The sequence below is a fragment of the Dipteris shenzhenensis genome, chromosome 22 (assembly GCF_047967505.1).
Source record: "Dipteris shenzhenensis isolate YYH24624 ecotype China chromosome 22, Dip_SZ_1.0, whole genome shotgun sequence".
Lineage (NCBI taxonomy): Eukaryota > Viridiplantae > Streptophyta > Polypodiopsida > Gleicheniales > Dipteridaceae > Dipteris > Dipteris shenzhenensis.
The window spans coordinates 45,070,878-45,131,825 of NC_141617.1; the positions used below are offsets into that span (position 1 = coordinate 45,070,878).

General features: G+C 41.4%; 1 protein-coding gene across 10 annotated transcripts; it reads left to right on the forward strand.

The window, feature by feature from the left end:
• The first annotated feature begins 32,288 nt into the window (after positions 1 to 32,288).
• On the forward strand, positions 32,289 to 60,674 carry SDG37 (SET domain group 37). Of its 10 annotated transcripts, XM_087393848.1 has the most exons (16): positions 32,385 to 32,508; positions 32,650 to 32,841; positions 34,701 to 34,853; positions 35,863 to 36,017; positions 51,408 to 51,542; positions 51,848 to 51,902; positions 52,899 to 53,017; positions 55,833 to 55,921; positions 56,056 to 56,137; positions 56,483 to 56,587; positions 56,678 to 56,747; positions 56,829 to 56,990; positions 57,176 to 57,282; positions 57,391 to 57,460; positions 60,183 to 60,246; positions 60,397 to 60,674. In XM_087393848.1, the coding sequence occupies exons 4-16, from the start codon at positions 35,913 to 35,915 to the stop codon at positions 60,563 to 60,565; spliced, it is 1,332 nt and encodes a 443-aa protein (XP_087249974.1). In that variant the 5' UTR covers positions 32,385 to 32,508; positions 32,650 to 32,841; positions 34,701 to 34,853; positions 35,863 to 35,912; the 3' UTR covers positions 60,566 to 60,674. The 10 variants fall into 10 exon arrangements, with proteins under 10 accessions (XP_087249975.1, XP_087249970.1, XP_087249972.1 ...); XM_087393849.1 differs by lacking the exon at positions 32,650 to 32,841 and having other exon boundaries at positions 32,289 to 32,508; XM_087393847.1 differs by lacking the exon at positions 34,701 to 34,853.
• Positions 60,675 to 60,948: the final 274 nt, after the last annotated feature.

Genomic DNA, 60,948 nt, shown 5'->3' on the forward strand with positions numbered 1-60,948 from the left:
GTAGGATTCAGTCTCACTAGAAATTTATTTGGCATATTGATTGCCACATTGGCATAATGATGAGACACAATCTATCAAAACTTGTTGTTTTGAACACCACAGAGCTCGACACACATTGCTACATGCATTTAGTCCATGAGGTATGCAAAGCTATTTACTTTAACACACATCACTACACGCATACTATATGCAAGCTTAAAGCTTAAAAAGTGCATGAACACCGTGCTGACCCACGTTGGCTTGCCACCACCGCATTGGTTGTAGTAAATCCTTAGAAATGAAGAAACACTTGTCTTGCAACCGACACGCTAGTTGCAGTAAAATCCTAAATCACTTATGTACAATGCAATCGCAATAGATTATACAAATACAAATCCTTAGAAACGAAGACAACTATATGCCACTTCTCTTGTAATCTCCACACTGGTTTTAGTTAATACTAAACCACTTATCATATACATATTACTCAAATATCCTCATATCGATCAATGTACAAAATGATTACAAGTTCATATTTCCATAAGGTTTTCCACCATTAGTTATTCCTAAACCACCTTGTGCCAATCCCTCAAAATGAATTTACTCCATGAGCATGCAAGATTGCCTTTACTAGTGTCATACAACTATTTTAGTTCTCATGACCACTCTTAAAGCTTAGAGTTATTCCTAATCCACCACGTTGGGGTGGTTGCACTTAATCCACCGTGCTAGTTGTAGTAAATCCTTAGAAACGAAGGAACACTCATGTATAGTTTGTATAGTTAATCTAAATAGATTATATGTTTTCCTTGTGTAATCGTCGTCCTACCACGGTGGTTGCAATAATTAATAAAAATGAAGAAAACTATATGCCACTTATCTTGTAACCACCACGCTAGTTGTTGTAGTTAATCCTAACCAGATTATACAAATAATATACTCAAATATGATATTTTGTATTCATATGATCAATGTGCAAAATGATCACAAGTTTGTATTTTGATAAAGCTTATAAAGATTTCCATAATTTTATCTGAAACAAACTATACAAATAGCATACTTATAGATCAATGTATAAAATGATTACAAGCTTTTCCTCATTCAAACGATCAGCGATGCACATGGAAGAGAGTCAAGGAAGGTCAAGACCATGGCCTCAGATAGTCTGCGAAAGTAATGGATGGTGCGGAAGGGGATGTTGCAGGATCATTCACACTTTGCCAAATAAATCTAGAGCTCATCCTCCTCATCTTCACGGAGTCCATACATAATAAAACAATACCACCCTATCACTTAATCTAGCTCCACAATTTTGAGGCAGTGTGAGAAACTGTGATATGCCAACAAATGGTGCATGATCACCCATAAATGATGGTCCCTGTAGTGCAAAGCAATGGCCTTATAGTGGTCCTCATTGGCTATAGTGGAAATCCAATATCATAATTAAGTCATGCAAGACAAATTACTAGCCCGCTAGTATTAATGATCAACCATCTAGACATTCAATCAACTAGATTGCTAGATCAAGAATGAAAATTTGAGTGGATTCAAAGAATGATTTTGCTACCAATGAAGTGATGTGTCCCAAATTACTATCCCATTAGTATCATTGATGACTATTTTTTATTCCTATGTGTGTCTGATTAATCAAAATTCAAGCTACTGATTAATCACCCATGCCAGCCCATTGACATCAATACTGTGGCTATAAATAAATTAAGCTACCAAATAAATTAAATGACTCTTAGTCAACGGTCTTGTGCTTACATGTAAACTATTTTTTATTCTTATATTTCAGATGCCAATATGGTAATTAAGTCACACATGCCAAATTACCAGCCTGGTGGTATCAATGATTAGCCATCATCAACGACATTCATATTAGATGGCCAAATGTGCACTACGTGCAATGATCTTCAAAATTTGTGCATGATTAATCAAAATTTAATCCACCAATTAATCCCAACCTGGTGGCATCATTCCCATGGATGGAGATAAGTTAAACTGCCAAATTAAGTCACTATGTGCAATGAGTAGAAGAATCAATGCATTCCAAGAAAGAATTAGCTACCAAATTAAGTCACATGTGCCAAATTACTAGCTTAGTGATTGATAAGTATTTTTAAATCTATATGGTTGAACATTGTAGACCCCTCTAGCCTATCAAAGATGTCATCAATCCTGGGTATAGGGAATCTCTTTTTTATTATTATTATTCAGAATCCTGTAATCTATGCACATCCTGTAGGATCCATCTTTCTTTTGCACAAGCAACACGAATGAACAATAGGGGGAAGAGCTTGGCTGAATCAGTCCCTTTTCCAAGAGATCTTTTACCTGGTTCATGATATCCTCCTACTGGGCTGCATTAACTTTGTAAGGAGGCTCTTTTGGCAGGATGCTTCGTGGGATTACATCGATGCATGATCCTCATATCTTTCTAGAGGTAATTCCTGTGGTGGAGAGTCAGAAAAGAAATTATGTCCACTCTTTTTCCAGCTTAGAAAAATTAGAGCTTTCTTCAGATGCTGGTTGTTTTTCTTGTGCAAAAACTAAGTACACTGAAAGATGCTTTTTCATTACATTAGAAATAGTATATGCGCATGCAAGACTATTCATATTTGCAAACTTCAAGCTGTTGTAACTTTTGACTCAAAGATAAAACCAAGGTCGTTTAGCCACCAAAATTGAATGAAATAATCTATTCTATGTGAGTAATGGTTGTGTGATGCCATGCAATGGCTGGTCATCGACCAAAATTTGTGTAATGGTTTCTAAGTATGTAGTGTTTTTGCATACAAAAGTTTAGTGACACCTACAAACTTCTTGTAATGGTTTCTCCACCTTGCCTTTGTACCAATGGAGCATCATCACTTTAGACTAAGACGGACCACTTTCCAACTGAAGGAAAGGATCAAATTAAAGACATACCTCTTGATGACCCCAGGTGGTACCACATTTTGCATAAGTGCAGGCCCTTTAAGGACCTCACAAATCTCATTTTGTGGAAAGGTAAACTCTAGAGCTTCGACTTAAAGGCAATGGACATCATGGAAGTTTGGGCCCTGACCACTTTTATTGAGAAAACCCTTCAGAAGTGGCAAGTCATTCAACAAACCAAAAACCAGAGGTGGATACATGGATCCTGATCCCCAAGCTGCTATGCTTGTCAATGACCCAGATGTTAGAGTACAACCAATTTGGATGATTTCCTTTTTGAAGCAGCCAAAATAATGGATGTATTGTATTTCTAGTAGGTCGTGCCATATCCACCCAACATGTATGCCTTTCCAACACCAATGAAAATTGCTCCCATTCTACAAGCTCCACAAAAGTGATCCCAATGTCATCTACAATTTTCCTTGCTTCAACTTTTCAAAGGTGGCTATAGCCTACACCCTCACACATCATATGCAAAATTTTATTGACATGTATGTGGAAGTTTGTGATCCTTTAGTAGTTGCCTCCATCCATTTTTTTTAAATTGCTGATTATTTTTCTCCATCATCTCCTCAAGCACACTTTGACAGTGAGAGAACGCCACTTATGGCTCCACCATGAATTAGTCTTTGATCCATACAAGGGCCCCTCCTATTTATATATGATCCACATGTACCTTTGAGTTCAAAATCTTCACGCGCATCATGTAAAAACTTTTGAGAACATCCACGACATGTATTTTGGGAGCCCCATTTTTCATTTTTCCAGATCTTAGAATGCCTTTTCAACTGGCATACCATCATCCAAGAGGCCTTCCAACATCCTCTGCAACTCTTAATCCAAGGATGGATCAACTACAAGAAGGAGGACATGTTAATCACTTGGGTTAACATTGTCACATTTTGCAACTTCCCATAAACATTTATAAAAGGTTGCAATGTGCTAATGAATTTTGTTTAAAGATGCCTTGTAGCCTCAACAGACCAACAAAAATGTAATACTAGGAAAAAGATAGTAAAAAAGGTAGAAAGGGAGTGAGAATAGGGTTGGCCCTCCATTCAAGAGGCCAAATTTTGACTTCGGTCTTCAGTTGTTGTATGCAAGTTTGAGAAATAAAAGCTCCCTTCCTTTCAAGAGTGGTGTCCTGTGTTTCTCTTGCCTTTGTGAATGCCTCTCATTCCCCTTCCCCTCTCTTGCCTCTTTCTTCCCATCCCCTCTCCCTCTCCCTCTCCCTCTCCTTCTCCCTTCTCCCCCTTCTTGTTATGAGGATTCACATTGCAACAACTCTGAAAGCCATTTGCATGGCACTTACGGATTGTATGTGCTTGCGAGCTCCCATAAGGAGTAGGAGATACCATCAACATTCCTTCAAGATCCCCATAAGGAGTAGCATGGAGTAAGAGATACCAGTGACAACATTCCTTCAAAATCCCTGAGTCACATTGGAGACTCCACAATCACTACACAATATTGGGTAGTTTGCACATAAATTCTAATGAAATTTAAAATTTTTGCTTTTTTCTAAGTGTGGAAGTGTTAGTATAACTGATGGTGTGAAAGCGTTGGATAGCAATGCAAATACTGATTTTGTATAATCCTTTTTCTGAAGGTGGGAGCAAAATGGGGCTTTGCTACCCCCATTCTACCCCTCAATCAATCAACATAAAGTAGTGATCAGATGTTCATTAAAAAACCGCCCAAAGGAGCATGAATATATTGCAAGATGTATTACAAAATTTTCTTGAAGAGGCTAGGAAGACCACTTTCAATATGGAGTTGGTGTGATCAGACATAGAACTACCCAATTGATATCCTTAAGGAGTGGGGGAGGTAGATCCTATTAGATATTAATGCTCCACTCTCGTGTAACTACGCGGGAACTAGCTAACTCTACTTGTAAGCCCCCCATATGAGGAGAAGGCATTTGAGTAGCTTGGTTATTCGGTAGGTCCTGGTTTGGACACCAGATGGGGGCCATGTGTGGCCTGATGGCTGGACGGCTTCAGATAGAGTTGGCACACCGCCAACTAGGCTACATGCATGTGTGGGAAGGCATCCCTTGACTGACCGCACTGAGGGTAGATGGAGCATTTCTCGAGGCAGCCCACTCTCGGGTTACAGGGCCCGTTTAGAGCCTCGGATGATCCCGGAGGCTCTGGGCCAAATAGTAACCGTAGGTTTGTTGCTCTGTTTTGTGCACTAGTTCTATCGTATGGTCGGTGGCCTATTTCAGGACCAACCCCCAGTCGACTGTTTTGGGCGGACTAGGTCGGTCACCCAATTGAGCCTAACTGCCTACAACTGGTGGCTATATAAGAGCAAGCCCGTGAAGCCCATTTCATCACTGGCTATAGCAACCCTGATTCCTTAGCATCCAGCCTCCGTCTTCTACTGTTTCTAGCATGCCATTGAAGCTTCTTTCATAGGAGCGCATGGTTAGGAGGCAATGCCATCTATTGTATCAGTTCTACAGTAATCAAATTTTTGATTCTCCATACTATCTTGTTTTCTCTCTTGCGTACGAGATCCTATTATCTGTTGAGCACATACGTTGTATTATTTTCTTACAGATCCATGTATATCTTGATGGGTCAATGAAGCCCTCTGCTAAGATCCACAAGTAGTGGTCTCTATAGAAGCTAAGCTTCATTGGGAGCTCACAAGCTGCCAGCCAAGTCCTAAATGTCTGTAGCTTTATAAGAGATCCACTTGGATGACTTGGTTCACCTTGTGATATGTGAGTAAGATCAATGTTATACTAGAAGGGAGGTTGCTTATTTATGCGAAGCCCCAAGCTCTCAAAACATCTGCAGGTATGTACATACCAACACCTCTAGTCGCCCTTTTCCACCATTGCCATGGATGAGGAAAGGCTAACCAAGGAAACCTACACCACCCTATGGTAGCCATATTGGTTAATGTGATAAAGGTAGGTGATAACTTGGAACACTGCATCAAGGTATAGTGGGGATGCTATAGACTCATTCAGGACAACCTGATGTGGGATTAAAGGCTTATGATGAATCATATGTGAAAGCATGAGAACTTGAAGTCTCTCAACTCAAGCCCAATCTATCTTTGATAGATTTAGCTCCCAACAAGGAATGCCTTACACATCCTCATCAAGCCTTAGAATTCTCACCGTCTCCTCGTACAGATCAAGTGGTAGGCTCTTCAGTAGAATTGCCTTTTTGTCTTCATCCTCCACCTTAGCTCCAAGATTGTTAAGTTGTCTAAGCAAACTCTGCATCCTATTCAAGAACATGCCCAAATTCTCTCCCTCAAGCATCTTGAGATAAAAAAGATCCTGTTTTAAATTCCTTTGAGTGCTTCATGCAAACACCAAAAAGAGTTTCCAACATGTGCTAGTTATCTGCTGCTGACACCTTCACATCAAGGTGATGGAAAAATTCAGGCCCGAGAGCATGTCCCATGTAGCTGACTACCTTCTCATTTTTAATCTCCCATGAATTTTTATCTGCCTTTGAAGCATTTCCTTTTGGTTTCTTCTCTGTTCCAGCAACAACTCCCCATAGTTCTTTCTGCATAAACAAGAAGGAAGTGGCTAGATGCCTGACGGGAAATTTTTACCACTAAAGGTGATGAGGGCAATCCCACGGCTAGACTTCTCTCTATGTGTTTGTATCCATCTTAGTGATGCAGGGGATTCAATTGAACACTGAAACAAGCTTCAACTAATATCTCTAATGATGACTTTGGGACTTTCTTCAATCTAGGCTTCCTTATCTTTTTTGGAGGAGTGATTTTTTTTGAGCTAAAAAACTTCAACATATATAGGAGCTCCCAAGACCAGTGTTTTGCTTTGATACCACTGATGGAAATCTAGCTAAATTTGCATGGAAATAGAAGACAAGACGATTGCAAAAAATGATGAAAAATACTAGAGAAGACAACAGAGAACTTTGCTCAATGATCAACCTGTAAACTCCTCTATTGCAAGCAACCAATGCGCAATCTGAGAAACAACAATCTCACTGAATAATCACTTGGCCATGCACGTCTCCTCAAGTCGACCGACCTTGTTGGAGCTCACAATCATGGCAATCATCACTCTATAATCTACCCTATATCTATCTCTAGAATCGACTCTCATCAGACTATTAGCAGGTCGGTCCAATGGCCCTACAAATAACGATCCATGATTGCAGAAGCTAGAAACCTTGAGAATCTCCAAGAACCATGACCACTGAGAGTTGTCATGCTGCCACATACTATTGCATGCAGAGACAATCAATCAAACATGGTGATTGCATGGGCCAATCCATGGCTTTTTTCGCACCACCCAGCCAATCTCATGATGCTCCAAAAACCTTAGTACAATAGATGCCTCCCCATGAGGACGTGCTATCAAGATCCAAGCCTCTACATCACCTTCACTAGTGACCCACATCCAAGATTAAATGCTCTCTATGCATGGCTTCCTAGGATGTGTTGAAGATCATGATCTTGGTTTAACCAAGGTTGACCTTCAATTCATGTGTCTCACAGAAGGTATGAAGTGCATCAAGTGTTGCACGTCATTTTGTGGGTGTTGGGGAATAATTGTATTCCATTCAAGACTGGCATGTGCAGCCCATTAATCATGCATCTAACTGCTCTGTCTTGTGTGTTGATAATGTCATCCTCGGATGCTCTCTACCACATGGTGTCTACTTCTATGACTGATTCTTTATCCATTTCATCATGGGTGATGGGCTAAAACTGTAGTTGACCAATTCTTGCATTAAGGTGTGAAGAGAGTGGGAGAGAAGGAAGGAGTCTCACTTGCAGCTTTCTCACATACACAATGGGGGAATATACACAAAGGTGGAGGGTAAAAACAGTTTTCCTCTTCTTAGTTATGAAAGCCAAAAGAACTCTAAGTACAAAAGAATAGGTGAACCCTATATGTGGGTCTCAAACCAAACTCAGTTAACTAAGGTGGCATACTAACTAAGCCACTAACTAGAGTAGATAAAGATAGCTATCATCCAGCTATTATTCATGGGCGGTGTACCAACCGCATCTGCAGCTAACAAGTCGGTGACATAAATGCACAACGGTCACCCTGGCATATCACGAGTGGAGCTCGATATCTCAACACTCCCCCTTGAGCTCAATCCCAATTCCTACACACCAGGTAGGTCTCTGAACTTGCACAGCCTCTCTGCACCCAATGCCTTCATGAATATGTTAGCTACATGATCCTCTGTGCTGACATAAACTAGATCAATAAGACCTACTAGAACCTTCTCCCGCACATAGTGATAATGCACCTCAATGTGCTTTGTTCTAGCATGATAGACTAGGTTATTTGCCAAGTGTATACTGCTCATGTTGTCATAATAAATGGCAATTGGCCCATCTGTAGACTGATGCATATCATAAAGTAGCTTATGCAACCAAGCTACCTCACATGCAGCCATTGCTGCACCCCTGTACTCAACCTCTGTGCTTGACAAGGCAACTGTAGGCTATTTCTTGCTGCTCCAAGTGACTATAGCACTCCCAAAAGAGAACATATATCCACTTGTAGATCATCTATCAGAAATCCTATCAGCCCAATCAGCATCAGTGTATCCATGCAACTGTATTTGAACCCCAGTGGACTTCACATACCTCAGTATGTGTCTAGCTACATCCAAATGCAGTTTCCTTGGAGCTTGCATAAACTGACTTACCAACCCAACAGCATAGCTCAAATCTGGCCTGGTAATAGTCATATAAATCAAACTTCCTACTATGCATATGTACATAGTAGGGTGTTCCAGAAGCTCACATGCATCTGCACTCAACTTTACATTCTGCTCCAAAGGAACTGAAATAGGCTTATAGCCTGTCGTCCCATATTTGGATAGCATGTCCAATCAATACTGCCTCTGCAAGAGCCATATCCCACTTGTGGATCTAATCACCTCAATGTCCAAGAAGTAACGCAGCTCTCCCAAATCCTTCATCTCAAACTTATGCTTCAATAGCATTTTCACATGAAGGATATCTTCATCACTATCACCTGTGATGATCAAATCATCAACATAAATGACAAGCAGCATAATGCCTTTCTCTATTTTTCTCACATAAAGTGAGAAATCTGCCTTGAAAATCTGAAAGCCAATAGTGACAAGATACTATCCTATCTTGTCAGACCATGCTCTGGGTGCTTGCTTCAAGCCATACAAGGCTTTCTTCAACCTACAAACAAACTCAAGATGAATAGCATGAAGATAACCTGGTGGCTACTCCATATAGACCTCTTCTTGCAAATCACCATGCAAGAAAGCATTCTTTACATCCATCTGATGTAATGTGGTGCTCCAATTTTGTATATGAAATGTTTTGGAATATATATCACAGATAGTGTTCCAAAAGGATGGTTTTGATGTTTTGAAGGTTTTGGGAAAGTTTGTTGGTCGAAAAATTTTGGTTTTTGTCCATTATGGTGTCGGTTGGATTTTGCGGCTTGATTTTGAGTTGGTTAGAGAAATAATCTGAAGAAACTCTGTATGAGAGAATTTTAGAACTTGTTGAGTAGAAAAACTTTGTCCTAGTGAAAAATTTGTGGTTCATTCATTTGCATGCCTGTATGGAAGTCAGAAGTTGCTAACAAAATGGTTTTGAGCTAAAAGTGCATCTAGATTTCCATGTCAAAAGTTGCAGGCATTAGACAGAGGTCGAGATGGAAGAGTTAGCCATGAAGGGTCAAATGCAAAGGGAAAGAAGAGGGTCCGATCTTTGAGATGAGCTATTGAGCTTGTCCATTGGATCTACGAGGCACGCATGGTGATGCTCTGAACAAGGCTGTTTTCATGCCTTATAAAAAAAAAGGAAAAAAAAAGAAAAAAGAAACGTCAAGATTCCGTACGCAGTTGCTATCAAAAGCGCACGCTAAAAGAAGGTGAAAAGCACACGCACGCTTTTTGAGAAAAGCTATTTTTGGCCGAATTTGGGGGCTTTTGGCTGTCTTTTTTTGGAGTCGTGAAAGGCTACAAAAGAAGAGGAGATGGTAAGAAGGAGAACACACAATCCAACGCATGCATATTAAGGCTGTTCGAAAGAGAAGAGAAGGCACACATCTTGAGGTTGCGCAGGCGAAGAGAAGGCATGCATATTGAGGCGCTGTGAAAGTGACAATAGCACACACGAATCGAGGTAGCGCAAAGAAGAAGATAAGATCAAGATATTTTGAGAGTGAGAGTGAGAGTGAGAGTGAGAGTGTGATTGAGATTTGATCATTTGATCATCTGATTTGAACATCTTCATGCGAGTGAGAGTGAGAGTGAGAGTGAGAGTGAGATAGCTCGGGGGTGGACAAGTGGTATCGAGCTCCTTCACGGAGTGATTCTTCTCCAAAATTATTGTAAAGACTCATCAGTTTGATTCATACTGCAATCTCTCTTCTTGTTCATTCGTGATTATCATCTTGCTACAATTTTAATCGTGATTGTGAAAGAACGGTGCGTGACATGTAAAGACCATCCCTTTGATGCAGCCATAGCAATGACTGCTCTTATGGTTGCCATCCTTGCAACTGGACTGAATGTTTCTTCACAATCAATGCCATATGTTTGTGCATACCCCTTGACAACTAATCTTGCCTTGTATCTATTCACAGAACCATCTGCATTTGTGCTTCACCTTATAAACCCACTTTTAGCCAATTGCATTCTTGTCTTTAGGCAAAGGCACCAATTCCCATGTAGCATTTGCTTCCAAGGCACCCATTTCTTCATCCATGGCTTTCTCCCATTTTCTTTTCCCATGGCTTGCTCAAAAGAAGTGGGTTCTGGTTCATGTATCACTTTGACCATATAGGCATAGTGAATGGCTGTAAATCCATCACATTTCAGCCTATCCACAGGATACCTAGCTTTGGTAGACTTGCGCAAAATAGACTCACTACCAGGTGCTCTCAAAACATCCTTTGTCTTCCTTACTTTAGGTGTAACAATAGAAGGAATACCCAACTCATCATCAAGGCTCTGTTCTGAGCCACTGGATTCACCATCCACATAAGAGTGACCTGCATTCACATCAACCATGGGCTGATCTACTTTCTCTTTTCCTTTTTGTGATACTTGCATACCACTATCTCCATTGCTTTGAGGAGATCCTCCTGATCTCAATCTGCCTGTCCATGGTGAAGTATGTGAACCACTGCTAGAGGAAACTACAAGTCCACTAATATTTTGTGATTGCTGCTATGAATTCTGTGCAGCATTACCATTTTGTGCATCTACATCATCAATCACATTTACTGGTTTATACTAGCTGCTCATCTCATAAAAAACAACATCTCTGCTCACTGTAAACTTATGAGTAGAAGGGTTATAGCATCTATACTTTTTCTGCTGCAGACAATAACCAATAAAGATGCACTTCTCAGCTTTTGGATCCAACTTGGATCTCAACTCATCTAGCACATGAACATAGGCAATGCAACCAAAAAATTTCAAATGAGAAATATCTGGTTTCCTACCAGTATACCTCTCCTCTAACGTCATGCCATGTATTGCTATAGTGGGAGTCCTGTTCATTATGTAGACTACTGTAGCAACTGCTTTAGCCTAACAATAATGTGGCAGGTCTTTTTCATTGAGCATGGCACGAGATACCTCTCCAATATGCCTATTTTTCCTTTTTGCAAGTCCGTTTTGCTGTGGGGTATGACTGCATGAATATTGCTGCTTTATGCCATGCTCTTGCAGGAAACTTGCAAACTCATTTGAGAGGTACTCTCCCCCTCCATCTGACCTTATGCATTTTATTTGCAGGCCTATTTCTTTTTCAACCATAGCTTTAAAAGCTTTGAAATGCCCAAACACTTCACTTTTCTTTTTCATAAAATACACCCAAAATTTTCTATTGTAGTCATCAATAAAAGTGATAAAATAATGACAGCCTCCAATAGATGTAGCTTTAGTAGTCCACACATCAGAATGGATTAATTCCAATGGCCTCTTACTCTCTTGAACATGTCTAGGAAATGTTTCCTTGCCTGTTTTCCAAATTGACAGGCTTCACATACCTTATGCATTTCTGCAACCTTGAACTTAGGCAATCTTGCAATAATATTTTGGGCTTGCATTAATTTAAGTCACTGTACATTAACATGACCAATGTGTTTATGCCAGATATCAATATTTGCAACTACACCGGTCCCATGTGCAAACATTGCTGCACTCAATTCAAGCATGTCTGCATCCAACGTAAACATCTTGCCCTTCTTCTTCCCTTTTACTATCAAGCGACCTTTATTTTTCATATTCTCAACAAAGCATCCATGAGGATTAGATCTAACCTGTAAGCCCTGCTCAACCATTTGATCAACAGAAACTAGGTTCTTGGTGATATTCGGGACATGAAATACATCAGACACGTATTTCTTTTTCCATCCTGCATAGACAAAGGAATTTTACCAATTTGCACAACAGGATGTGCAGTATCATCACCAGTCTCCACAAATCTTGGTCTTTCCATTTTCCTTGCATCCTGCATCCATTCTGAACGACCTGTCATGTGGTTTGACACACTTGAGTCAACATATCACACATCATTGCTTTCTTCCGCACTTGTCACAGAATTGGTCATGTGCTACACCATAAACAGATGCTCATTTTTGTCATCACCCTGTCTACTAGAGGATGCATAATTGCCTTGCTGCAATTTTCCAAGCATGATGTCATTCTGCTTTTTATAGTAGTCTTTAACCATATGACCCATTTTACCATAGTAGTAGCATTCAACATTGTTGTTTGCATTTTGGCCTCTCTGCCATCCACCACGACCTCTTTGGCTCCCCTTGCCTCTAAAGTTACCACATCCTCCTCCATAGGACTGGTTTTCTTGAATTTGCTGCATATTTTGATTTCTGCCATGACCTCCAAATCAGCCTGCTCTACCTCTATCTCTACCTCTTCCAGCATTTGAGTAGAAGACAACTTCTTTTGAAGTTCCTTCTGAAGAAGATGCACCACCATTTCTCTGCTCTTTAGAAATTAGAAGTGCAATCAACTCCTCAAAATCAGGAAAATTTTCATGGACGGCAATGGATGTCCGGAATTGTGCATAATCGTTTCCTAGACCATTCAAGGTCACAGAAACTAAATCATCATCTTCCACTGGTGACCCAATAGAAGCAAGTGCATTTGCAATCTTCTTCACATTCATGTGGTAGTCATTGATGCTCATATTTTCTCTCTACACATTATGCAACTCTTGCTTGAGCTGTATTTTCCTAGCTTGTGTATTTATGCTATACATTTTTGTCAAAGTATCCCACTCCTTCAGTGTGCTTGCATCTTGAATTTGCACAATCATAGAATCTGAAATACTAATAGACAGCTAGTACATAACTTTTCTGGCTCTCTCATGCTAGCCTTTATATGCATGCAACTCCTGTTGATTGGGAACATTAGGAATAACTGGTTCTTGTTTAGCTCCAGTAATGAACTCCCAATAGCCTTTTCCCTAAAGGAAATTCGTCATTCTAAACTTCTACGCTTGGAAGTTATTCTTGTCAAGCTTTTCAGTGACAATCTATGAAAGAGCACTAGACGCCATTACAAAACATTGCAAAATATTCTGTCACTGCAAAAAAACACTTCTTCTACCTCACAAGGGCAAATCTGCAAAACTGACGAGAGTGGTAATTGACCACACAGTCACTTCCTAGTGACAATTATGCATCAACAGGCAATAAGAATGATTTTGTCACTCCCAATATCTCTATGCACAGGCGTACGATGTAATTTTTATGATAACTTTTCACCGAGCTACAGAATAGTGGTTGCACATCAAAAATAGGGCACTTTCCTGAGTGCTTGCGGAAAACTTCTGCCACCAAAACGGGCCCTGTAGCATATACTGCCCTCTCGCCACACCGCGAAGGGCATCCCAATCTAAGATAGTGCACTCTTGCACTTTTTAGCTGTGCTACCTGTAGAGATTTCTCCCAAACTCAACAAAAAAAGGAAAGCAACACTGATCCTCTTACTAGGATACCGCAAACTTGGTTTGCTTTCTTGAGCTCCTTACCACGAACCGAGCTCTAATACCATGTGAAGAGAGTGGGAGAGAAGGAAGGAGTCTCACTTGCAGCTTTCTCACATACACAATGGGGGAATATACACAAAGGTGGAGGCTGAAAATAGTTTTCCTCTTCTTAGTTGTGAAAGCCAAAAGAACTCTAAGTATAAAAGAATAGGTGAACCCTATATGTGGGTCTCAAACCAAACTCAAGCCACTAACTAGAGTACATAAAGATAGCTGTCATCCAGCTATTATTCATGGGCAGTGTACCAACCGCATCTGTAGCTAACAAATTGGTGACATAAATGCACAACAATCACCATGGCATATCACGAGTGGAGCTTGATATCTCAACATAAGGTCCCCCATCACTATGACTTGACCCTTTTATCTAAATTCAACCACATTGAAACATAGTGCTTCAAACGCATCACTAGGGTCCACTCCATGTCTGCGGTAGAAGAGTGACTCATTGTGTGGTATGTAGCAACCTACAAGAAAGAAAAGGCATTTGCCAAACTCTATTTTTAGCCACATGTATCTTTTGTATTTGTCCACACGTAAATGCTTACAAGTCATGTTTTGGAATTGCAAAGGTTTTCCTTGGCATAAAGGGATAAGCATAAATGCCTTCATTCACGATGCATACATTAGACATCATCTTTTTAGGAGAGACTTGGGAAAGTGAAACATGTAGGATCCCAGAGGTACTTGGGTATGTGGTACACTCAATATACCAAAGGCAAGTGGGGAAAAGAGGACACGGAGGTGTTGCATGCATGATATGGGAAGATATGGCAGAAAAAGTCAGTCTCCATAATGTGTGAGTCACCCCATCCATCCACCATTGGTGAACTCTTTCACTGCAATCTAATATAGTTGCACATCTGCATTATCTATGGAAGGCTTCCTTAGTATCTTAACCTACTTATCTTGTGCTTTCCAAATAGGTGCTCTCAAATTTCTCAAGTTAGGGTCAACTTCCAAATTAGTGGTACACTCACACAAGTCTTTCCAATAATTCCATTGCATGTTTAATTGATTCCTACCATGATTGGACAAAAATATTCATGCTACTTGGAAGAAATTCCCTAATTTTCTTGAGAGTTGTGCGTCTTTGCATAGCTTCAAGTTTCTTCCATGTAGTCCCATGCTCGATAGAAGAGCTTCGAGCTTTACAATACATGCTCTCTGTTTCGGTTTCATGTTCCATACACACACAATGTGCAAGTAAAGCACCCTAACTAGACCCCTTTCCTTTCCCCCTATTTACACCCTAACTAGTCTCTAACCAACCCCCAAAATTTCCCCCCTTTTTTTCCCCTAACCTCTCCCTAACTAACCCCCTTAGACCCAACCCAAAACACCCCCAAACCCCCTACCTTCTTTCCCCTCCACCCCGACTCCCTACCTCCTGACTGACTACCTTCCCCCCCTTTCTTTCCTATTTAATCTCTCCCTATCACACTCGCTTTTCTCCATAGCCTCCTCACGGCCGCTATTGCCCCCTTGCTCACACCGTCTCTGCACTCGCCACCTTCCTTAGAGCTTCAGTATCTGCCACTACTCTCACTGTTGACACCTTAATCATTGACACCCTACACGCTGCCAATTGCCTCGACTCTTGGACCTCTACTTATAACCCCCTCACTTGACAAAGCTCTTTAATCTCCCCCGTTACTCCTGAGTGCTGACTACCTTCTTTACTCCCCTCATTAGTTCCCTAGTCCCCAACATCTTTTGATTAGCATACCTACTATGTGCTCCCTGGCCCCTCTTTATTATAGTAGTGTGACGGCCTACGTTCTGCACTATTTTCCCAGTCTCTAGTGATAGCACCTTGCCTTGCTGTTCATGCCTCACTTTGCTGAGCTCCCTAGCATTCGAAACCTGCCACTCCCTGTCTCGTTGAATCACTGCTTCGGGTCTCAAGCTTGTTCTTTTCTTCCGTTGGATTTGCCCGCGATGTTCTCTCTCTCCCCCGTGCACATTTGGCTCACAACAGGTCCTTGCTTTTTGAGTTATTACCCCCCCCCCCTTTGTTTATCACTTTAACTATTTATCTTTTCATTTTATGCATTTTCTTTTATATATATACTTTAACTCTAATTTCTCTCTCCCCTTAAGGTCTCCTTCTTTACATTTAACTTCCCCCTTACTTTTAGACCTCTATCTAGTTCCTTTTTTTACCTCATTAGGTTTTTTCCCCTTCTTAATCTACTAAACTATTGTGACTCCAATAACAAGGGAGGGGTGTTTATGACACCTGTCTTTCCAACTAAGGTTTAACTGGTTCTCACCATGTTTTCTTGTTGGATGGTGGCAAGTATGCAGACTCCCCTCTTTAATAAAAGTGATGCTGCCAATGACTTATTTTGAAGCCTTCCTACTCACATTTTCTCTTTTGGAAAAAACTTGTTCATCCTTTAATAATGCTATTTCGTTTTTTGTGATGTTTATTGCAAAGTTTATTTATTAAAAATTTCTCTTCCCTACTCCAAATATGTCTACTCTTCACAATGGAAAGGGGTGTTGTAAATGTCTACTACACACACACACATGCACGCTCACATCCCCCTAAGGATCCTTGCAATCTTTGGGTTTGTCAACACTTTGGAGACCCTTGCAATCATTATTGGAATTTGACCCAAGGTTCCAAGGCATAAGTAATGAGGTTGAATTACATTCTCCTTTTAAATTAAGAGGCTTGTTATATACTTTGATTAGTTTTGCCTCTTTGACCCTTGGAAGGAATATCCCTTTGACCTTCCCAAGATACATTACATGCAATATTGCTACCACCATCGATTAATTGGGTTGTCCTATAGCCAATCAATTAATTATCATAGCTATGGATTATGGATAGTCCGCATGACCAAAGTAATTTTTATTCCCTATATATATATATATATATATATATCATGTATGGTATGCACCACCCTTTTATTTGTTATTTTTCCCAAAACATTTTGTTTTATTATTGAGCTAGAGATTATGTACATATAGCACTGGTGGCTTATTTGTAGCAATTAGCACATGGAGGAAGGGCCTAATGGATCTTTTATAAAATTACCCCCTTGTTTAATCCCCCTATATTAATAAGTAGCCTTACAACAAATACATACCCTTCCTGACCCCTTAAGGAGTCTCCCCTTTTTGAAACCTATAAGGAGCTTTCCACTAACCTTAACTACTCGCTGAAGGATAAAGGTTATTTTGTTCCAAAAAATAAACCATCAAAATGGGGTACTTTGTGTCCTTATAGTAGCTATTACATTAATTTGTTATTGGGGAGACACACTTGGAATTTCCAAGGCTCCCCTTATATACCACCATTCAATAATTGATAAGCACATTTCATAGGGTAATATAGTCTTGTTTCTCTTTCATAGAGTATTATAGTCTTGTTTTTTTTTTCAAAATAAAATTGATATAGAACATTTCATAGAGTATTATAGTCTTGTTATTTCTTTAACAAAAATTTATGAGTTATTATGACTAAGGATTCATTACTTTCATCATCTATGTACTAGCCCATACTTGGATGCACCTAAAATACGATGATGACTTATAATGGATACTTACCTCCAATTTATTAGGGTGTAGAATATACAAATATGAGAGGATTTGTGGGAATATAGCACCAATTAACTATGGTAAGTACCCCATCTAGTTATGCCTTACAGGAGTAACATGATTACATGAACTTTATAGGAGTACCTTACAATGGTAAGATAGAAGAAAGGTTAGTAATGGGGGAATGATACCACCTTGCTGGCACCCCATAGATTATTTTAGACCATTTGTGTAATGGACTATGCTAGTAGCATTCTCCAAATGGTGGATTGATGAAATATAAGTGTCCTAGATGGTGGTGCCAGAATTATGCCCAGAGGCAGGAAGAATCTTTGCCTAATGGACTCACCATTTCGTATTTCCTTTGCATTGGGAAGTTCACTTGTTGAGAAAAGACAAAGAGAGGTCACAGTAAAAGGCTGTGTTATCAAAGGAGGCATCTAACATAGTATTCATGGAGACTCAACACATGGCTCAAGAAAGCCAGGGGATTTTATTGCTATAACAAAGCGTCAAGTGTATCGATTATGGAATCTACTTAGGTTAGATTGCTACAATAGTTTTCCAAATATTCTGGATGAGAGACTTTGTATTAGGGCCCACCCCTTATTTTGTGATCCACTACCATGGTGCAGTAGTTGATACTATCTCTTGTATTTGGATAACTCCACATTTCTACCTTGGAAGGGAGCTACAACAAAGTTTAGCTTGTAGGAGGAAAGCTTGAGTCCCTAAGCTTAATACTTAGCATGATCTTCCAAGAAGGAGACCACTACAACTGTCCAACAGATATTTCTATAGGAGAAGGATGTAATGCTGCTTATGTATAGCATATAACATTTGGGGATTACTAGTCTCAGAATATAGCTTTCCTCATTATAGAGCGAAGGTTATTCCTTATGTAGAATCCCTTGATTTTTTTATTGATCGGCAAATGCCAAAAATGTATTACTAGTAGACACAAGGCTCGAGAGCTTAGGCTAAGGACTTGGTCCCATAGCTTTCACAAGACCATCACAAAGATTTTTTCCAAATGTCGGAGCCTCAGACACACTCAATTAGCAAAATATATGTTGTGGTTTGCTTACTGATGTCACATATGATATACTAGCTATAAAGCATCCTTTTGTCCCATTGGGTGGATACAAACTTCCTTCTCCTGTATAAAACAGTGAGCACTAGCTTGCACGAGTTGTGAGTTGCTTCTATGGATAAAAACCACCTTGGGAGAGTCACCACTAATACATGATAAAGAGGAAGCCTATCAAAGTGCTCTTATATGATTTTTCCAATTTTCAAAAACTTTCTTCTAAGCATATGAATCCTTAGAAAGGATATTGATCTTCAAAAGGCTAGTAGATAACAAAAAGTACTACAAAAAGTCCACCAATAAAGTACTCCTTGGAGCTACCAACACCATTTCTTCTTTATAAAAGACCCTGCCAAAGATTTCATATTGCTAATCACATGGAGAAGTGCATCAACTTTCCTAGCACCATCACACCAAGATGAAAGTTAGAACATGTCATCCATGTTGTGGAAGCTAGGCTTCAATGTATCTATGTCCCTCAATTTAGATTAGAATAATCAAACTTTGGCTATTCCAAACTTAAAAAAAAACACTAGAGGAGAAAGTATTGGGAACTCACAAAAGTCATTATCATTTTTTCTCTTAGCTCAAAGGCCGAAAAACATTTATAATCTCAAGAAGATAGTGGAAAAGGGTCATTATGCCCAAAAAAATTCCATACTAGTCCATTAGACTTGTTGTCTAAATATAGCACTAATTCTCCATAAATCAAAAGTTTTCCTTAATGCAGTCAACTTTTTTCATGTCATCAAGGAGTTCTTTATCTAAATGCTAGACAGTCCCCCCATCTTTGTTTGCTAGGCATTTTCAATGGATTGTCCTAACTACTTGGATACTATGAGACACTCAGAATCACAACAAAAGGGAAGCAACTTTGTGTCCAAATCGTGAAAACAAGTGCCTAATATTAACTTTCCCTTTAAAGGCTTCACTGATTCAAGGAGAAAGCAAGAAGAGAGTTGATATGAATAGACAATGCAATCTGACAGGTAGTCCAATCATTACGGTTCGGACCTTATGAAGACACACTTGTTTGTGAAGCATGTCGGCCAAAAGGACAATAAAGTATACATCTCAATCAAAACAAAAAGGTCTCGATCTTGAAACGAACACCATTCATTACATATAAAAAAACAAAACTAGATAGAAGTGGACATGCAGATAAAAGATCACCAAAATGTACAGCAAGAGTGTTTTGGCATTAGATGGATGCCAGGACTCAATCTAGAGCCTCCAACATCTTTTTTGTATCCTAGGGACTGCTCCTGGGTTGAAAGATCATAAAAAACATAAATATTTAATAGTTAAGGGCAAAAGAGGGCTTCTACTTAGAATACAGAATACATGCCCATTCACATCGCTCTAAACCAATTGGCTAGAAGGCAAATATTATCAAGGTTCAACCAAATAATGATGAAAAATACAGGCTGTGAATTACCAACTTCCAAGATAACTCAGAGCACAAAGATGCATATTAACATGGCAAATAGAGTTGCTTAATAAGTAATCTTTCACAACCTTTCGGTGCACTAACACAAAACCCTCTACTAAATTCAAAAAAACTTATACCAAGTAAAAGAAAAGAGAGGAGTGGGCTAGATAAAAAAACCTCGAGGAAGGTGAGTCAAGTCACTGTGCTTAGATGCCATGTATGTTTCTAGGATTATCAAGTCGACATAAGGAAGTCAACAAACATTAGATCCCAAATTATGGAACCTTCTAGAATAATAAAAAAACCTATGAAAATATTGCAATCCAAACAAAAGACCATGCAAGCTTAATGTAACAACAGTTACTGAGGGGTACTCCTAGACTGTTTGTGACAGTTGGTGCTATGTTTTAGCCTTTCTTGAGGATCCAAGAACTGGTATGTATAAAGAGGGATCTATGAAGACTTGGAAGACTTACATCGGAAAGCATTTTGGCAGTTTTTTTGAGGTATTCATGAATTTAGGGAGACTTTTCCAAGGTGGTATTTTCTCTAAGACTATGGATTCAGTTTGTAATTGGTGACCTTGGCACAATGTCTTTTGGTGGTACATGGAATAAAAAGCTTTGGAAAACTATTGGGAGCTTTTATTTCTACTTTCAACTTTTGAGCAATTTTATAAGTCAATGTTTGGCTATTTTTCTTGTGGAGGTAATATAGAATTCATTGGATAACGGAGATTTATGACAAGTTGATCCGTTCTAATTTTCTATAAAGGCAAGTTCTTAGGTTCATAGTAGACTATTTTGATTTGAGATAAATTGGAATAGATAATTTTCTGTAAGTGGCAAGTTCTTAGGCTCATAATGGACTATTTTGATTTGAGATAAAGTGGAATGGATTTTGTTTTGCAGTAAGGGTGATAATAGCATAGTAGTTTAGGAGACACACTCACACTTGCCTCCCAATAGGGACGAAAAGCCACTTGAGCGATAAGGGCCCCCCCTAACAATTGGGGGGTCTAATGAAAAACAAAAATAGGCACCTTGGAGAATAGACCAACAAGGAGACCCCACAGAGTTAATATGCATTGGAAGAGTTACCATGGTAAAGATGGTTATCACTGAAAAAAGCATTGAAATGATACATGTTGAAGTTTTATTAAGGTGCATGCTTACAGGCCTTGAACACTTTTGAATATATTACGTACAATAACTTTGGATGGTAGAAAGGAAAAGAAGGCACATCTAGTTCCAGCATGTTGTGCTTTCTAAATTTCAACATTAGAAACCCTTCTCCCACTCTCGAAAATGATCCTCAGCGATCGCTTGGAATTACCCCGAGGGGTGCTACCATGGGAAATGAGGACCTACACTTATACTAGAAGGCCAGTGCTGGGACCTTATTAGGATAGCACACATTGGCAAAGATCAAAAGGGATACAATGGACAAAACAAACTTTATTAGTGCAATATATTGGAAATGATATATTATACTTGAGGTAGGAATATGTTAGATACATAAGGACATTGGATGAATGATGGAAGATGAAAAGTAAAGAAAGAACAAAAAAAAGAAAAAGAAGAGGGAATCATGGGGCAACTGATGTCCTTTTCGCCGAGCCCTCCAATACTAATAGCTATGAATACATAAGACTAAAGTTCATGGACTACAATAATAGTACTCAGAATATTAAGAGAAATATGGACTTACTTCATATATATATACAAAAAGTTCCTATGATATTAGGCCCATGGAGGACTAAATGTTTTTTGGAAGGTCATATAGACCCATCCCCGGACCATGGGAGGACTTTACCCATATTTGGGAGGTCATATAGACCCATCCCCGGAGATCAGTTACCATGGGAGGACTTTACCCATATTTGGGAGATAACCCATAAGAAAACACAAAACGAGGACCTAATTAAACATGGCATGGAGCCAAGAAAATGATCAAGAAACATGATTTGCCTATAAGTAGTGATAGCCATACTCCACCACCTTGGAGTACTGTGTATAGCACGCCAAGAGCACTAAATGTGAGTTCTAGTGTGGCTCCAAGTACGCAAGACATCGAGCCTTGATCCCAAGAGGGAGAACTAAAGAAACATTGACGACTCACCTACCAGCTCCCTTTCCACTCTCTGAAGTGAACGCAAATGGAGAAGAATTCAAAGTAGACTGAATATGCCCCCCAAGAAAGAGATTAAAGAAAAAACAGCTAGAATAGCAAAAGGAACAAGACACTACACCCAAGGCTTCTGGAGATGATTTAGAGAGATGGCTTGAGATAGCAAGGACTCTGACACCTTGACTACACCAAAGCGTCAGGAGACCGGACCAATATTCACAACCTTGAACAAGATGGACGCCATCCAGGTCCTGTAATCCTTCTCCCACTTGGGTCTTCACGCCCATGCCACTAATCACTTTTCAGCATCACGTTTTTATTCTACCTCCCGGAGGTTGGTCTGAATGCTCATGGGAGCACAAGGAAGATAGGATGGTGAGGAAAGGTAGAGGAGACTCATTAGTCCCTTGCTGTTTAATCCCTCGACCTTTGCTTGAGAAGGTAGAACGTACTATGCTCCCTATACAAAGCCTGATCCCTGCTGTGGGTGCCATCCATGATGTCTGTGTAGATGAATACATCGCAGACCATGTCTACTGGAGGCTGAGAGCTCGTCTAAGCTCTAGGAGTTTGTAAACAACAACGCGTGCTACATAAGAGAAAATCTACATGGGACATAGCCTTGAAAATCTCTACGTTCTTCTCTGGTAGAGACCCTATGACGGGCGCTCTGTAAGCCAGCTTTTCTATGTTGCAAAAAGCTCAACTTTCTTGGAATCATCGGTTCTAACAAGATGTTGCGGTAGTTTTATCCCCCTCGTTAGCGCTTTCTTGCTACTAGCAAGAAGCAAACCATGGATCGTTTTAGTAAAGTGTGTTTGTCTTTCGCGCTTAGTATCTAAAGGGAGCGGACGGCTTGGTCACAAATACACTTTCTACATGGAGTAGCTCCCACTCATAGACCCTTCAAAGGACTAACCATGGCTTCTCGTGAGACTCCCTGTGATGAGGGTGAGGCGGTTGAAAGCCCGCAATGGTCAACTGTGGAGGAAACCTTCTGGCAAAGCTTATGACCAGACAAGCTTCCATCTCTAGGCATAGAATACCCTAGCATGGCCATTTTTGAACCTAAATACTTACCTCGATTATGGCATGCTGCATTGAGCTCGCCGGTTTTATCTTATATGCTTTGCTGCATTTCGGTTGTCTTGACCATGTTATTTTTTCTTATGCCGGGGCCCGAGATACCACTGAGGTAGTAGTTATATAATGCTTAATGCTCCCTGGAAGCGCATGGCGTAGCTTCGCTCAATGCTGTGTGCATGGAGCTCACGAAAGAGGTAGGGGATTAGAACTCACAGTACAAACTCAATCAGAGGTGCCAACACTAGCTCACCATTAGCGTGATTCCAAGTATGGGAATGCTTGAGCTGAAGCCTCCATAAGCGCCTTCCATGACTTGAGATAGAGATATATAGTGAAGGAGGTCCGTGTAAGTGCTTACGACCAGTGAATAAGTATAGCGAGCCACAGTAAAACTCGAAGGGAGTTCCCCGGTACCCTTATTATACGTTGAGCACAGACTTGCTCCAATTAGCTGATTTTTTATCGGGATTACATACTCTTGATGAGTGCAAGTCTTCACAAGGTCCCTTCCTAGGTTACTAACTATAGATGAATAATTCGGATGCAAAGATCTTCATGAGAGCACTAGGATGATACTCCCTTTCTGCACGCTCATCCATTATGAATATCAGCAAGCCGACGAGGATAAGTCCATGGCGTTGTTGGTACTACTCCCTAGTGATATGCTGAGGGAGATCAACAGGTCGATAAAGGCATGCTCTTAGGGATTACTCATGGCTGTCACAAACATCATTTGGGAGCGTATACTTTAAAATTGTCATTTACTTTAAGATTCCATGTTAACCGACTAAGCTTACATAGTGTTTGCATTTTCAAAATTTTGATAATATGTCATGATAGATTATTCCTTTGCAACCATGTAGAATGGACAAAACTGGTCATTGAACTTTGATCGTTTAACCACTTGCTCTTCCTTCACCGATCAAGTTTCTTATGTGATCATATGCTCTCAGGTAGTCTGTGTCTCCACCCACCAAGGCCTACTTTTTGTAGTTTTTGGCTTACTTCCTAGCTAGACTGCCTATACTTGGATTTCTCGAGTTTCATAGCACTATTAGCCTCTACAAGTCCCTTTTGAAGGATACCCTTTCCAATCTACCTTTAAATTCACCTTTTTTCTTAAAGGGTAGCTTAGCTAAGGATAAACTTTTAGTAGCTTTTTCAAGAAAAACTCAAAAAGCATAAAAGCATTTAGCATAAGGAAAAGCTAAAATGAAAATGATTTCTTTTCAACTAGGAAAAGCTGTTAGCAGCTATTGACCCTGTTATCTTGTTTTCCAAGTAGGTTTGGAATGGAATGAGCTACATGGGTTTGCAATAACAAGTTGTTAAACAGACTAATCCCTTTAATGAATGAATGATGGACTGCATATGCAAGGACCCATGTTGCAGCAAAAAAGTCATCACAAGTTTAGATGGAAAATCATCCTTTACATATATATAAATTTCAAGGATAGTATTGTTGGATGCTATTAGAATGGAATGATATCTTTTTAATACTATTGCACTTTCTCAAAAAACCGTTGCTAGGCATAAGAAGTACATTGACTAATCTAATTTATAGTTATGCTTGAATTTATGCATTTCCCCTCATAGATTACAATTATTTAGCAATATGGTAGACTCTGAATGCAGAGACAGTGGGATAGCATTGCTTACTTATTGCATTTTCTTGATTCCCATACACTTCATGGATTGGATGGTTTTAAATCCATCATGACTTTGATATGTATGACATTCAAAGTCCTAGATTTGTCAATTATTATCCCTTGGGAAGTAAACTAGTTGGTACAATGGGCATGCCCCTGGACCTAATTGCATTGGATGTTTGTAAAATCCATTTTGTTGAAAACACTACAAAAAGTCTAAAGGCCATTCTATTTGTGAGCCACACATGAAAAATGTTAAAAAGGTTGCTAAAAAAAGCCACATATGATAAGAAATGTGATTGAACTCCCAGGTAGTACAATGGAAGGCCGTTCTCATTTGCAAGTAATACCTCAAATAAGTTGAAAAGTTTTCTTTCGTCCATATAAAATAAGAAAATTAATTAAAATCCCAAGGTAGTACAATGGAAACATTGCATTTGAGTTTCCAATGACCTCTGGGGATATGCCTTCTATGGAAATGGATGCAATGGAGTTTGTTGGCATGTGTGGACAAAGACATGCACTAACAATGGCAAATTTATAGGGTTTGTCAGGTGTTCTTGAGTGCATTTATTATAGGAACTTTGTAATACACAACCTAACATGTTTCAAGGGGAGCCAAAAGAATAAGTGACCATTTGGATCACTAACTAACAAGGAAGCATGATGTCCTACTACATTTTAAAAGGGTAGGGACATGCATTGAACCATGCAATTACCTAGCATATTTGTCATGACAAATGATAAGGATGTCACCCATTTGATGATACAAGTGGGCAATCATAAGCATTCTATACAAACTTATACCTCCAAGCTAGTCATGGAACGGACATGAATCACTCATCAATGTGGACAAAATTTCCATGGATTAAAAGTGTAGATGAAAATTGTAAAAGACTTGTTGTTGGTGGCATTCCTAGATAAAATTTTGAGATAATACAAAAAGGGTTGGGAACAAAGAATTATTCCAATTCTTGGAGAAGATATCACCCTTGGTCGAGAGTCAAAGGTGGGGTGGAAACCAGCATGCACCTTTACATCTTCTTCATTATAGGCTTTGTGGTAGTGTAATGAAAGAATTCCTTTTACTACATCATGGTGAGAAAGGTTTGGGTAGCGGAACCCACTTTCATTTTGGATATGATGAGCTATTGTAATTGAAGCAAGACTCCATGTATGAAGTTTTCCATTTTCTAGCCAAGGATCTTGGAAGGAGAAGTGAGACATTATGAAGATGTTCACAATGAGCTTCTTGGATGGACATAGTAGACCAGATGAGTTGAAGTGGGGGCAGTGATCTTAAGCAAGCTTGGGTGCATTTTGATCACACAAGATGAGAAAAGGAATGGATAATCATGGGATTCCATGTGTGTGAATCTAGGTAAGGTGCTCCTCCCAAATAATTAAATGATATCAACTATTTCCTTCCTTGATGACGCATTTGACCTTAGTAGGTATTAGCATGAATAAATGTTTATTTTAGAATCTTTATTTTGTAGGAGCTCTTGACTATAGCAATGCATGAGATGGGGGAATACAAGGAATCAAAATCCTTATTCAAGGAGATTCTAAATGGATTCATCGTGTGATTCAAGTGATAAGCATGCAACTTCTTTGGATTTATGGCATTCGAGGCACAAAGGCAGTGGGATGACATTTGAATAGTCTATGGCAATGGGCAAGTAATGGAAGGTAGAAAGCGAGCATGTCTCTTTCATTGGGAGAAAAGAATGAAACGACAAAACAAGAATTATGTAAAGTAAGCCAATCCATGGGCGTATAGGCAAACTGCAAACAATGACAAAAGATGCATGCTCACAAACTAGCTCATAAGGTAGTGGTGGAGGTCAAGTCTTGAACATCCTTGCCATGGATCCATGGATGAGCTAGTGCTAGGTAGAAATTGTGCACTTGGGAAATATCATGACTATTGTAAGTGAAGTGTTTCTTTTGACATTGCTTACATAATGTTCATGTTTGATAGCCTTTCAGGATTTTCATATACTAGAGCCTTGTGAAATTCAAAGGAGTGCTTGATCTAACAATATTATGGCATATAGATAGAGAAAAGTGAAGAGAAGTCTAACACACTATGGAGAAACCTATCAAAAGCAAAGGGTAGGAAGCTAGTGTAGGAATATAAAAGCAAGAACTAGAAACTAGAAAACTAGAAGTAAAATAAGAACAAGATTGAAAGACAAAGAGTTACCTTGTAGATGAGTGTAGACAAGACACAAGCTAGATAGATTGCAATGATGTGACCCATGAATATATGGGCCAAAGTACAAGACATAGAGCAAGAGTGCTTATGGGATAATTGTAGAGGTGCCACATGGCACACACTCAAGACACAAAGACTAGACTAGACAAATGTAGACTAGGGAAATAGTACACTTAGTGTGCACTTATCTCCAGCACCCTCCTTAAGTGGACACTAGGAGGAAGACAGAAAGACAAGACTAGAAGACAGACATAAAGACTGATAGACTGAGAGACAAGATAGAAGACATGACAGACAAAGATCGTGAGACACCCCTCCTCAAGTGATATCCTCATATGGGTCCACAAGGGTAGGGACAAGATGGATCTAAAACAAAACACAGTCAGATTGATAGACAAATAGACAGACAGACAAGACTAGATAGACAGAAGACTGACTGTAGACAAATTGATAGACCTTGGAGACATTCCCTCCTCAGGTCCAAAAGCAGAATGAGTAAGACACTAGAACCCCTTGACCTACATCATCGGTGGTCAAAGTGGTAGACAAGAAACATGAAGTAATCAGAAAGCCCACTTCTCATCATATGAGGAAGGAACAGCAAGATCTGCTGATGGAGATGTTGCAGCAACATGGGCTGAGGTAGATGCAGGGGCTGATGTAGAGGGTTTGGAGTAGCAGTCCTTCTCTCGGTGATTATCACGGCCACAAATGGTGCATGGATGAGCCTTGAAACAGTCCTTCTCCATATGATTAGTTTTGCCACAATGGGTGCAAGGCTTTCTTACCTTAGAACTTCCTTTCTTTGCTAAAAATGCAGTGTCAGTTACCTTTTGTTGTTGAGTTCTTTCTTCTTCTTGGAGAGCATTGATGATCACTTCAAGAGTAGGACTATTGTGATACTTGAAGGTAGTGACAAGAGTAGCATAGGTGTTAGGTAAGCTTTTGAGAAGCACAGCAATAGCAATATCTTCGGACATGGGGGACTTCACTGATGCAAGTTGAACCATAAGACTGCGAAGATAATTGACATGAGAGGCTATAGTAGCTCCTTCCTGCATATGTAGATCAAAGAATGAGATCATAAGTGCAATCTTAGAGTTTTTAGATCGGGGTCCAAAAAGGGTATCCAAAGTGATCCATGCTTGAGAAGCAGACTATATGTCAGAGATGTGATGGATGTAATCATCTCCAAGACCGAGCAAGATGATAGCATAGGCTTTGTCGTTCTTGGCAGTGACAACTTGCTCAATGTTGGAATCTTCGGGAGCAGCACGGTGAACAACGTCCCAAAGACCTTCTTTCATAAGATGGCACTTGATTTTGATTTGCCAAGTATGAAGGTTGGACCCATTGAATTTATCGATAGACATGAGAGAATGAGAGGAAGAGGCCATGTGGGAAGGTCTTACCTCTTGCTAAGATGCAAGGGCAGTGTCTATTCCCTTACAATATTGCAGAAATAAATGAAAGAAGAGATCCAAGAAGCCGGCTCGCTCACCACTTGTAGACTCTTCAGCTCCAAAGCAATGCCGTAGGGAAGACGTGCGCAGCTCTTCATCAGCATGAACAGGGGCGGCAGCTCACAGGTACAGCGCTCGTATAGTGGGTGTAGGTACGTACGGCCAATGAAGACGACCAACGTACAGCCAATGTATGGCCAAAGTACGGGAGCAGCAGGTCTGGTACAGCGACGGTACGAACGGAGCGCCACATGTGCAGATCTGGCAGAGAGCGGAACTGCGCAGTAATGGCACGTAGATCTGGCAGAGATGGCGCATTGAGCGTAGCAGATCTGACAGCGCAATGGCATGCAAATCTAGCACGCAGATCTGACAGAGAGAAGCGGTGGCGCAGAGAGTGGCAGGGCAGACAAGAGCAGCCCGTTTCGGAGATGATGGCAACCAGCTGAGCGGGGTAGAAATCTGAGAAGAGGCGGCTCCTTCAACTCACGAGATCGGGGTAGAAGCAAAGGATAGCTGGGAGAGGTGCGGCTATGGCTACAGCAGACTAAGGAGAGAGAAGAAGGATCTACATGGCTCTGATACCATGTAGGAATATAAAAGCAAGAACAAGATTGAAAGACAAAGAGTTACCTTGTAGATGAGTGTAGACAAGACACAAGCTAGATAGATTGCAATGATGTGACCCATGAATATGTGGGCCAAAGTACAAGACATAGAGCAAGAGTGCTTATGGGATAATTGTAGAGGTGCCACATGGCACACACTCAAGACACAAAGGCTAGACTAGACAAATGTAGACTAGGGAAATAGTACACTTAGTGTGCACTTATCTCCAACAGCTAGTAGGATAGAGCTTCTATCAAGCACACAATTTACTTTTATATGATGCTTGTGTAATGGACATGGCAAGCACGAATTTTTTAGATTGCAAAGTCGGATGCATACATGAGAACAAAGCACATACAAGAGGTATCCATCCTCAAAATACTTATCAAGAGGTCGGAGGCATGGGAAGCTCCAAGGCCAACATAAGTTGTCTAAATTGGCCAACAAGTTGTGTCAACGACTCTCATGTTCAAAGTGCTTTTCAAGTTGGAGGGGTATAGAGAGAGTGCACAATGGAAAAGGAACCCAATGTGGTGGTTGATTTAGAGGATGATAATAGCCATAAGCTTAAGTATAATGTGCAAAAATTAGATTGAAGACCAAAGGCCCACCCAAGGTGCACCAATTGTCAACCCAATATGGGTGCCACTACATGTACAAGGGTTGTTAACAAACCTAGTGGGGTATGCAAAGAACCAACAATTGCTCACAATGAGATAGTTTTGGGGAGCAATAAATTTTGGGCATTAAGGAGGACCAATCCAAAAAGCTAGCTGAAGTGCATAGGCTGGATTTATGGGAAGGGAAAGTGCAACAGGTTTATTAGGTGATGTGGTTGCTCCATCATTCTACACAACAAGGGCACACTTGAATAGAACCTACTCATAGTTGATGTAGTGCTACAACTTAGAATCCATATTGTAATACATAACCCATGCCTTTTCCTATATTGAGAAAAGTCCAATTGTTGTTGTGAGTGGAACTAACTAGACAAACTTGTTATTGGTGAGGGGATTAAAATAGACACATCTATGGTTATTGGTGAGTAGATTCACATGGACAGATCTATGGTTTTGATAGCTAAGAAACAAAAAGATAAGTGGATAAAGACTTACAAAAGGTTGTTGCACATTCTACAATAGAAGTAGAGTATGTTGCAGTTACAGAGGCAAGTAAAGAGATGATTTGGTTGTAGAGGTTTATGGAGAAATTTGGGAAGAAGCAAGAAAATTGTAGCTTGTAAAGAATTCAACCTTTCATTCAAGAATAAAACATATACACTCAAGTATCATTTCATTCAATCAGTTTTCAAGGATGGACATTTGAAGTTGGAAAAGATACACACTAGCTAGAATCCTACAGACATGTTGACTAAAGGTGGGAACTAGGGAGAAGTTGACAATTTCAATTGGTGTTCAATAATAAGGAACAACATGAGAGATAGCCAGATCCAAAGAATTCCCAGTGAGTGTAGTAATGGTGGAGTTGGGTTGGCAGGCGTGCTTATACCCATTCCATGAAGGGGGGATAGAGAAGGGAGCAATGTCCCCCCTATGACATCATCGGGAGGTTCCAAGGGGTGTCGATGACGTCTTAGGGCCCCACTTAGCGGGGGTTTGGGGGTAATGCCCCCGAACCAAAAACACATGAAAATTCGTGCATGAGTTTCTCATGAGTTGTGTGGCCAAAATTGTAAGATAAGGGTGTGGCTCACATACCAGCAGAGCAGTGGACATACTACTTGTATCTTGTATCTTCTGGCTTGATGGATAAGAAAAACATAGGACTAGCTATTTCTTTGTGGATGTAGCCCACACTAGGTGAACCACATTTATTGGTGTCTCTCTTTCTCTTCCATTTCGCGCGCTTTCTATATTGTGTATTTTATGCATTCCACTTCTCACATTGTTGCCTACCATATCTAAATCAACATATCCTTGTAGAGAAATGTTTGGACCTTTAAAACATCATGCATGAGCAGTTGTACCTCTCAAATACCTGAGAATCCACTTTACAGCATACATCAAGTTACCAATTTTGCTGATGCATATGGAACCCTTGAGATATAGTCAATTTCCTCCTCTATCTTGGGACACATATCCTTGCATAATCTAAAATGATTAGCCAAAGGTGTAGAAACAAGTTTTGCATTCTACATTTTAAACCTTTCCAATACCTTTTCAATGTACTCACTCTGAGACAATGTCAATTTGCAACTTTTCCTGTCACTTGCTATTCTCATGCCAAGGACTTGCTTTGCAGCACCCAAATCCTTAATTGCAAATGTATTTTCCAACTTCCTTTTGAGCACATTTATATCCAGCATGTTATAGCCTGCAATAAGCATGTCATCAACATACAATAACAAGATCATGGATCTTCCATTATTTAGTTTCTGAGAACACAATGATCTGAATGACATTTACCATAACCTTGTTCTGCCATAAAACTATCAAACTTCAAATACCACTGCCTTAGAGCTTGCTTTGAACCATATAGACTTCTCTTCAACCTGCATACCAATTTCTCCTTCCCTTTGACGTTGTATCCTTGTGGGTGCTACATATAAATCTCATCCTCTGGATCTCCACAAAGAAAAGTTGTCTTCACATCTAATTGTGTAAGATGCAAGTCTTCTACAACCACAAGACTCAAGATTGAAGTCATTTTAATAACAGGAGATAATATTTCATCAAAGTCTATACCTTTCTTCTGTGCAAACCCCTTTATAACAAACCTCGCCTTGTACCTCCGTTTTTATAGCAAAGAGTCCATTTCCTCTTTCATGCCTTGCTTCCACTCCTTTTTGGATTGTATCTGCATTGCTTCTTCAGATGTTTTTGGTTCATGAAAATCAATCAACAGAACTTAATTGAAAGAAAGGGAAAATCGATCAGGCGATCTACTTACCCTCGTAGACCTTCTGAGTGCACCTGGAAGAATTTGAAGTTCTTGCTACTATTGCTACGCATTCTCATTTTTTGCAACCTTTGGAATTTCATCTCCTGTGATTTCATCAAATAAAATTTATAGCGCCCTAAATACTTCTTCACCCTTGGGCTCTTAGGACTCGTGAACTTGGGACTCTTGCTCTTGGACTACCGCACCACCCAAGTATTCAAGGGAAAGTGCTTGGCTTAGGATGAATAGTGCATAGCGCCTTCCCTGACTTGTATACTCGTCCAAGGGCATCATGGAAGATCGCTCTCCGCCTCTGCAACCTGCATTCGCAGCTAGAGGATTGAACTTGGGCTCCCTACCTGAGAAAGGGCGTTGCTTGTTTGCAGCTCGACATTTCTCTCGAGGCACTGTCTTCCCAACCTTTCATTTTAATTAAACTTTAGTATTTGCCATAATCTTATTTTATTTTTATGGCTTGAAGGCAGAGAGGGGGTGAGGTCTCTTTTAATGCACGTTTTAAAGTTGTCTTCTTGTTCTGCTTACAGTGGTTACCTTATGATCACGTTTACTTCTCCTCCATTGTTTCCACACCGTTTAATTTCGCTGCATGTTGATGAGAATGTTGGGCTCTTTTTACCCTCAAAGTGGATGCCGCTCCTTTTTGCCTCAAAGTGTAGCAACGTCCCGTTTACCAACGCTGGCTACTTTCTTCATGTAATTGTTGCCATTTATGATAGGTAATATTAGTTCAAGAAAGCGATTTGCTACTTTCTTCATGTAATTCTGCCATTTACGATAGGCAATATTAGTTCAGAAAGCAAGTGTTGCTCGCAGAATTATTTGAATAATGCTTCATTCATTCTCTTTATTCTATTTTGGCAGTCCACCTAACTGTTTTGAAGTTTTGCCTCTTGGCTTTTCAACACTCATTTGTTAGGCTTGTTCTCAAGAAGTTAAATATCAGAATCATGAAAATATTTTATTGCTTACGTCCAAGGTCTCACAAGTTTTTGTAGTAGGCTTTTTTGCATGTGACAATTTCCATCTGCTGATTAATCATTGCTGATGCAACATAATTGTCTTTATGATGGAACTCCAACATGCTTGCTCCCCTTAGTAACATGATGCTCAAAGTCAGCAGGGTATCCTTGGAAAATCATGTGGTTTCCTTACCACTTCTCTGCATAACCACCACTTCTCTATATAACCATCATAATATAAGTTATTGTTGTTGTGGGCATTGAATCATAGGCATCGAATTTGTAGATCCCTATAATGGAGGACATACATGCGTATTGAAATGATAAGGTAACAAACAATTACGCAACGTTAAGTGGTACAACCTATGTTGGATGACACAAAACTAAACGTGGGGTAATATAAGGTCAGTGCTTTGGAATATATGTGCATGTAACAATGCCACACGTGCATGAGTAGCACATGTTGGGTTATAGTATGCCACACAAGCCATTCTCACCCATTAGTGCTACATGCTTTAATTATATATGAACATGCAGGAAAGGACACGCTTAAGTGGAGTATATCTCTAAAAAACGATTTTCATGTTGTCTAGGGGTGTTGAAGGTTAACGAGTCATCAGTTCACCATCGTTTATGACTTCCTTGGATAGAGTATAAAGATTGCTTTCCCATTGACTAAGGGGTGAAAAAACTGCAATAAGCGTGTTGTAAGTTGGAATGGGAATTTAAGTCACCATTGCATCTATGCTAGCCGTTGTTGATCCTAACAAGCTATTTGTGATTGAGATGAATGCTAGTGTTTTTGTTGTATGTGCCGCTCTATTTCAAGATGGAGACCCATCGTTGCCTTCTAAAGTAAAAAGTTAGATGATGCTCAATCATCACACTTAGTAAAAGGAATTGTATGTAGTAATACATGCCTTGAAAGTATGGAGACATTATTTGTATTGATTGAGTTTGGAGGTTTTAGTTGATCATGAATCTGTTAGGCATTTTTGTAACTAGCCCAACTTAAGTGGCAGAAAAGCAAATTGGCAGAGTTGATGCAATACATCGATTTTGAGGTTAGATACCAAAAGGATAGCCAAAGTCGAGTAGGATTGGAGAAGCTATTGTGGTAAGCTTTGTTCAAATTGAATCAGATCTCTATCATTTTCTAAAAAGCCTATGCAAGATTGATGGATATTTGGGTTAGATGTGAGAGAACTTCCAAGAGGGAAGCTCTAGAGTAAACAAAGATTCTCAAGCTAATGAGAATGAGGCTAAGAAATTTTCCAATTTGAAGTGGATTGTTGTTCTGAAGGGTAAGATCTGGATATTTGATAGGGATGACATAGTGAAGAAGTTTTAATATGAATGTCACGACAATAGAATTGCTAGTCATCTTGGTATATAGAGAACCTATGATTTCATAAAGCGGAATTACTACTATTTTAGATTGAAACTTAGATGACATGAGCTGGCATGCTAGCTCCATGCATGCTTCATGGATGGGGCTTTCGTGGTATGTATTGTGGCTGTGATCTTCTCTTTAGGTCTTTACACTTGATGAGATGCTGTAGGAGGCTGATGACAGCCAGAGATGCCCAACGTTAGACATGTTGTTATGGCGGCAGCTCTGTTGTGGAGGCTAGACCTCTTCCCTACAACACCAGGAGCTGCAATCTATGATACTCGACGTCCACGGACAGATGCAGCAGTTGCAAGATCATTGGCTAATTTAGGCATCTTTGATGGATGCAATTTTTTTAGCCTCATAGATCCTTGAGGTTTCCTTCCTTTCTACCTTTCTTCCTTTTTCTCCCTCTGCAGTACCTTTTTTTTTCCATGTCTCTTTTTGGAATTCTTTCCCCTTTTTCTGTTAAAAGTTGAAGGCATTTGGATACTATGATAGGTTAAGATTTTCTTCACTTTTTAGGGTTTCTTTGCTTTTACCTTGTACCATTCCGCTTGCATTCTGACCAAATTTTGATTGCTCAGGTTGCTTTTAAAAAATCACTGCTTAGTTTGGTTGTTCTTCCAGTTTGTTTTTAGAGTAGTTACATGGTTGTTTATATGTTGTGCCATTTTGCCAAGTTTGATGCATGTTTCAAGGTTTCAGACAACATAAGAGACTTGAGCAACGGAGGCTTATTTCTTCACTCTCTAACTTGTGTGTGTGGATGCGCATGTGTGTGCACCCACCACTCACACACTTTCCTCTTCTCCTAGCCCTCGCCCTTCCCCCCTTCTTCAGTCCTTGCTTGATAACATGCTGTCACATCATTCCTAGCATTAGGCATCAAGTCTATGAAAGGGATTCTGAATCTGTTAAAAGGCACCTGCATTTGGATACTCTGATATGTTAATATTTTCTTCACTTTTTAGGGTTGCTATACTTTTGCCTTGTTCATATATCGGCCTTCACTTGCATTAGTTTGGTTGTTTTTCAGTATGTTTTTTATGAGTGAGTTATATGGTTATTTCTATCTTTTGTACCATTTGGTCAAATGTGATGCATCATTCAAGGTTCCCTGGACATATTAGTTTTATACCTCTGCAAGCCGTAATTGTTTTAATAAAGCCTTTGATTTTGTGGGCTGGCTTTTTAGGATAAGTTTGCATTCTGTCTGGATTCAGGGATATAAATGTGTTTGCATTTTTTCTCAGTTGTGAATCCGAGTATAGCCTAGAATTAGTGAACTGCATGTTTGAGTCCGAGATGTCTTTGTCAAAGCAGTCGTGAGATAAGAGCTTCATTCTTGAAAGAAGAGCTTATGTTGCATGCATACTTCACAGGTGAGGTACTTCTGGAGCAAAGTCCCTATGTGGCAGTTTTGAATACAGACATGGACAAAAGATGTGATGGGTGCTTCAGGGAAGGGCTGAGCTACAAACGTTGTTCCTCTTGCAAGGCAGTCTGGTATTGCAGCATCGCATGTCAGGTATGCACTGTAATGGGGATTACACTAAAGCTCCCTACCTGCTTGAGACAAAGGGAAATTAATATGGAAGGTTTAAGGATACAAAGAGAATTGAAAGGATTCAGTGTCTGAGAATGAGGGTCGATGGCCCACATGTGAGCCTTCGAATGAGGAGAACAGAGGGGCTTGACACCTGCTGTAGGGTTAGGGTTTGTGGCTGCCAAAAGGGCAGCACATGGACTGCCATGTGGGCAGTGGATCCAGACAGGACGTCTCATAGTGGGGCAAAGAAGGAGGTCCCTTCCTTTTATGCATGTTCTCTGTTATTGTCATTTTTTGAAATTACAAAGCTATAGAACACTTTCATAGGTTCCGTCAAGTTTAGCTAAAATGAAGGGCAGAAGTATTTTAGCAAGACTCATAGTTGGGTGAATAGAATTTTCATGGATGCCATACATGGGATGACACCCTTTGAGAAGCTTTATGGTTAGAAGTGAACCTTGGCATATTTGAAGGTGTTTGGCTGCGTTTGTTATGTGCACGTGCCTAATGAGATAAGAAAGAAAATGGAGCCAGGGGCTGTAAATGTTGGGATACCCATCTGAGAGAAAATTATATAAATGCTATGATCCCACTGTTGGAAAGGTCACCTCCCCATCTGTAAGCCCCCAAATGAGGAGAGCATGGGGGAGGGAGACCTAGGGCAAGATCTGCCCAGAAAAGAAAAAGCAAAGTACTTGGACTCATCAAAGTGGCTGCAACACATGGCGTCAAGACCATGGCAAATGACAATGCATACATGGCATGGATTTGGCCTGGAAGACGCAGACCTAGAGCAGCACAAGATGGCGGGGTATCCCGGGGTACAGGCACACTGTTGGAAAGGTCACCTCCCCATCTGTAAGCCCCCAAATGAGGAGAGCATGGGGGAGGGAGACCTAGGGCAAGATCTGCCCAGAAAAGAAAAAGCAAAGTACTTGGACTCATCAAAGTGGCTGCAACACATGGCGTCAAGACCATGGCAAATGACAATGCATACATGGCATGGATTTGGCCTGGAAGACGCAGACCTAGAGCAGCACAAGATGGCGGGGTATCCCGGGGTACAGGCACACATGAGGCGAGCTGTTTGGCGAGGCTTTGTGGGCAGGCACTGTTAGAGGTCAACATCTCCTGATGTTACCTTGAGAGAGAGGGCCTTGCTTACGGGTGTGCCCGCCTAGTGAGTGAGTGTAGTGTAGAGAGTGAGGGCCTGTGTTGTGGGTGTGCCCCCCCCCCCCCCCCCCCCCCCCCCGTGAGAGTAGGTTAGTGTGGCTGTTGAGTGCCTCATGCATTGCCACAGATGCCATGGAGGTTCCCAAGCGCGGTACGGAGATGTGTGGGCAGGTATGCCCTGTGGGGCTGCCCTTTAGGCGCCTCTTAGAGCCCTATTTATGGGCTTTGGAGCAGAGGGTGGACCGACCTGCAGGTCAGACACCTTGCTCCCTCCATGGGCTGGGGGCTTGAGCCCTCTTTATAGGGCAGTATGCAGCCCATAGGTGGGTCGGCCCACAGACTGCATGGGGTCTCGGCCTCCCTTTCATGAGCTGGTCGGTGCCCTAGGAGGCTGGCCGACTAGGGGAGGCTGAGCTATATATATGCTCCCCCCTCCCCTCATTTCTTAGTTCAGTTTGGTGCCTGGTGGAGTAGTATAGCCAGCCCAGTGTAGCACCTCAGGAGCGGGGTTGTGGAGTAGTCGTTGCACTCCTTGTGCCTCCTTTTGTTGTGGTTGTTGAGCTGTCCGGTTGAGCTCTCGAGCAGCCTGTTTGTTCCGAGGTTTTCCCCCAGTTGTTTCTCCAGAGATCACTTGCAGTTCTCTTGTGCCTCTCTCTCCTTTCTCTCCTCCTCAATGTGGTGTGTGCGTGAGGCGTGCTCTCTCTCTCTCTCTCTCTCTCTCTCTCTCTCTCTCTCCCTCTTCCGTTCATTTCCACTGCACTTCTCACAAGCACATGGCCTGCAACATGCCTAAGAAATGGCGCAATGATGGTTGGGCTGGTTATAGCCAGCCAACCAGGCCTGGTTGAAGGCTGGACCAAGGGCTGAGCCCTGCACAAAGTAATGGGGCAGGCAGCAGCTCAAAGGGCCTGGCATTGGCCCTTATATAGGGCTGAGAAGGCAGCCAACCAGCCAACCATCTGGTCAGTTGGTTGGGGCTGCAACCAACCAGGCCAGTCGGCTCATTTAGGGCTGGCTGGTCTGTCAGTTTGACAGGGCGCTTTGTCCCTATAAAAAGAGGCATTTGGGCCTCATAACTGTAACCGTAGGTGTCACTGTAGACGAGACTTGCTGCTTTATGACGTAGATCCGTCCTACGAGACCACCCATCGATCTCCATGGATGAGGATCTCACCCCCCTACAGGTAGAGGAGAGACACACTCTGTTATAGCAGCGAGATCAGGCCCGGAAGGATGGGAAGTGGGTGGTAGTACGAGATGGGCAACTCCTCCTTATAGGCCTTCGTTGGGCACAGGGCCCTCTCCCACATAGGGGGGTGGGGTCTATGGGACTCAGACATCCGAGACCCTATCCTACAGCATTTGAAACTGTAATGGTACCTTATGGTGAGAACCAAGGAATTTCTCAGCATCCTATACAGGTCATGACATAGTCTTCTATACATAGACACATCAGAATCCAAAGCATCTTCTACCAGTGGCCAGTGGCTATACTTGGGAGGCAGCCTACAGAGATATTGGAGGAGTACGAGGGTCCAATGGAGTAGCAGTTCTCTATAGGTCTTCTCTTTTGGGGGCCATCTTAGTAGAGAAGAGAGACTCACACTCTAGATTTCTCTGGATCCGGATTTGACACACGGAAAGCGAGGACTTGTTCATAGCAGTATGTTACTTTCCCCCGAGACATCACACTTTGCCGAAGATGTCCGAGAGGAGACTGAGACATCACCGTACACAGCTCTCTATTAGGATATCGTTGATTTTTGGAGTCGTGGGGAAGTCCTCTTGGTTGGGGACTTCAACGTGAGGACAAGGGCACGTTAGGTATCACTCCTTGACTTCAGAGATGATTCTATTATGTTACCAGACATTGACCTAGAGGATGCAGGTTTGCTACGAGTCTCAGCAGACAGGTGAGCCCCTATCACATCTTATGGGCAGGCATTGCTAGATCTTAGCAAGATGCATGATCTCATTATTTATAATGGTCTTGATAGATGGCCATTCTCGGGTGGTTTTACTTGCTTCTCTCATGGAGGGGGCTCTAGTGCCATTGACTACATCATGGGATCCCCTGCCTTTGCCTCCCACATCACTGACTTTTCTGTCACACTACTACTTCCTGGGGTTGACCACACTTATCTCTTCTTCCATATCTCCATACCCGCCTCGCAGTATCCTTCACCCCTCCGATCATTCATAGCACTTATCAAGACATACATTTCAACTGTAGTCTTTCACTTAGGTACTCAGCACGCCTTTATAGCTCCTCACATATATTGACTTCATACCCCTACTAAAGGATCACGCCGAAGTTTGTCATCCATAGAACTAGCTAGAAAGTTATGAGAGCAGCCACTGTCGATGAGGATAGTGACCGTTGTTCCACGAATCGATCCTTGAACACAAAGTACTTGAGTGGCCAGGGAAGGTTCGGGGTTGCTGGCAAGGCTCAGGTGGATGGTATTTGCCATTCGAATAGCTTTGCCTTTCTTGTCTTGTGCTGGGGTAGCATCTTCTGTTTGGGAAGTGCTAGGTTCCATATTGGAATTTTGCTTTGGTCGCTTGGGACAATCGAACCATCTATGGTCGCCTGTACAGATGGTACAAAGTCCTTTTGTGCTGGAGTTGTTCTTCTTGTCAGTGGCCGCACCTTTATGTTGGGGATGATGGTGATGACTTTGTGAAGAAGAAGAGGCGCGATCCTTGGAGGAGTGCTGCTGTTGGAATCCAACATACGATTTCTGAGACTTCTGGGGATCTTGAGACTGTCGCTGACCTTGATTACCCGAGTTTTTTCTAAACCTGGGGTTATCTTGAGGGCGAGTACCTTTGGCCAATGTAGAGTTCTGTGTTCTATTAACACTCTGCTTCCCTGTGTTTTGGAAATCTGTTATGCGCTCTGTGTAAGCAATAGCGCCAACTGTGATGGTGATGTTTGCTTTAAGGACATCAATGCGTAACGAGGGATTTAGGCCTAAGATGAAAGCATGAACGCGATCATCATCAGTTAACCCATCAATCTCCAGCACCAATGTGGTGAACTGAGAGATGCAGGAAAACAAGGCCTGTTTGCTCCAATTGTCGGAGTTTTGAATGTGCTTGGAAGTCCGCATTGGCAGGTATGAACTGCTTACGGAGCACGTGTTCAAAACATTCCCAGGTTAACACACTTTTTCCGTCCTTTAAGCGTCTTAGCCACCATAGAAAAGCTGTATCCTTGAGGAGGGAGGCTGCCAAGGCAATCTTTTTGCCTTCAGTGAGGTCAACAGTATCAAAGTACATGCGCAATTGTGCGAGCCATTGGTCAACTGTTCGGCGATTTCGTTGACCAGTGTAGGCTTCCGGAAGTCTAATGTCAAGTCTTTTAGTTTTGGAAGCTTGGAGTAAACGGCACGAAGTTCAGTGTTTTCTACCTCTGGTGGGAATGAGTCCACATAGTCGTCTGGTTGCGTCACGTCATCCTCTGTATGTGTGGTACTGCGAGAATATGGAGTTGTTGGACTTTCTGGACCAAGTCAGAGATGGTGTCCTGAAGTTGGGAAATTTGAAGTTGAAGTAGTGCTTCGCCTTGTAAGTTGACTTCAGGGCTCTTTTTTGGACTTGAGTCGCTTATCTCCGGAGAGGCTGCACGCGAGTGTTGCGACATATCCGAGGTCCCTGTGAGAAAAGCACAAACCTGCGCTCTAGTTTGTACCATTCCTACACCATTCCTAGAAGAAGATTCGGGCTGCTCCCTGAGGTTGCTCATGTTGGAGGGGGCAGGAGAAGCAGGATGGAATCACCCGTGGAAATCTGGTAAAGGAGGTCCTGGTCTGAGGTAACATTGGTGATGCCGAAATGGGTGTTACTACACGTGAAAGTACAGGGGTAGGTTGCAGAGTCCACGGATTTGAGAAAGGATAAGGAGCTGCTATCGGAAGTGGAGGATATCTAGGAGAAGGAGTGCCTTCGGAGTGTAAATACTGTCTTGGGGAAGGTACAACCTGTATAGGAGGATATCTGGGAGCTGAAGGAGGTGGAGAGTACCCTGGAGATGCTGAAGCTGAGGGGTAAAAGTCTCTCCAAAGATGGACAGCAAACTCGTGAGGAATATCGGGTTCTGGGTATCTTCGTGTCTCGTGGAACACAACTTGGACTGTGCTGAGGAAGTAATGTAACTGAGGTGCCTCACGCAGAAGGTATAGGATGTGGTCCAAATCACTAGAAGGGCACGTGACGCAGAAGACCCACGATGCAAAAGCTCCGAAATGGGTTGGTTGTGCAATTTGAACACGTTATTGTGTGGTAGATGATGCTTGAGGTGTCCTTGAAGGGACGGGTGAATTACCAGGGGTTTCCATGCTTTAAAGAAGCGGCCTTCATTTGCTGTAATTTGATAATAAGCGTCAAATGACAATATGAAAGAGAATCCTTAGCAATAGAATGGAAAGAATCCACCTGGCATAGATTTAATCTGCCAATTAGTTGCGTAGAAAAGGCCTGCAGATCTCTGTCCGGAGGTCCATGTTGCTGTCCTTGCAAATCCACATGGATGTGTGAACCAAAAATAGGTGCCGGGTAGACTTTCGAGGCAGATAGGGGCGTTGGCAAAGGCTGGGTGCAGAAAAGGTAGATTTCCTGCGTTGATTTCAGAGAAAAAGTACCTGTGGGGTGCGAGGAGCAGATCTTGGCCTGGCTGGTCAGGATTGGAAGGCAGCAACAGGGCGCTTTTCACAGGCTGTCTGCATCGCGATAGAGGGGCTGAACCGCTGCTGAGCAAAAAGGCAGGTATGGTGGCGAAAAAGGGGGCAGGCTGCTTGCTTGTGGCGAAACAGGCTGCGAGCTTCCAAGGCTGAATTGCGGCAGCCAGGGCAGTGATCTGGCGCTGCAGGACTGGCAGGAACCCAGGGCAGCAAACCGGCGGGGAGGGGGACTGCGTATGGCGTGGAAAGAGGGCTGCGTAGGGAGGCGAGCCAAAATGACGAATTTCCGTACGGCATCAAACGTGAATCGTCATTTTGTGTGTGGCTGCCTAGGTTGGGTGGTTGCCAAAAATTAAATTGTGGGTTTAATTAACCCTTGGGTAGTCTAGGGTAAGACCTAAGGTATGGGGCTGGGTTTTTTCCTTTTTAGCCCCTCTAGGTACCCTTTTTTAAGGTGCTTGGTGCCAAAAGGTGTGCCTATTCTAAGGGGTGTGACCCTTGGAATAGGTGCACCTTTTCATGAAGGGGTGTGACCCTGTTTTCAAAAGGGGTGTCCCCACATGAAGAGGTGTGTCCTTTTTTCCACGATGGGGTGTGTCCCTTGGGTGAGGAGTCAAAACTCTTCATCAAAAGGTGTGTCCGATGGTGGAAAAGGTGCATCCCTTGGTTTTGGGACAGCCCAAGCACATGAAAAGACACGATTTTTGTCGTGTCCATTTACATCAACTCGTGATGTGTGGGAGATGGAGAGGCCATTGATGACTTTAGGTAGGGTTGGTGCTAAAAATTTTTACGCTCAAAGGTGTGTACTCCAAAGTGTATGTGCATGAAGAGGTGTGTACCCCTTGTGAAGGGTGTGACCCTTGATGAGAGGGTACATTACAATAGGAGTGTCTCTTCAATAGAGTGTCTCTTGTGAAGGGTTGTGCCTCATAGGAAGTGTCCCGTTGAAAGGGCATACCCTTCCACAAGTGTCCATTCATCAAACCATCCATAAGTCTAGATATAGAGAAAGGAATACGTCACAGATCGTGACATTCTTCCTCTTTTCATTAGGCCATCCACCATGGGCTGTCATATGATTTGATTTTCCTGAATCTGTGTGATACGTTCGAATGCACCTTCCTCCATCAGCCGTCACTGTGATTGGTTTAGGAACTAGCTACCACTCCGTCAACCATGCAAATTATTTCCTCAAAGATGAAATCTGCATTCCTTATCTGCATCAGCCTCAGCAAATTGTTGCTCCACACAGCTTTGATACGAAATAACACATAACAAAATTAAAGTCACTGTCTTCTTAGGACATCATGGATGATTTCGTAAAGAATCTCCTCCCAGCCTTGCTGTGCAGTACAAACTCATGTTTCGAATAATTCATGCATTGCAGTTCACGTGTATTTTCTGCAAAGCCTCCTCTCCCTAGAGAAGTCGACAATGCCACCATTACTTAAGGCTCCACTTAGATGCCCCCTTTTTATCCCTTCTTGGGATTCTTTAAAAGCATTTGCCCCTAGGCACAATTTCTATATAGGAACACCTTGGCCTTTAGCCTTTAGACTCACCTAGTCATGCAAATCACCTCACCGACAACCTTGACATTAAACCACTTCAATCCTTTACATGAAGCGCAATACATATTATTTACAATTGTTGGTCCTTTAAAGGGGAAAGTGCTGCCTAACCCTTCTAACGTCATCTTACCTCAGCTTGAGCATAACAGATGGACTTTATATTTCAAAACATTTCGATAAAGTTCCTGGTAGGTGCAACTTCAGATTCTCCTATAATGGATAGAGAAACAAAGAATGATTTCTCATCTCAACTTTAGCCATGAACAATTGTAAATGGCAATAATATTGGTATGCATCATAAGGTATTTACAAAAAACGTTTATATGTAAGTCCACTATGTCTTTTGTCACCTGACCACAACCATAAGGCTAGGTTGATGGGTCCACTAGGAGGAAGGGACACATGAGAAGAAGAGGAGCGATATAAGGTCTTTGCTTTTAGATTTTCCCACACAAAATTTAGTGTTTTCTCTCTTCTATGTTTTTCCTACATAAGGACTGCTCAGTCCCTCCCTCATTCATTTGACTGGTGTCAATTTGGGAGTGGACCTCCAACCTATTGCCGCTTTGGAAAAAAAATCAAAATCATGCACCGAGTTCATTTACAGTGCATTTTCCAATCCTACTATTTTACATAAGGAAATAATATATGAAATCGCAAACTTTTTAACCTTTCTCACGGACTATCACCATTGCCTTTGCTCAAAAGCAATGCAATGACTTTCACCAGCGTGCTCAACGCGAAGCCACCTACAAGACCAGCATTATGAAGGGGCGAATTACGAAAGGACTGTTTGCCTTATCTGCCTCTGGCCTTCCACAACAGCCAAAGAGTGGCAGGACATAAAGCCTCTTCATCCATTTGTGGTCTTCAAAGATAGTTGTACTTTGCACCATAAAGCAGCCCTTCGAATACGAAATGTGGAACCTTTTTCACTCTGAGGCCCTTCTTGGTTCCCTTGGAAACATGTATTACAGCTTGTACCCTTATCCAAGGCAATGTAATAAAGAATGTCATTAGGAATGTCTGTCCCATGCCATGGGAACTCTTTCAAGTTCAATAACATCGTACACTGTAGTCACTGCGCATACAAGCATTCCCTGCATGTTGCACATCATAACAATTGCATTTGATAGATACTGCAATGGAATGACAGTAGGCTAGTATGGGTGAGCTTGGCTACTAATTTAGCTAGTCTTTATTTTCAGATGTGGTGCCACCTCACCACTTTGAGGGTTAACCTTTCATAGTCACCATGAAATGTCCATTTCAGAAATATTTCAAAATGAGACATTTCAAATTTTCCTTGAGTGTTAGCTATCATGTATGCCATTTTCCGTACGGCTTAGTAATCTTCAATATGACTACCATTTTTTGTGTGGTGGGGACTAGCCTACAGTAGGATTCCACCCTCTTATACTTTTTCTGTCCTTAGGCCTTTCCCATGGTCTACGTGATACTTGAGATAGTGTTTAATCAGTCACAACCTTGACAGGATGTTGGAAGATGGACTTCACATTGAGTGAAGTTATGAGCCTTTACATTATTGGTAGATTGCAGGATCACCCTCTGCTTGTTTGTAATAATTAGCATGCCCTACATGACTGAGACACTTCCCACATCCGCAGGGCTCTTACATCATCATTACTCATTCGGGACACCTAAGACCTTCAATTTGCCTTAGGGGCGACCCTTGGGATGTTAGGCATTGATGCTTAGCCAGATGAGGAGAGATTGAGATCATGTCGAATTAAACTATGAGGTGTTTCATCCTTGCAACCAACATGCATATGGTCCATTTTTGCTACATTTGCGGCAGATTTTCTACACCTGGAAACTGACGATTGGACCTGGAATATCCCTTGGCATCTGTGATTTGACCTACAGCATGCATCTTGATTTGTGATTTGGTCTGAAGCTCCATCTTTTGCATCTTCTCATCGCTTTTTCCCCCTAAGTACTCCTGGAGGTATTTTTTTCTAACCTACCTTTTCAGTCATAGCTATGAGATCTACCTTAGTTTAATGTTTTCTAGCTATAATTTTCCCGGTTTTCTGTTTTACAACTTAGTAATTCAGCTATAGCTACTAGATTCATAATAGTTTTATGTTTTCTAATGATAGATTCCAAATGTGCTTATGACTAAATATTAGTAGTTTAGACATATTTGATTATTTACATAGTGGTTCAGCTATAGCTTGTAGATTATTAAAACAAAGAAGGAAAAGACAAAGGTGAGAAGATAAAACAATATAAATTTTTAAATGACTCATGGGAGGATTAATATTATCATTGACAATATGGATGCTTTGAAAGATAAAGAAGAGAAGAATGTCTATATAATAAATATAATGGGGATCATAAACCCAAATTACTTATTCAATGCATGAGAAGCCTAGATACTTAGGAGGACAGTACAACAGATGGTGAAGGGATAAGTGTCTAGAGTTATACTGATTTAAAAGGGGTTTCTCTAGAGATCTGTCAGCACAGAATTCCACTTATCCCAGATACAAAGCCTATTAGGATGTGATGATGACAATAATGCCATGCATAGACCATATGTGTGTGTGTGCGCGCACACATTCAAAATTAAGAATATCTGGTGATTACAACAATGGGACCAAAGATTGCAAATTGACTTTGGGTTGATTTCAAAACTGAGAATATATGATCTTCACACAGGACACAGATGCACACATTGGCAAGCATACACATTGGTCAGATTCACCTGCTTGAATATTCGTGATTGTTAGAATTATTGGCATATTCTAGGCAGTTGCCAATGTAATCCATAAGTGAGTTAGGGGCACTTTTCCATCATTAGAGGTTTTTCCCCCTAACCACAGTTAGTGGGTTAGTATGCTTTTGTCACTTGGACAAAACCATCTCCTCATTTGTACTCACCTTATCTTGTCTATTGCATTCTACGTTTTGCTCTGCTCTCTAGCTCACTCTTGCTTCTTGCTCCCTCTCTTTTCAACATTTGGTATCAGAAACCTGCCTTCTCTTTTGGACCTAGAGCCCATCGTCAAACTCCTGCCTCTACTCCTGGACTTCTATTCATCGCTTGCTCCACACAGGAATCCGAACAAAGTCTCGACCTGCTCATTAGTACAATGGTACGAACAGTCATACTATTTTCTGCCGTACATAACGTACATGTCTTGCACCACGCGTCCGTATAGCAAGCACCACATTCAGTCCGTATAGAAGGAGTTATCCACTCGTACATTCCACGCTCAACGCCCATACAGTTGCCATTCCAGGCTCAACGCCTATACAGTTGCCAGTGCCGTACAGAACAATCAGGGCCGTCCGTACAGTATTGGTATTCTGCTGGTACGTTGCCGTACACACTCCGTACAACAGAGCTGCTTCCCTCCGTACACTCTCTATACTTGCACCGCACTGCGCAGCTCCTGTCCGTATGATGTACAAGCTGTACACGCTGCTGTCAGTTCTGTGCATTTCGTCGTACAGGCCGTACATAAGCTGTACCATCCGTACATATACTGTACTGTCAGTTCAGTACTTTTGTAGGCGTCCGTACATTCTACAAGTTTTCCTTGCAGGACCTTCTTGCAGGATTACTTTGCAGCTTTTTCCTTTGTAGGTTCTTCTCTTTTCAAAGAATTTGGGACTTTGGAGTTTTTGCAAGCACATTGCATTTTGTGGACTGCCTTTGTGCAATTTTTGGTCAGACAGTGGAAACAGATTGCAGTTTGTCCAAAAATTTGGGGCTTTTGCAGGCAAAGTGCAATTTTAAAGTGCAATTTTGGCAAGATTTGGGGCTTCTGGTCAATTTGCTCTCTTTGAGTTGCAATTTCTTGCAGGGATTTGAGGCTTTTGCATTTTGGATGCAATTTGGCAGTGGACAGATCATTTGGGAGCTTTGCAAGCAGTTTTAGACTCAGTTTGAGTCACATTGCAGACATTTGCCATTTTTTGCAGATAGATTTTGCAGGTTTTGGGCATTTGCAGAGCATTTTGGTGCATTTTAAGCCTTTGATAGGCTGAGACAGCAATTGGCATTTTGGGCAGATTTTTTGCAGACTTTGGTTGTGCATCTTACATCCCAGGAAGGGATTTCACTTGTCTAGTTTGCTGCATTTTTGAGTTGTCTGGCAGATATGGCTCAGAATAATCCCAATGAGGTCTTTGGAGTCCTCCCACAAGAGGATAAGTTGGATGGCACCAACTACTCCTTGTGGAGCTTTATGGTGCGCAACATTCTAGTTGGTAGACATCTATGGGATTATGTCAATGGAGATGAGACAAGGCCAGAAGCTGTGGCTACACTTGTCACTCCTACAGGTGGAGGCAGGGGTAGAGATCAAGGTGCAGGACAAGTGGTAGGGGCAGTAGCTGCTACTTTGGTGGTTCCCACAGTTGAACATAAAAGGTGGGATTCACAGGATGCACAAGCTCTTTCAGTCATTTCTCTTTCTGTCAAGAGGTTTATCATTCCTCACATTATATCATGCAAGACCTCGAAGGCAGCTTGGGACATTTTAGAGAGCATGTTTGCAATAAGAAATGATGCATGAGTCTCATTCATGAAGAGAGAGCTGTCTCATACACACATGGATGAGGGTGATTCCATGAATACTCACCTCATTGAATTCACTTCTTGAATCCTATCTCGGTTTTCATACCTCGCTGAATTTGTCATTGAGGGGGGGTAGCAATCCTCTTTCTTTTCATGAGTTGGTAGGACTCTTGTTGCAGGAAGAGCAAACAAGAAAGAACATGGCTACACGGGTTGGCGAGCATGCCATGCTTTCAAAGTTCAGGCCCAAAGGGAAAGGGCAGCAAAAGCAACATGGAAATCAGTCCACACATCAGCATAAAGCTGACTCTGGACAGCCCTCTCATAAGGCTAAAGGTGATGCAGAGAAGCCAAAGAGGAAGGGCATGTGTCACTACTGCAAGAAGCTGGGTCACTACGTTGGTGAATGCAAGAAACGAATAGCAAAGGAGAAGAAAAAGGATTTGGGTTTAGCTGTCTGAGATGCATCAGCTCCTAATGCATATGAAGGAGGGGATGTTACAGCCAACTTTGTAGAAGAGGATTATGCCTTTTTGTCTTGTATTTCAGATTTTCCAATGGCTGGTCCAGATACTACAGTCACTCTTGAGGATGACTCGTATGCTTTCCTGACTTGCAGCTATGACACTTGGAGGATGCATGCTCTTTCAGTGTCAATGAGACACTAAACACTTGGTATTTTGATAGTGGTGCTTCCAAGCACATCACTTCAAGGAAGAGCCTCTTTGCATCTCTGCATGTATCACCAGCTAAAAAGAAGGTGACATGTGCAAACAATTCTTCTTATTCAGTGTGTGGAGTGGGTGACATCATACTTATCTCCACGGATGGCATAGATTTCAGAATTACTGATGTTCTTTATGTGCCAGGTATGAAGAAGAATTTACTTTAAGTGTCCTCTCTCAATCGAGGAGGATTTTAGGTCATATTTGATGATGCTACGTGTACAGTCCGAGACAAAGAGAATGATTTTGCTTTAATGTTGTCTAGCACTTTGTATTGGGGTCTTTTTCAGCTTGATATTTATGAGAAAAGATCCGATCTTGCACTTGAAGTGAGCACTCCCACTGCTGCCATGCAGAATGCGGAGTTATGGCATGCCAGATATGGGCACATGAGCTATGGCAGCTTGATGACACTTCAGAAGCATGCTATGGTTGATGCATTGCCTCCTTTAGAGTCATCTCCTCCTCATGCCTGTGAGGGATGCATCCTTGGTAAGATGGTGTAGTACGAGCTACTCGCAAATTACAGCTCATACACAGTGATGTCTGCGGTCCCATGAGGACACCTGCTTTTGGTGGTTATCTGTAGTATTATGTTACATTTATAGATAACTATACAAATTATACTTGGGTCTATGGCTTGAAGAAAAAATCAGATGTGTTTATGCATTTCAAATACTTTGTGGCCATGGTTGAAAATGAGACAGGACTCAAGGTGCAAACACTTTGCACTGACAGAGGGGGGAGTATATGTCTCATGAATTTGAGGCATTTTTGAAGGAGAAAGGCATCACACATTAGCTTATAGTGAGGCTTACACCTCAACAAAATGGCAAAACTGAGCGAAAAAATCGCACTCTCATGGAGATGGATAGATGCATGCTTACTGATTTTTGTGAGTAGAGATGTTATTTTTTCAGAGAATTCAGCTCATACACATGCTGAATTTACTATCCCAGCTTCTTCAGATGATGTTTTTGAGGGGATACTTCCTATAGCTTTTGTTTCCCCAGCTGAAGCTAATGCTGAAAATCAGAATTTACAGCAACCTCCACTTGCTCCACATGCCCCGATTCAGCCACATGCTGATTTTGTTCCTCCACAGGCTGTGGATGATGTTGTAATGTAAGAGATTGAAGAGATACATGCAGCCAAAACATTTCCGAATTGGTTGCTACAGACTCTCAGGGAGAGTAGACTTGAGGCACCTTTGCCTGGCAGGATAGTGCAGTAAGGCACGCAGGGGGGGCTCTTTCTATTAAGACAGCTTTTGCAGGTACTCTTTTTGATGAAGAAGAACTTGACACTTTTGAAGAAACCAAGGATAATGTGCATTGGATGAATGCCATGCACAATGAATCGCAGTCCATTGAGAAAAATCAGACTTGGGATCTTGTGGATTTGCCACTCGGGAAACATGCCATTGGCACCAAATGGGTTTTCAAAGTGAAGAGGAAGCGAGATGGGTCCATTGAAAGGTACAAGGCACGGCTGGTTGCCAAAGGCTATGCTTAGAAAAAGGGCATAGATTATGAGGAGACTTTTGCTCCTACATCCCGGATTACCACCATCAGGTCAATTATTGCCACAGCTGCCAATTTTGTTTAGAATGTCCATCAGTTGGACATAAAAACAGCTTTCCTTAATGAGGACTTGCAGGAAGAGGTTTATGTCAAACAACCTCCTGGCTTTGAACTTTCGGGCAATGCACTTCAAGTTTGCAAGCTGAATAAAGCTTTATATGGGCTGAAACAAGCCCCACTTGCATGGTATGCCAAGATTGATGCCTTTCTGGCAAGTAAGCGGCTACACAATAGTCCCACGGAAAGCACCCTCTGGGGGGATATTTTGGTCCTCATTCTTGAGGCAGTGGGCAAAGTGTTGTTGGTATGTCCATGATCACCCATAGTTATGGGAAAGTATCTACTCATGGTAGAATTCACTTACAATAATACAATTCATTCTTCTACTGGTAAAGCTCTTGCTGAGGTAATATGTGGGAAACCTTTACCATTACATGTGTTGCACACAAAAGACGAAGTCTTTGCAGCATATCAATTCATCGAAGACCAGAATTCAGCTTATGGTTATGTGCATACACATATTCTTCAAGCTCAAGAACGTGAGAGGAACTCTGCAAATCGGTGACGGAGGGCCGTTGACTTCAAGAAAGATGATTGGATACTTCTCAGATTCAATAAAGCAAGACTTAAGTCTAAAGCTGGTTACAGGATAGCATATGTCAAGCTTGCTTTGTGATATTATGAACAGTTTCAAATTGCTTAGAAGGTCAATGATGTCTCTTTTCGATTACATCTTTCTCACATTGGAAGATCCATGTCATGAAGGACCCATACCATCCACTCCAATCAATGAGCCTCAACCATAGGTTGAAGATGAAGATAAAGTTTTCATTCATGAACAAATTCTTTATGCGTACACAGGGAGGATGCTATGAACACAAATATCTTCTCAAATTTTTGAATTATCCCACTACTATTGCAAAGTGGGTGGGTCGCCACATCTTACTGACACTTTCATGGCTGATCACCATGAATGCTATCTTTAGTATATTTAGTGTTACTCTACTAGGTATTAGAGCTCTTATTACCTTCAGTGTGACCAGTCACCTTCGGCGGCCGCTTAACATGTTTGTTTTTTCTAACTAGAGAAGCGAATGGATTGTCCACAAACATGAGTGCAAGGCTTTGGTCACCTTGATCAATGAAAAGGGACGGACTCTTACTCCTTCATTGCGATTGATGCTGCGATTGCTTATCAAAAGACACTTGCAAAAGAAAGGGGTAAGTTTCTTCTGCCAGGTATTTCCACTTGTAGTTCACCATTGGAAAATTTGTAAAGTAACTTTCTTTGGCTGGGCACACTTTAGAATTAATCATATCAGAAGGACATAATTGATTAAAGGCTAATGATTCCATTGTTGTTATTTGGGAGGTCGAATATCAGAAGATTATAGGTCACTTGTATGAGATTATGGTCTGCAGATAGATTAGGCAATTTTTTTTATAGACAATAGATGCATTTTCTATCTGAACCGAGTTTGACTGGTTAATTTTCCCCACCTTTCAATGTGGTGGAAATTCTGCAGGCTGTTCCCATCAATGCAATTGATAATTATCATGTGCTGGAGTCATTGGCAACACGTATCCTTTACCTTCCTTTTGTGAGCTGGTGTACAGATTCCATGCCTTAGCATCTATCTAAGAAATGTCCTGCCATTATACTATATCACTAAAAGTATGCAAGCAATGCTCTGTCTGTTTTTTTCTTGCTGGCGCTCGTGGTTTTTATGTGCTCAATGTAAAAGGATTTGGTTGTTTTTTATCGTGGCCAGTCTTCTTTATGGTCAAAGCAAAATCATTCTTGTTCATGTGTCCCAATCACACCCCTTTTACCCCTTACTGCATTGCAGAAATAACCCAAAGTGTTAAACATACTGTGAAAAGGACTTAAGAAGAACTTTTTTTTGGACATTTGTGTTGAATATTTAACTTTATTTAGCTCTCTGTGTGTGTGTGTGTCTCTCTCTCTCTCTCTCTCTCTCACACACACACACACACACACACACACAGATATTTTTCCTATGATTTCAAAGCTTAGTAAGCACTGGTTTATCCAAGGGATTCTGGAATCTTTCGAAACGCAGATGGCAGCTTATGCTTGGGTACTGATGAGAAACTAAGCTATTTTGGTTTTTTTATTTTTCTCATTCTCAGGTATTTTTTGTTTGAAGTCGCTTACAGACTCCCTTCTTTCCTTTGTCCTTTCGCTATTTTGATTTTTTATTTTTCTCATTCTCAGGTATTTTTTGTTTGAAGTTGCTTACAGACTCCCTTCTTTCCGTTGTCCTTTCGCTTGTTTTATAAAAGTTTAGTTTGTAAGATGGACTCCCTTCTTTCCTCTGTGCTTCCGCTTGTTTTATAACAAATTTAGTTTGTAAGATGGACTCCCTTCTTTCCTTTGTCCTGACTCCCTTCTTTCCTTTTTCCTTTCGCTTGGTTAATAAAAAATCTAGTTTGTAAGATTGGATATATTCAGTCGCATATATTTGTGATGGAGAGGCCATTTTCATGCCGCTTTACTGGCAAGATGATGCCTCAGTATGATTGACATGTTCATACCACCCTGACAAGAGCAAGATTTTGAAGAGATGGAGGAGCAGCAGTTGATTCTGTATGCGCAGATGGCAACTTTGGTTAAAGCAGTATTCAGCTTAGAAGATATTGAAGTCAAGGATATAACCCAAAATTTTTGCAGGGTATTGCCCACAATTCTCAACCCTTGTTTTCTGTAGCAGAGTCTCTTTTCACTATTTCTTTTTTTTTGCTGAGACTAAGCAAAGCAGATACAAGGGGCAAGGAAAAATTACATGACTTGAAAATTGTGAGATTAGAGATCCTTGTTGATTGGAATCTCTTCACTTTGTGTGCGTAGTCTCTTCATCCCCTCTACCATGTGTTACAGTTTCAAGTTAGGCAGGTGTTACCAAGATGTTGACTTTCCATCTTTGTAGCCATGTGTGGCTGCTGCTTCTGTATTTTTATGTACGAGTAAACACAAAAATTCTACAGCTACACATTAGGGATCAAAGATACTTCTCATTGTGAGCAGAGCCCAGCTTCTATAGTTGACACAATCAAATGTAGCATGCCACAGATGCATGAGTAGAAGGAGCTAATACAGCCACGAAGAGAGAGAGAGAGAGAGAGAGAGAGAGAGAGAGAGAGAGAAGTGGGGGGAGGAAGAACTTAACTCTTTGAGTGCTCTCACGATCGCAACCCAGTCAACATGCTCTTGTTTCACCTCTAATGTCCCCTTATCATTTTACTTACTTCTTGAGCTGACTGCTACCTAGCATGCAAGCTGAATGGGCCTTTCAAGCTACCCCTACCCCCTTTCTCTAATTACACATTCCCATAGGAGTCTAAGGTATTTCTCTAAGCTTTCTGCCAAGGACACATGGCCCTAGGTCTATCCATTTAATCGTACTCTGAGTTTGTCATCGGGAGTAGAGATGCTTACTATCATGTAAACCTTGTGGCCAATCTGCGGGGGGATGTGACACCATTTCTAAGGGGTTACCTCTATGTTCACTACGATACAGGTGATATCACAAATTTATAGATGCTTACAAATCGCGCCATAATTGCACTGTGTGGGTAAGATTTATTTTGGATGTTGCAGAGCTGGGCACATTTTCTGAAAAACTTTGGTCACTCTTTTGATGGGCTTCATTTTTTGTTTGAAGAGTAACCTATTCACTTTGAAGAGATTTTGCAAGTGCACATTTTGTATCTTCTACCAGCCAGAAAGGCAAGATAGGCTTGAAATACACGACATGTATTACATGTCAAAAATCAAGATAAGTGAGGTGGAAGAGCTCACAAGAGCCCCCAATAAACATTGTATCTACTCTATCACAGCCAAGGCTCACCACTCAAGCCAGTGAAGCATAATGGTAAAATTGAACCAATGAGTAGGGCTTGTAGTCTGTGTGCATGTTGATTAGTAAATATGGTGGACCAATGTACGACTCCTAAGCCTCTGTACAGCTCTAATCCTTTGGTGAGGATCCATCACGTGGGCTAGCTAAACCTCACTAATTGTTATCAAACTGTCAAATATTGCACATGTGGAAGCGTAAAACTCGAGACAGCAAGAGTGAGGAAAAGAGTGCGACTCAGAAATGAGGCAAGAAGCTCTGGTTACAGCAGGGAAACTGTGCACAAACAGTGTGTATGTGGGTGTGGAATGGGACAGCTCCATTGGGGGGGAATGCCCTATAAGTAGGGTTGCCAAGTGGCCGGCCCAGGGTACGGTCTGCTGACCTAGATCAGATCAGTTGGCTCGACCCAAGTCAGGTCGGCTCACCTGACCTTGGTCAGCCGACTGACCTGACCAGGGTTAGCCAAACTTGGTGGCCTTGTTAGCCCCCAGCCACAGCTGGCCCCAAGCCTTGGGAAAACAGTCCCAGATATAGCCTCAAACAGGCCTCAAACTCAGAGAAAATACTAATCCTGTTCAGGGCGGGCACACCACATAGAAGCCCTCACTCATGAGATGCCCGAAATTCTAACACCCTCTCTGCAGCTCATAGCATGCACATAGTCCGAAGAAGAAAACTGATGAAGATGCAACCATGGAGCCCCCCCAGCACCATGAATACTAGAATCACCTCGGAGAGAGTACCATCCTCGAAATATAATGCGACCATGAACATTAAAGATGTCTGCTTGGCATTGATTTCCCATACAAGTGTGCAGTGAATTCCGAGTAAAGAATGATGAGCTGTAGAACAAACCACCCCTAATACCCTTGGTGAACACACCACGTCCGGGAACCCCAAACAATGAACTCAAAACATATCCTGTCCATAGACTCTGCTACACCAAGTAGCGCAGTTCAAACACATTTTGTCCATAGTTTCAAAGTTTACCTTACCTACCAGATTTTAACTAAATTTTTTAGCAAAAAGGATTTTTACCCCTCTCTAACCTTCAGTCCCTTGTCTTGGCCCATGGAATTAATTGCACTGAAGTGTCCTTTGAATTGTTTTAATCAATTGGAATCTAGGGCAGTCACCGGAAATTCCTTAAGCTTAGAAATTCACGTTGCGTGACATTTAGCATAGAAACTGACTATCATTCATAGGCTAATTAGCCTTTAGAGAGCTCCATTAATGGAGTAACATTGTACCTCCTATAGAAATTTAGAACAGGATAGGTCGCCTTTCCATCTGCTTTTGCTATCTGTAGAATATCTGTCCACAATCATGTATGATCACCTTGGAAAAATGAATAATGTTAGCTAAAAGTTTAAACGTGGTCCAACAATATTCAACCCCTTGGCAAGGCTGTGATGGTTTTGAGATGCCTCCATAAGACATCAGACAAGAACTTGAACAATAAGTTGTACGAGATGATATTGTCTTTTGGGGCTAATTGGAAATCTGAACAGCTTGATTGCATTTTAATTTTTGTTTAGATATCTTTGTAGATTACTTGTCCTTCTTTGAATGTGAAGAATGGAGATCAAGTAGGCCACACATTTTAAAGAAATCTTATCTTTTGCAGTTTTCGTGCAATGCTCACACAATATGTGATGATGAGCTTAGACCATTGGGCATGGGTCTATATCCTGTACTTTCAATCATCAATCATAGGTCTATATGTCCATTCTTGGTAGTTTGCTGTTTGTAGGCCTTGAATGTAATTTTTTCTGATTCATTCAATATCTTTCTCTAACATGGTCTGCACCAGTCCGGTGGCTGATGGATTTTAAATAATATTTTTGTAGCTGCCATCCCAATTCTGTCCTCCTATTTGAAGGAAAGAAGGCTGTTGTACGGGCAATTGAGCCAATCACTGCAGGAACTGAGGTCTGTTTTTATTTCGAATTCCTTGTCTTTAATTGACTTGGAGGAGCAAACTTTGCTTTGGGGGTTTTTATTGACCTTTTTTTTGTTTTTTTTGGGATGTCAAACGCTTTCTTTAATGTGAATGTTCTTCACAATCTCTTCTTGTCCTTGGCCTCCTCCCTAATCCATAAGCTCGAGAACAAATCGTTTCTAACAAAGATGCATCTTATCTTATTGAATACGTAATTGCTTTGTACAAATTTCCCCTTTGCTAGTATGAGGTGCTATGCTTTTGTTTCATGCTTTATTAACTTCAAGGGGATGGTATAAAGTTGTGGATTTATACTCTTTGGAGGTTCCATTAAGGTAACGGTTAGCTATGTGGAGCTTGGGGCAACCACAACAACACGCCGCAAAACCTTGAGGGAACAATACTTTTTTGATTGCCACTGTACACGGTGTCTAGGATTGGTAAACTTTTGCCCTTTTGAGGTATTATTAATCTTTCTGGCTGCTTTTGATTTTGAAGGGACTGTCCTGAAAATACTTATATAAATGTAGGGACTTCACAATGCCACCATGGAAGATGCTCTCTTGGAGGGCTTTATATGCCTACATAAAAATTGCAAAGGTGTCCTCTTACCTGACTCAGGTATTCTTTCTTTCTCTAGGATCATGAATTCATTAAGCAATGAATGTTTTTTGTATGCAGCTTGTTTGGAGACTAAAGCTCATAATGGTACATCTGTAGGAGATCCAGATAAGATGGCATGTCAGACTTGTAGTGGAAAGCTTGACACAGGCACGATATTGAAGCAGGCAGAAGAGGCCGAAAGAGCTTCAAAGGAAGCTGAATGGCTTTTGTCGATTGGAAGTATCCTTAGTAATGTTGTATTGTGGTATATTTATTGTTGTATGGGTTTTCATCTTTGATAGATACATGATTTCTTAGAATTCTTTGACTTGGCCATCTACTCTGTAAAGGTCCCCTTTATCTATTTGTGGTGCTATGGTGATTTTGTATGTTGAGTTCAATTTTGTAGACCTTGAGAAGTTTGGATATGGCGGAAGCAAGGAGTGCATTCGAGCATTTGGATCGACTTCAGGCACAGGTGTTTCATGATTATTCTGTCCATAGAATCAGAACGTATGACAGTTTAATGAAGGTACACCATTTGTGCACAACTTGATCCTGTACCACAGGCTGAAAGTGTATGAATTGATATGCATACCCGTTAATGACACCTCAAATTAAAGTGGTTTGTTACTTTCAGGTGTGCATGTCTTTGGAGGATTGGCCATCTTCACTTAAGTACTGCCATCAAGCCATCCCTGCCTATGAAAGTAAGATACTGTCTGCACACATACAGATATGAAACGACAAAGAAGTCAAAATATACAAAGCCTGTAGTTTATAGTCATTTCTGATGATATGATAGTTTCTGTATGCCAAACATTTCCAGCATTTTGAGCTTCATCTAGAGCCCCTTTTGTGAAGCATGGTGTAGTTCCTTTTCAGCAGAGAGAGGATTCAAGATGGTCTTGCCTTATTCTAAGTAGGGCTGCTTTAGGCACAGCTCAAGGAGTTATATTCTTTTCCAGAAAAAGACTGCAAATATCAATGCTTAATGGATGCAGCATGTACATTAGGTGGATGGAGGGGCAAGTAAGGCACACACTAGAGCAAAAAGACCTGGACTGGAGCTTGGATGAAGGAGCTATGAGCAAAAACGTCCAACAGATTTTGGCTGTCCAAAGCAAGAGATGGCAAGGGGACCTAGCAAGAAGCAGGCATTGGCAAGCTCTGGAAGCGGGAGAGTAGCGAGATAGTATAGGAGAGAGAACCTCCAAGGTTAGCCAAAAAGGTGAAAATAGAAAGCCAAAAGATAATTCAAAAAATCAAAAAAATAAATAAATCGGCTGTCAGGGCTGTTATGAGCTGTATTTTGCTCTAGATCATCCCTTCCACCTTGTGCTTGATGATTTCGCCTACCTTCTTGCATCTCTTCCCTGCCACATTGTCAGCGTTAGCGTCTTTAGACGTGCTTCTACAGTTTTTTGAGAGGATATTTTATCTGACCTTGGTGGATAGGTACTTAGAAGCATATGGACTATGAAAAAACAGTGCAAATCGTTGTTAATTCTACAAACGAGAGAAGCTCCCCCTTTATAGTGGGGGGAGACCACTTTTTGTCCTCTTTGCTTATGGGATTCCTCTTGGGGCATTGCCACGTGTCAAAAGCTCACAACTTATAAATTTGATTTTCGGGGACCGTTTTGTTAGCCCAAAATAACCCTAAAATGCTCAAAAATGGTCCAAAAAGAGTGTGAAAAGTCCCAAAATAACAAGCCGGAGCCTGAGAGGTCTCATATGCCATAAAGGCGGATGCTCCAGGGATTGTCTTACAAGGTGGGACCCACAGGGCCTAACTAGACCTAGGCGCCTTATGCGCAAAAAAGAGCAAGGATTTCATGGATTGCTGCAGAAAATGATTGGTCGGAGTAGATGTTGTAGCTTAGGACGTTGTTGGCAAAGCCGGTGAAGTTCAGGGTTATTGCTCCATTGCAAGGTCTTTCTTGCATATATATGCCTCACATCCTTTTCAGATTCCTTTGCCATTGGGCTGAATTCTAGCTCAATCTCTTAGTCCTCTGCTTTCCTGTTTCAAGATTTAGGAGAAGTAATCTCATCTCTAACTCAATGTAGCATAGTTCCACTCAAGTGTGGTAGTGCTACCCAGAGATTCCATGAGAGGTCATCCCTTACAAAAGAGAAGCTGAGAGCTAAGGGTTCTTGTCTCTGCAAGAGGAAAAAGGGAGGTCGTTATGCAGTCTACGTGTACCCAAAAGTTGCTTGCCCCCCTTTTTTGGCTTTGAAAGACTAGGAAAGCCTATTTAACTATTGCAAAAAAGGTCTGTTCCTTGGAAGGATCTGCAGCCATATCTTTTTCAAATCCAATTGACACGCAAAAACCACAACATTGGTGTGATGACACTGCATCACATTGTTGCCTTAGGTAATTTGTCACAACCAAGCTCAACGGATCTTGTTACAATCAAGCCCTTAGGTAATTTTCTAGAAGTGGAGATGGATGAACACATATTCTCTTCTCTGTTCTCTGAAGTCTCCTGTGTTGCCTACCTCACAATACACCTCAGCCTTTCTCTAAAACCATATCACACATGGCTCGTCAGCTTTACAGGTGACCCTCGCATGCTAGGCCCAATTCTTGTGCCATAGCCTAGTGCCAAGCACAAGAATTGGGCCTCACTCGTATGTGTTGGAGCTCATCTCAAGCCAGTTGTGTGCCTTGTTTGAATGCAATCATGCACAACCCCTTTACAAGTTTTATGGCATTCAAAGGATTTCACCTGCACAAATCTTTCTGTGCATTGTGGCCAAGGACTACATGCCCCTTCCACAAGGGTACTAACATCCCTAGGTAACACACATCATGTGGACTCCAATGAGCCTATGGCTTGTATCAATGATCTTGGCTCTAGTTATCTTTAGCATTTGGTCTAACTTTACAAGTCATTCATAAAGTAGCTCATTTTCCGTAAATGCCTCTACTTTTCCTTAAAGCCTAGTTTTTCTTGGAATAGCTTTGTTCTCTTGGATTAGCCTCGCCTTTCTTGGATCAGCTCTATCCATGGGATCTAAACCTCATTCATGCTAGTTGATTCTCAACCTTAGGTCAATCTAAACCCTTGGTTAGACAATGTCCTCACTAATTCTAGTCTTAATCCTGACCACAGCCAACTCTAGATATCCAATCCAGATCTTGGTTTATCTGGCTTTAACCTTACTGTCGGCCTTGGTTAGTGCAGTGATCAGTCTTCTTATTAGTTGCAGTTATTACCATGTAGTTTCACCTATGCTTCTTTTGATCTAAGTGGCCTATGATTTTAGAAGCATGGTACAATATGACCTTGAAAAGTCATGTGCATTTCCTGATTTCAAGTCAGATATGCATGTGGAATTTGTTTAAAACCCTCATGGCTACACTCCCTTCTACATGAGCCTTCAATATTGCAACTAATTTTGATTTGTTTATTTTTACAGGAGCGTACCCTCCTTACAGTCCCTTACTTGGGCTGCAGTTGTATGCTTGCGGAAAGCTTGAATGGTCAGTTCCAACATATCAACCCTAACAAGCTATCTTTGCCATGAAAAGTTTAGAATTTGTGATTTCACAAGTAGGAGAATCTCCCGCGGGGATGTATGTATATCGAAAAATCTGCAATCTCTTGTTTACATCCTTTTTCAATCCTCGTAGGTACTTGGAGAGGACAAAAGATGCTGTGAAGGCATACACAAGGGCTCTTGAAATTCTGGAAGTTACTCATGGATCCAATGGAGAACTTGTTAGAAATCTCAGGATTGCTTTGCAGGAAGCTAAAGCAGAGACTTCATTCTTGTACCAAAACCGCATAGATAGCTCTTGAATTTATGCACTGGATTATTGGTTTGACTTGAAATTGAATAGCTTGTGGTGGGTCTTCAAAAGGAGAGTAATTGCAAGGCATGGGCAGAATTAGGCAGCCTTACATCTATTGTGTGTGCTGATTTGTTTGTCTGCCTGTGTGAAACTATGCACAGGTTTATGTGTGCGCCTAACAAAAGCAAAATTGCAAGGTGGAAGCAAATTTGATGGTGCCTTATCTCTACACGTTTTCGTTTGTATGCATAGTCTGCCTATGTTTATGTGTCTGCATGCCGATTTTGTGTGTGTGTGTGTGTGTGTGTGTGTGCAAGTGCATGTGCACGTTTTTGACCGTGTCATGTGTGCATGCATGCATGCGCGCGCGCGTGTGTGTTCGTGTGTGTG

Excerpts from the sequence above, each read along its gene's own strand:
- SDG37 (XM_087393841.1), top strand. The coding sequence starts at position 32,397 with ATGGAAGATCGCTCTCCGCCTCTGCAACCTGCATTCGCAGCTAGAGGA. Across the intron at positions 51,903-52,898 it reads GCTGGAGTCATTGGCAACAC|ATTTTGAAGAGATGGAGGAG; the intron begins GTATCCTTTACC and ends GACAAGAGCAAG. Across the intron at positions 57,283-57,390 it reads CGTATGACAGTTTAATGAAG|GTGTGCATGTCTTTGGAGGA; the intron begins GTACACCATTTG and ends TGTTACTTTCAG.